The sequence below is a fragment of the Sturnira hondurensis genome, unplaced genomic scaffold, assembly GCF_014824575.4.
Source record: "Sturnira hondurensis isolate 20B ecotype Veracruz unplaced genomic scaffold, ASM1482457v3 Scaffold0025484, whole genome shotgun sequence".
Lineage (NCBI taxonomy): Eukaryota > Metazoa > Chordata > Mammalia > Chiroptera > Phyllostomidae > Sturnira > Sturnira hondurensis.
Genome location: NW_028098115.1, coordinates 118,988 through 188,660, shown reverse-complemented (window position 1 = coordinate 188,660; position 69,673 = coordinate 118,988). Strand labels below are relative to the sequence as shown.

The 69,673-nt window shown below is 44.2% G+C and overlaps 2 protein-coding genes across 6 annotated transcripts; one reads left to right on the top strand and one right to left on the bottom strand.

Moving 5' to 3' along the window:
• Positions 1 to 9,773: 9,773 nt before the first annotated feature.
• TEP1 (telomerase associated protein 1) lies at positions 9,774 to 48,822 on the top strand. Of its 2 annotated transcripts, none has more exons than XM_037039753.1 (55): positions 9,774 to 9,890; positions 11,863 to 12,542; positions 13,844 to 14,011; positions 14,292 to 14,426; positions 15,147 to 15,308; positions 15,710 to 15,871; positions 16,181 to 16,258; positions 17,828 to 17,952; positions 18,169 to 18,326; positions 21,006 to 21,115; positions 21,633 to 21,723; positions 21,937 to 22,123; positions 24,269 to 24,437; positions 24,930 to 25,088; positions 25,230 to 25,307; positions 26,099 to 26,229; positions 26,553 to 26,612; positions 29,633 to 29,791; positions 30,439 to 30,615; positions 30,841 to 30,961; positions 31,459 to 31,583; positions 31,858 to 31,971; positions 32,059 to 32,176; positions 32,329 to 32,523; positions 32,654 to 32,829; positions 32,930 to 33,086; positions 33,196 to 33,375; positions 33,841 to 33,933; positions 34,272 to 34,404; positions 34,565 to 34,715; positions 34,957 to 35,090; positions 35,303 to 35,391; positions 35,666 to 35,780; positions 36,225 to 36,465; positions 36,650 to 36,773; positions 37,669 to 37,793; positions 37,917 to 38,016; positions 38,227 to 38,382; positions 38,516 to 38,728; positions 38,976 to 39,129; positions 39,223 to 39,435; positions 40,010 to 40,170; positions 40,660 to 40,773; positions 41,728 to 41,835; positions 42,194 to 42,326; positions 42,419 to 42,495; positions 42,598 to 42,730; positions 42,871 to 43,007; positions 43,167 to 43,291; positions 44,621 to 44,764; positions 47,047 to 47,143; positions 47,763 to 47,868; positions 47,975 to 48,168; positions 48,277 to 48,381; positions 48,588 to 48,822. In XM_037039753.1, the coding sequence occupies exons 2-55, from the start codon at positions 11,886 to 11,888 to the stop codon at positions 48,708 to 48,710; spliced, it is 7,950 nt and encodes a 2,649-aa protein (XP_036895648.1). In that variant the 5' UTR covers positions 9,774 to 9,890; positions 11,863 to 11,885; the 3' UTR covers positions 48,711 to 48,822. The 2 variants fall into 2 exon arrangements, with proteins under 2 accessions (XP_036895648.1, XP_036895649.1); XM_037039754.1 differs by having other exon boundaries at positions 9,774 to 9,902.
• Positions 48,823 to 55,175: 6,353 nt separating this feature from the next.
• On the bottom strand, positions 55,176 to 69,047 carry PARP2 (poly(ADP-ribose) polymerase 2). 4 transcript variants are annotated; one of them, XM_037039790.1, is made up of 16 exons: positions 68,917 to 69,046; positions 67,072 to 67,226; positions 66,723 to 66,794; positions 65,792 to 65,842; positions 60,937 to 61,033; positions 60,455 to 60,530; positions 59,804 to 59,906; positions 58,557 to 58,719; positions 58,163 to 58,301; positions 57,227 to 57,290; positions 57,012 to 57,146; positions 56,612 to 56,739; positions 56,358 to 56,457; positions 55,908 to 56,006; positions 55,564 to 55,688; positions 55,176 to 55,447 (listed from the first exon to the last, which is right to left on the bottom strand). In XM_037039790.1, the coding sequence occupies exons 1-16, from the start codon at positions 68,960 to 68,962 to the stop codon at positions 55,288 to 55,290; spliced, it is 1,713 nt and encodes a 570-aa protein (XP_036895685.1). In that variant the 5' UTR covers positions 68,963 to 69,046; the 3' UTR covers positions 55,176 to 55,287. The 4 variants fall into 4 exon arrangements, with proteins under 4 accessions (XP_036895685.1, XP_036895686.1, XP_036895687.1 ...); XM_037039791.1 differs by having other exon boundaries at positions 66,723 to 66,793; positions 67,080 to 67,226; XM_037039792.1 differs by lacking the exon at positions 65,792 to 65,842 and having other exon boundaries at positions 68,917 to 69,047.
• Positions 69,048 to 69,673: the final 626 nt, after the last annotated feature.

Genomic DNA, 69,673 nt, shown 5'->3' with positions numbered 1-69,673 from the left:
GTTTTTGTTAAAATGATTTTAATTTTTGGAATGCACAATTTTTAAATATGCAAATAAAATATTTTAAAACCTGAAAAAAAATTTAAAAAGGACCCTGGTCAATGGTCCACTCTTGATTGAGAGGGACCTGACATAGTCCTACTAGGGCCCTAACCAATTGCACTGAGATTCATGGTAGAATTTTGAGCCCAGAAAAGAAGTACAGTGAGAGTCAGAGATTGAGGCAGAAACCATTCACACAGACTGGGAAATCGTGGCAACCCAGGAATTAGGCTACAGTTTGATGAGTGTGTAGAGGCCCAGAATTCTTATCTTTGTTAAATGAGATAATGAGCCAAGGTGTTTTAGATTCTCTCATTCTGGCTCCTCCACAGTCTTCCTTCAAATTCCTTTGTGGGTGAGGGCAGACTTGGTTATTGCTCCCATGTTTCCAAGACTGACCCAGGAACTGGATAGATTGGGTTTATAGGTTAACATTTAGTACCATAAGTGTGTTGGACTGTAATGACCCTTTGACTCCTGTGCCTAATTCTGGGCTGTCCTTGTTCTTCTTTTGCCTTGCTTGTCTTCAGAAAGCTCACCTCTCCTCTGTCTCAAGGTTTAGTGACTCGCCTGGGTTCTAAGGCTGACTATTTCAGCAGCCCTCACCTCCACTTGGACATACCACTATCATCAGTTCAAACTCACTAGGCTTTGTTGGCACTACCATTTCCCCCTTTTCCTAGACATAAATCTTTGTAATCATCTTGAGTTTCTTCTCCCCTTATCTTTTTCTTCCCTTGACTCATGATGTAATTCTGAACTACTAAAACAGAAACCTAACTTGTCTCTTCTCCCAAAATTTTCTCTGTCAAATTCACTGTATGTATTAAGTCCTGGACACCTGGAAAATTGACAGCAAAAAAGGTATAAAAATGAAAAAAAAACCCCCGAGGGTAAAATAGTTACATGAATGTCCTACTGGCTGCAAAACTAACCATCATTATGTACCCAGGCAGACCATCTGAGCTGTAGAAGCAAGTGAGTGTCCTGCTGGAGGAGTAAAAAACTGCACAGAAAGATTTAATAGAATCATGGAATGAAGAGATTTTGGAGACCATGTAACTCTAACCCTTCCTTACAGAGCATAGGAAGCCAAGGCATGTGGCAGTCTGAACAATAAAGAGGGAGGCTTTTCATGAGTGCATTCTCCAGGTGATGTAATGGTACATAAGGACCAAGAGGCTGACGGGGACACACCTCACAGGTTGATTCTATGGGAAGGACAGTCCCAATTACTCTTTCAGGGCTACAGACTAAATTCCAAATCCTGGCAAGCCCTTGAAATCAAGGGATCATAGGTGGAAAAGTGTGAATTTATCAAAATTCCTGGTAATACAACCATATACACACACACAACTATATATATTAATGAATACATGTAATATATATCACTAGTGGTGACATTATAGTTTTTTTCTCTGAGAGCCAAATGCTCATGGTATTATTATTATCACTGGTGACTCAAGATATAATAATCCATATTTATGATTAGAATAATGAAAAAAGTACATCTAGCTTGAAAGTTTATGTTGAATTAGAATCAATAATTTGGGTTCAAGCCCCAAAATGATTGCTGTTTTGGTAATGGTGAGTAAGTCCCTTAATCACTTTGTATAATAGTATATTGATCCATAAAATAGGGATAATACCTGTACTATAAACATCATAACATGATGGTAGGGTGTCCTGGTAGTCTCCAAATCAAGTTCCCAGGCCACGTCCTTTAGGTCAGCAAGCTAGATGATGCCACGCAAGGTGGTCAGTGTGTGGTGGGGGCAGGCTCCTGAGACCAGGAGGGCCATGCAGAGGCTTACAAGGATTATCCCCAGCTACTCCAGCCTCACATGCTCCTCAGATAAGGGCATGGGTTTATCTGGACTCCTGCTGTGGCCAGAGCATTTAAGAAGCCAGTGGTCTTCTAACAATATAGCAGCCTGACTTATTGCCATAGGAGCCCTGATACATACTTTTCAAGCAAACTGTCACTAATGAAAGCCAACTCTCTCAAAAGAACTGCTTTAAAAAAAATACGTTATAGCTCATATTGTTTAAGTGCTTGCTATGTGCCAGGCAGTATGCTGAGTGCTTTATACACATTATCTCATTTAAATGCCAATACAACCTATAAAAGTGGGTGCTATTATTATCCCCATTTTACAGATAAGGAAATTGAAGCTTAGAAGAATGAATTTACTCACCCAAGGTCATGCAGTTTGTAAATGTTGAGCATGCGTTTGAATTCAGGTAGAAGGATTTCAGAGCCTACTGAAAAAAAATGTTTAAAAATTATGCCATCTCCAGTGTAGATCCATCTGCATGGAGGTGGCAGCCTTAATTCATGACACTCATACTAGTAAGAGCAATTAAAGGGTATAAATGGCATTGGAAGCTTAGAAACATGGTTTTGAGGAGTCAAACATCCAACTGCTATCACATACTAGCTGTGAATTTCAAAGAAGCTCAGCCAGAGTAAGGGGTCCCTCCTTCCAATAGTTTTCTTTATTAGAATGTGTGAGCCAGGGACTGTTTTGAATATGATACATGTGGTAAAACTTTTCTTTCCCCCACTTTGTTTAGAAAGATGGGCAAGAAGGGAGACAGAGAGGGAGAAAAACATCCACTGGTTACCTCTTACATGCTCCCAGCCAAGGACCTGGCCTGCAACCCACTCATGTGCCCCAACTGGGAATTGAACTGGCAACCCTTTGCTTTGCAGGATGATGCCCAACCCACTGAGACACACACACTGGTCACAGTGGTCAGGGCATGAGGGGGAAGGTGAAACTTTTCTTTCTTTTTTAAAAAAAGATTTTATTTATTTATTTTTAGGAGGGGAAGGGAGGGAGATAGAGAGGGAGAGAAACATCAATGTGAGGTTTCCTCTCAAGTGCCTCCTACTGGGGACTTGGTCTGCAGCCCAGGCACGTGCCCTGACCAGGATCCAACCAACAATTTGGGAATCAAACCGTTTGGTTTGCAGGCCGGCACTCAATCCACTGAACCACACCAGCCAGGGCAAAGGTGAAACTTTTCAAATGAAGGGTCCTGACTGGCCTCTTTACTATATCAACATCAGCAGTCTCTTGCTCTGTTCAGGGTTTATGAGATTATCTACCTTATTTTCTTCTGCAGCCTAGCATTTCACAGCCCATCAATAGCAGAGCAAGGTTTTAACACATATCTGCTGAACTCCAGAGTGCATGCTTAATTACTAAACTATAGTGTGCCATCTCCGCCCCCATTTCAGATTACTCTAACATGGTGCCCAAGTACTCCAGTTCTCCTGGGGCTCTCTTAATCCACATATTTTGTCTCATTATTCCTACCAGCCATTAAAATGTTCCCCCAAGTCCACTATTTTGATGTACACAGTTTACTTTGAAATGCTCTGTCTACGCAAGAAGCAGCACTCAAATCCTATGTGACATTAGGTGGCCTGATCAGGTTTCTATTATGATTTCTTTTTGACACAAGGCGGCATTCCTCAGGCAGGCCCTATCTTCCAGGACTTGTGAACTGCTGACATAATCTTTGATATGTTCATGAAAAAGGCCTCTGGGGCCAGAGCTCATTTTAACAGGGGCCTTATGTGCCACGTCCAGTGCACATAAGGTCGGCTGACACAGTCACGGCTTGGGGACAAAGGCTTCACAGAAGCGTTTTCTAACCATGTCGGTTGACACAGTCACGACTTGGAGATGACGGCTTCACAGAAGCGTTTTCCAGCAGGACGGACGTGGCATTAGTGGATATATGGTGTTGCTTTTATTCTTACTGTTTCTTAGTATTCTAACCTTTACACTTCTGATAATTTGGAATCTCCTAGAATTAATGACCACTCTCAGAGAAAAAACAACAGTTGGCTCAAGTCCTAAGCAATATCACCCTGGCTGAATTAAGGCATCATACTTTACTTATTTGTTCCTGTGAAAGCCACCCAAGAAAGAACAGTTCAGGGAAAAATATGTATTCCCACAGAACTGCCTCATAGAATAGCAAAAACCTCTTTAAGAAAATAGCCCCTGATTGTCAAAGAGTTGTTAGAGTAATAGCCCCTCCTTTACCTTGAATAGGAATATATATCAATTAGAATTAGACAGGCATAAAAACAGAAGAAGCTGGTTAGCTATTACGAGCTAAGCACATAGAAACAACTACCAAGGAGTTAGAGTCCACAGTACACAAAAAACATTTTAGACAGCAAGATAGATAGCTAAGTTAGACATCAAAAAGGCCTTATAATTGCCTATTGCCTCTACTCAGTCTAGCGTGTCTTTTTACCCCATAATGAATTTCTGAGAAACTTTAATAAATATTAAGACATTCAAGCTCTATACATACAACTACTTCTATTTGTTTGATTAATAATTCTCCTAGTTAAATTAATTTTTGTCTTATATAACTGAATTTATGGGAACTTTTGTACTTTTTCTGGTTACCTTTGTATTGATTGTTTCTACTTAACTAATCAAACAAAACACCTACAAAATATTAATCAATGCCAAAAATGAAAATATAAAAAATCAGCTTGTACTTGCAATAAACGGAACAGAGCTTCACTGTCCTTTGAGGCATGTTGTCATCTGTTACCCATTGCTGACGCCTACTTTCACCTGTGGGACCCTTAGATAAGCTGCGGCCAGACCGAGGCACTTATGTAGGCAATAACATTAAAAAATGTCAAAGGGAGCAGGTGCTACTGTGGCCAAGCACTGGACTGGGAATCAAGAGACCAGCTGTCCAACCTGGGAAAGTCATTTGAACCATTTGGACTACCTGTCAAGTGAAAAATGAATGATCACTTAGTAAAGTGATAACAGCTATTTGTCTCCAACTGTTAAACGTGCTAGTGTCTAGCACGCCATGGGCAGGATTCTTCAGGGGCTGTTTAGAGCCTAGGCTCACTAGTCCACAACATGAAACTCCGCTTCTCAGGCCCTCACAAGAGGCAGTGCTAAGAGATGATCTGATGGAAATGTGTGCTCTAGTCCATCCACTACAGACCGGATAGTTTCACTTTCTCTTGATGTATTTGCCAAAACCTAAAGCAACAATACCAGCTCCTCATCACCCACATGACTGCACAGGTCCCAGCAGTTCTCCCAGCAGCACCCAGAGTGTGCTTAAGAAAGGGAGCTCAGAGGCGAGGGCTCTGATAAGGAGGTTGGCTACAGTACCTGGCCATAGGAACTTCGGCAGTTAATTTGGATAAATTTCTATGGTGGCTACAAATCTACAATGTTGCCACCCAAAATGGCCTCTGACCACTTTGTCTGTACAAACACGTGTTTGCTAATATGCAAGGAGCAAGTGCTGAAGTTACTTGTTGACTGAGTTCTAGACCTCAACCGTTAAGGTTGTACTTAATATTTGTACTTAAATATTAAGTACAAATATTTTTAGCAAATGTCCCAAGAGGGCATGGAGGCTGATATTAAAATTTTATGCAAAACACAGAAGAATATATGAGAACAATATATTAAGTATGTTCATTGTCTTGTGTCAGAACCTCTCTCTAATACCCCTGTGGGCTGAGAAATAGGGCCATTTCTCTGAGTACGAAAACCAGATAACCGGGAAATCATGGTGGGAGGGAGTACTGAAGCTTGTATGTCACCACAGTGTTTCTTTGTACTTGTTGACCCTCACCTGGGGCTGTGCAGCTGTTGGGCAAGTGTGACGTCATTGCACACATCCTAGGGTTTCGTTCGGATGTTAATTAATTTGACAATACTAATTAACAAATACTTGTCGAATGAATGATGAGGGAGTATACCAATTCCATGGATACGAGTCTCCTTGTCCAGATATATTTGACACATAAGTGGGCATCTATCTCAGCCAACCTACTTCCCAAAACCAGCAATTCCAATAAGTGGAACTATTGCACAGCACCAGTGTGTTAGGGATTAGGTGATTTAAAAGGTTTAAGGATGCTGACAGGGTCCAGAGGGCAGAGGGGAGAGAAGCACAGAGTAAAAGGGGATGGACTCACATGAATAAGTATGAAGGACACATGGACAATAACTAAGACGGGGGGCGGAGATGGGAGGGGGGTGGGGAGCACTGGGGGGGCAGGGCTGGGAATACAAGAAAGAAAACTGTACTTGAACAAAAGTTAAATAAAAAAAAGAAAGAAAAAAAAAGGTTTAAGGAGAGTAGGAAGACAACAAGGTAATCTAGTGACATAAACTAGTGTTCGACGTCGCAGGCCCGGTGTGCCAGTTCTCTAATGTGACATAACAAACTGCCCCAAGTTTCACGACTAAAATAGCAATCACTTTACTACATCTCTCATGATCTTATGCATCATTGGTTTCACTTAAATTAGACAGGCTTCAGCTAGATGATTCTTTTGTTCCATGTTCATTGATGGAAATTACTTGGTTGTACTAAACCGGTATAGATGGGCTGGTCTGAAGGGCCCAAGACAGCTTTGTTCACCTGTCAGGTGCCCTGGTGTGTGTGTGTGTGTGTGGGGGGGGGCGCTGGAAAGCTGAGACTAACTAAAGCACCTGTACGTGGCCTCTTCGGCATGGCAGCTTAAGGGTAGTTGGCCTTGCTTGGCACCTCAGGGCTCCCAGAGGGAGTATTCTGGAATCCTGGATGGAAAGTACAAGAAGTTTCCTTTGACCTAGCCTTGGAAGTCCCAGAATGTCACTTCTACCAGTGAATTGGTTAAGCAAGTCTCTAGGTCAGTCCAGATGCAAGAAATGAAAAATCAGATTCCACTTTTCAGTGGGAAGAGAAGCCAAGACTATGTGGCTTCCTTTAACCTACCATATCCGGTAAGGACAACTAGTCAGGGAAGGATGGCTCACAGCAGAACATGACCTTTGAAGGAAGGTGAAGGAAGATGTTAGGAAATGTCAGCAGGCAGTGACAAAAATGCAGGGTTGTTTTGAGTCAGAAGAATCAGAAGGGAGATGGCCTTGAAGTTTCTGTAATGTGCTAATTGGCTTCTAGGACTTTCCAATGGCACAGAAGGCCTCCTTGGACCAGTACTTTCCAAGTACTACTGACTAAGTGCTTGTCCAGGTATCACAGCTTGTGCAGTGTTTTGAAGTTGGCCGTGGTTAGACTGAACAGAAACACAACCTATGAATCTAAAGGTAATTATTCACAAAGGGGAAAAAAACCTGGTGGAACTATTAGCCTTTATATTCCCCAGGCTCTCACTCTCTTCTCCACTTCTTATCAGAAGCCTGCCCTTCCCAGTTCAAAGTTTATCACTCCAGGAAGTCACTCAAGATCCTTCCCTCATATAACCCTGTATTTTGTACCTTAGTGGAATATAGCACTTGCATGCATTTTGTGACTTCTGCATATGTCTGTCTCCTTCATGAGACCGTGAAGACTCCAGAAGGAGGAATGTTTTATATTTGAACCCACTATCCTTGCCACCTGATAGGTGCTTAATAGATGTTTGTTGAATCAAAGTGGGGGAGAACAAGAAATGTGCAATTAAACTGACTAAAACAGGTCAGTAATTTTAATGGGCAGTAGGAGCCTCAATAAAAGGGCTTCTGTGGGCTGAGGGGATAGCATCCTTGGCCCCAGAAAGAACCAGCCTGGACACTACACTCACCAATCAGACACTGCAGCTCAATGCCATGGATCAACAATCTGGAGTGTGGGCTGTGTATGAAGGAGAAAGTGAATTTAACAACTTGCAAGTAAGAAAAATAAGCTCCAGGAGAGTTACTCCAGTGAGAAACAGAATGTCTCCTCAATCCTGGTATAGTTATTTGGTTGGAAAAACTCCCTGATTGAATCAATGATAGTTATCTGAAGAAAGGTTGCTTCACCTCAAGAGAGTGGCTTGACAAATTAAGGACTTTGGAAGTAAAGTCCTAAGTAGACCCCCACCTCTGTTCTTGTCTCCTTTTCATCCATATGCCCCTACTCCAGTTGCCTTGCACAGTCTCTTATTTCAGGTGTTCTAGGTCTTGTGTTTCCACCCAAACTCTTCTCTTCTTCTACAGACAGACCTCCGAGGGCTACTGCACCCTAGGGAGTGGTTCAGAAATTTGTGGAAGCTTTTCTTGGGGGGTGGGGGAGGTGAGGTTGGAGGGGCCCCAGAATAATAAGGGTGGATATTTAATGGACAGGGTCTGAGATTGCTATGCTCTCAGCAACCGTCCCACACAGTGAGGGACCTTCCTGCACCTCTGACAGCTCTGAATGACTTGACACACATGTAGCCCAAAATCCACTGTAATTAGGCTCTAAGAATCTTAGAGCCTTAAGAATCTTAAATAAAAACACAAGGCATTTTAGGCATAGTTTAATATATACTGAACTTTCCAGAGCTGTAACCACCATATCATGGGATAATCACACTTTGTTTTGTTAGTCTGCCAAAAATTATTTATCATTTTTGGAAAATCATGCCACATAAGCAACTCTATTCAGGTGCTTTTAAGGCAGTTCTCCATAAAGATGCATACCTCTGAGCGCCACACTGAGTCCCCTATAATATCAAAACATTATACACACAGTAGTTTGTATAAACTACCTTCCTTTACCTTCCCTTCTATCTCTTTAGGCTATTTGTTACTTCAAAAAATAGTGTAGAGAGGTAAATTACATGATTTATGAATTTTAGTTCAGGAGGATAATGGGTACATAAATATTTGTTATAAAAAGGGAGTATGGAGACTGACTGAGTGGGTAGTAAAGGAGACGGAAGGAAGGAAGGTGGAATCTGGCTGGATGAATTGGCTAGTCCCAACGCTGAGCGGTTATCAGGGAATGAAGGGTGCCTCCCTAAGCAAAGGGACATTTTTCCTGGGTAAAGGGATATCTCCCAGATGACAGATAATCTGTTTTGCACGAGGTCAGCATATTTCTTCTGCTACTATCTGTTTGGCGCAGCTCTTTATAAAAGAACACAAGCAATACCGTCCTACCGATAGGTCGCTCGCTGGTCTCTGTGCTGAGCCTGGTCACACCTTCTGGGAAACAGCTCGCATTAGCCATTCAGAACAGCTCCAGATAGATCATTTGCAATCCACGCATCTACCCCAGATGGACGCGGGCTGCTCTGAGTCCACCCTGCCATAATAACACCATATTAGGTCTTTATTTCTATTTTCACAAAGTAAATTTTGGATGAGTTAAGAGTCCAAGTACTTTTGACCCTAGGAAAAAAGGTGTCCCTGCAGGCAAGGAACATGTCAAAATCTTTCCCAAGAGGCCCTGGCTGGCGAAGCTCAGTGGATTGAGCGAGGGCCTGAGAACCAGACGATCGCGGTTCGATTCCCGGTCAGGGCACATGCCTGGGTTGCAGGCTGGTTCCTTGCAGGCTAACTACCAGCAGGGGATGCACGAAAGGCAGCCATACATTGGTGTTTCTCTCCCTCTCTCCTTCCCCTCTAAAGATAAATAAATAAATAAAATCTAAAAAAAAAATCTTTTTCAAGAAAGTGTGTGAAAATACGACAGAAGAAAGGAGAGGAAATTTAGCAAAAGAGGGGACCTTGGTAGAGAGCGAAGCCTGACAGACAGGAGAAAGAAGTACCAGGAAGGGGAAAATGTGGGGTTACGGTACCAAACTCAGGCCGGAGAAGCGGCTTCGATGCTCTCTGTGTATTTGCACCGCCTGCCGGGCACCTGCGCTCCGGTGGGCGGTGCCAGGCTCAGACCTCGTAACCCTCCGCGTAGGCCCGGCTCCAGCCCAGTCTCCTCCCATGCGCTGTGCCCTCCCCGCGCCCCACCCGGCTCCTCCTCCCGGTCCGTTCTTCCGACTTGCCGGGCGGAGAGCTGGTCTGCTGCTTCCCGTTGCCGAGAACCTAATCCCCGCGTGGAGCAGGGAGCTTCTGCAGCCCCGGCTGGCTCCGGGGAGGGTGAGAGCGCAGGTAGAAGCCGCCCTCGCCCGGGGTCTGGGGCGCTGGGCTCTGTACCGAGAGCCGGTGGGAAGGGTCGAGTGCTCTCCAGGCTCAGGTGGGGCGGACGCCCGTGGGGTGAGTCTGCCTGGCTACTCACGGCAGCTCCAGAAGGATGTGTGTTCGTGTGTGAGTGCGTGTGTGTAAGTGTAAGGACCGTGAGGCCACATGAGAAAGGTGTGTGTGTGTGTCCGTCCGGGAGGGGAGTGCGTTCATGTACAAAGGACAGTGAGAAAGCCAGATGAGAAAGCCAGCAGAGAAGGGTGAGGGCCAGAAAGGGGCAGGACGCAGGACACAAGAGGGAGGAAGAGACCAAGTAGGAATCAGTTTCCCTTACTTCCTTGTTGTGAGCTCCTTGGAAGGAGAGAGTAGCTGTCACAAGCAAAGTGGTAGGAGCACTGTTTGTAATAACAGAAACCTGGGCTGCGCTTAAACAGGCTAGAATAGCGTACAGCCAACTTTTATAAAAGTGAGGTGGGCATTAATGTATTAACACAACAAGGTCTCCAAAATATAATGAGTGCAGAATAGTGTCTTAAGTATGGTCCTCTTTGTGTAAAGCAAAGAAAAAAAGGGAGGAGGTGTATACGTTTATTTGTACATGCCTAGGAAGCGTCCGAAACTACTTATATAAAACTTATCCCTGGAGAATGGAACTAGAGGTGGAGGGTGAGGACTTTTCATTTGTACTTCACGGCTGAATTTCCATTCACAAATTTCAGGGTCCAAAAAATATTTAACTGTATTTTTCTGTTAACTTAATTTTTATTTTGAGACTTAAAAAAAACTTGAGTTAGTTCTGAGATTTCCCCACTCCTTTCCCTGGAGGCTTATATAATACAAAGATATGAAGGAAGTATATAGGGCTCAGAGGTCATCATTCTTGGTGTAATTTGCCCACAGTGATGTCCAGTGAGCTATCCATTGTCCTTTCTGGTCAAGTCTAAATGGATTGTCAATCCATTCAGATCTCCTTGGACATATCCTACATTCCTGTCCACAAGCTCAAGGAGTAAATTTGTGAGTTGCCAGCATAGAAATGTTATTTGGAGCCACAGAGTAGGTGAGACCGTGTTGGGAGAGTGTACAGAATGATTAGAACTCTAGGGAGCATTAGCATTCAAGGAACAGCAGAGAAGGAACTCCCAAGAAGATGTGGTCAGAGCTGTAAGAGAAAAATCAGGGCATGGATGAACCTAGAGGGTGTTATGCTAAGTGAATTAAGCCAATCAGAGAAAGACGAATACCATATGATTTCACTTACGTGTGGTATCTAATGAACTAAATAAACTCAAAAAGGAAAACCAGGACAGTAGTACCATGGAAACCAAAGGAAAAGAGTTTCAGTGAGTAAGTGGTCAAGAGTATCATATTGTACTTGTGAGTTGAAGTAAAGTAAGTTCCCAGATGTGTCTGTTCTTGTGTAACAAGAGTTCCATTAGTTACCTAAGAGGATAGGAGTAGTGGGCACAAAATCCCATTTAGTTGGTTAGAGAGTGAGCAGGAGGCAAGGAAGGTGAGGTGGTGAATGTGGGCAGCCTGATCAAAATGTTTCTCTGGAGCTAAGAATACAGAGTCCAGGTTACAAATGTGGTCTTTGAACTAAGTTGAGATCACACCTACTGCCCTGGGGGGCTCCCTTACCCCTTCATCAAAAGACATGTCCTTTTTAAAAAAACAAAAATAAAAACAAAAAACAAGTTCCCTGCCCTTAAGCTTCTTCCTTACCTTTCACTACTCTTCTCCTTTAGAATACTCTGTGTATTCTTTCTGTAGAATATTCCCTGAATACATCCTTATAATGAACCCAGTCCTAGAAAAAAAATATTGGTTGTTCTCTGCCTGCAGGTCACTGGCATTCCCAGGAAAGCTATAGGAAAGATATACTCCCAGTGTAGCCAGGTGTTCATCACCTGTCTTTCTCTCCTTCTAGGATATACTGGGTGGGCTCCAGCCATGGAGAAACTACATGGGCATGTGTCTGCCCACCTGGACATTCTCTCCTTGGAGAACCGGTGCCTGGCCACACTTCCTAACCTGAAGACCATGGAGAAACCCCATGGGTGTGTGTCTGCCCACACAGACATCCTCTCCTTGGAGAACCGGTGCCTGGCCACACTTCCTAACCTGAAGACCATGGAGAAACCCCATGGGCATGTGTCTGCCCACACAGACATCCTTTCCTTGGAGAACCAGTGCATGGCCACTCTTCCTGACCTGAAGACTGCAGAAAAACCCCATGGGCATGTGTCTGCCCACGCAGACATCCTCTCATTGGAGAACCGGTGCCTGGCCACTCTTCCTGACCTGAAGACCGCAGAAAAACCCCATGGGCATGTGTCTTCCCACGCAGACATCCTGTCTTTGGAGAACCGGTGCCTGGCCACACTACCCACTCTAAAGAGCACTATGTCTGCCAGCCGCTTGCTCCAGCATCTCCAGATATCTCCGATGGCTCAAGCTGATTGGTGCACCCTGAGCACCGACAACCACCTGCTCCCTGAGCTTCCAACCTGGAGGGCTCAGTGTCTCTCTGAGGGACAAGGCCTCCTGACCTGCCCCAAGGCCCTGGAATCCATCTCTGCCACAGAGAGAGCTCAGGAAACAGCTTTGGTAATAGCTCCAGGCACTCATCTTGACTGCAGCCTTGTCTGTTGGATTCTGTAGTCCCTAGCTTTCAGTGCCCCACTGTCTCTCTGTGCAGCTCTGTGTCTGTATACCTTTTCTCCTCAAAACCTCTTTCCGAGGTGCCCTTTAGCCCAGGGATGTCTTCATTGGCATCATTACTCTCATTACATACCTAGTTCAGACATTCTGAACAGTAGAAGAAAAACAGGCCCTGTCCTAAGAAAGCCTCTGCTCAGGAGGGGAGCCATCAAGATGTTGCAGTAGCACAATCAATCAAGTGCTTTTGAGGTCTTATATCAGGTGTGAGACATATATGCTATACCCTGGCCCAGTCACCTCTCTCTGCCTGTACAAACACATGTTTACTTGTATGCGTATATACACTATACAATCACACATTCCTCTGTATAGCCTCGAGACCTGGACTGAGGGAAAGACTAACCTGAGCCCTATATTGTCAATCATAACCCAACCTTGGGCAAAACTATTAACCTTTTGAAGCTTTAACTTCTTTATCTTTTTAAAAAAGATTTTTATTTATTTATTTTTAGAGAGAAGGAGAGGGAGAGAGAAAGAGAGAAACATTGATGTATGAGATACATTGACTGGTTGCCTCTTGCACACAGCCGGCCACTCACGCAGGTGCCCTGATTGGGAATCTAGCCTGTGACCCTTTGGTTCACAGGCCAGCACTCAATCCACTGAGCCACCCCAGCCAAGGTTAATTTTCTCATCTTTAAAATGAGATAATTAAAAATCTACCTCACAAAGTCATCAGGATTACAATTACTGCCATCTTACTTTTATTTGGGGTTTTGCAATGTGTGAAGTCATACATGCATTAGCCCACTTAATCTTCTAACAGCCCCATTAGGCAGGTAGTAGGGAATGAGAAGAGGAAGCTGAGGTTCAGAGGTTAAGCAGCCCAAGATTGCTGGGGGATTGACCTGGGATGTGGCCCTTTTTCTTTTGACTCCAAAATACTTTAATAGCATCATGGGAAGTGTGTTGTAGGGGGTGCCCCAGGCATTTAGTCTGTGACATCAGTAAGGAGATGAAAACAGGGGGATCACAAAACACCTGAGCAAAGGCTCAGAAGGTTAGGTTGGGAAAGGTGATGTGTGTGACAGTAAGAAATCCCTACGTCACACAGGACAGATCGGTGCTGGGTGCAAAAGGAGAGAAGTTCAGGTGCTAGAAGTTAGATGCGGATGCTTCCTGTCCCAGGGAGTTGCCTTCAGATCTATGTTTGAGGGGCTGTGATTAATAACTGCTACTATCCCCAGGGTTGTTGGTCCTCTTCAGAAGAGAAGACATGGGCAGAGACTCAAATACCTATTTATAGTCTGAGCTTTGGAGAGGAGGAGGAGGTAGAGGAGCTGGCCTTGAAGCTTACCTCTGGGGACTCCAAGTCTTGGTCTGAGCCCACTGTCCAGGTTCTTCAGCAAAAGAAGGTAAAAGTTCCAGAGTGGGGAAGAGGTTGATGGTGGTGGAGGGAAGGGCGTGGATGGGTGGGAGGAGTGGTGCTCAAAGGCTGAGCAGTGGTGTTCAAAGTGCAGGGGGCATTACCCAGCACTTTCCAATCCCCTTTTCTAACCTCCTGGTTGAACAAACATCTTGCTGAATCTGGGGTCCATTCTCTCTGTCCTTGATTTTGTAAGTTGGCCTGTGGGATGCTTAAGTTTGTCCTTATACCTCTTCCTTCCTTCCTTCCCTCTCCTTCTCAATCCTCAGATGACTCTAATGAACTTGTTGTGCTCCACTGTGGTATCAAATGCAAACGTGAAAAATGCAGTTGCCTGGATGAAGACCTCCCTACTGAAAGCCTGTACAGAACTTGCGCCATTGGAGCCTGAGTTTATCCTCAAGGTACTGTGACTTGAGAGAGTGGATGGGAGTGGGAAGCTGGGAGCTCAAGAATGTGCTTATAGTGTGTGAGGGGGATGGTGACCAGCTTTGTGTTGTGGGTGGAAGGAGCTTCACTTTGGGAAGGGAATAGGATCCCTGGGTGAGTCTATGGTCTGGTCCCTGGGGTTCTCTGAGGAGTGGGGAAGGTGGAATTGGGAAGGAGATACTAGAGTTCATTTGTTTAGCAAGTACACAGTCTAAGTACACAGTATCTTGAGGGTCATATCAACAGAATGAAACATGATCTGGCTTTTAAGGAGCTTGTGGTATTGCTGGGTCAGCAAAACACTTCCAAATATGTAAATGCAAGTGGTGTAGTAGACAAGTGCCTGTTTCAGAAGTAGAGAAGAGGGGAAATGTTTTCTCTGAGGCTTTGGAAGATGTCAGATTTCATAAGCACTTGAATCCAGGGTAAGTCTGTGGTAGACATTGGTGGTGGGAGGTCTTCCGAAGAGGGAAAGGGCCTGGTTGACTTGGGAGGTGATTAGTAGACCCAGAAGACATGCTGCAAATAAAGGTGGATACTGATTAGATTACCAACTAGATACTGACTAGATTATAGACCAAATGGAGGGCTCGGGAAAGGTGTTTTGCAGGTAGATTAGATATATAAATTCCTTTAGGGCTTGAAGGTCTGGGAGAAGTGGCTGAGATACCAACCCTCCCCTCCCTGTTCCCTAGGCGTCTCTGTATGCCAGGCAGCAGCTGAACATGCGGGATGTGGCCAACAAAGTGTTAGCCATTGCTGCCTTCTTGCCAGACTGCCGCCCTCACCTGCGACGATATTTCTGTGCCATTGTTCAGCTGCCTTCTGATTGGATCCAGGTAGCTCAGGTCTACCAGGTATGACACTTTCCTGAATTTTGGCCTTCATGTGGGTTGCTCATTGCATCCCTGGAGAAAATTCTCAAGACAGTTAGGGCTCCCCTCTGCAGTCTTCCACCTTGGTGCCAAGACAGGATAAAAATCTCCCTGTAACAAGCTGGGTTGCCCAACAGGGAGAATTCAACCGAGAAGCGCTGGACCTCAGTTTGAGAAAAATGGGTTTTATTCTGGACCTTTTATTTACAATGAAGAAAACAAGACTCATAGAGGTCTACTGACAGGCCCAGTAACACAGAAACTAATTTTAGAGCAGGGGCTGAGAACTCGATCCCTATTCTGATTTAACTTTCTGGAGTCTTGTTTTGTTTGGGGGGGCTTGTTTCGGTCTCATTCCTGATGGTTTCCTCTCTCTCTGACAGAGCCTGGCTGGAGGAGAGGGGGACAAGCTGGTACCTCTGCCTGCCTGTCTACGTGCTGCTATGACTGACAAATTTGCCCAGTTTGATGAGTACCAGCTGGCCAAGTACAACCCTCGGAAGCACCGGGCCAAGAGATGCCCCCACCGACCCCCCCGCCCTCCGGTCAGTCCCTGTCTCAACCCTGGTCTTTTATTGCCCAGGTCCATTTTCTCGGAAAGGGAGGAATGAAGGAACATGCTGACCCTGGGGGACCCCGCACTAAGCATCTGAAATGTTCCTACCACCAGGAACAGAGTCAGAAAAATGCAGAGGATCCAGGTAGAGCTCAGGGGGCAGAGAGGACAGGGCCTGCCTCTTTCCTAGCTGGCTTCCTTCTCGGTAGAGATGGGCCTTTGGGGCTCTTGGAATGGATCTCTCCAGGGAAATGGGATTGTCTATTTCCCTTTTTGAATGCTTCTCCTGTCCCAACAGAAGGAGGAGTGTCCATTTTCTGAGACAAACCAGTATCTTCCAAGGTACCTTATGCCTCTTAAAATTGAACAGGAGAAGGTGAGTGCCTTGTTCTGGGATTCCATATATACACGTACAATCTTTTCACAACTAACATTTAGAAATGGAATTCCGTTTGGTTTAGAAATACTAACAGTGGAGCCCTGACTGGTGGGGTCAGTGGGTTGAATATCATCCTGCAAACCACATGTTTGATTCCAAGGCAGGGCATGTGCCTGGGTTGCAGAACTGGTTCCTAGTTGGGGGCTTGCGAGAGGCAACTGATCGATGTTTCTCTCCCTCTCTTTCTTCCTCCCCTACTCTCTCTCTGAAAACAAACAAACAAACAAACAAACAAAGTCTTCATTTAAAGAAAAAGAAATACCAATAGTGGATATGATAGGCACATGCCAATTTTCTAGGGGGGAATTCTCAGCTGTGATTGTAGGATCCAGTTTTGAAAGCACCAGGAAAGGCTCCTCCCTCACCCCACCATGGCATATCCACCTAGATAAATGAGTTAAAGACATAAAATATTTACCTTCCATAGGAAATGTTAAAAATAAGCAAAAAAATTTTTTTGCATTAATAACAAACAAGTCATTGCACTTAGTGTTTAAGAGCATAGAATCTGGATTCTGACTGGGGTTGAATCCCACCACCACCAGCACTTGCAGGCTACCTGACTTTGGCCAATGATTTGCCCTCTCTTGCCTCAGTTTCCTCAGATGTAAATGGAGATAATGGTAGTACCAATCTCATTGGGTTTTTGTGAGGATTGAATCAGTCATTATATTTTTGGTATTTCTAACAATACCAGCAGTACCTGGCACTGAGTAACTGTGAGCGATCACCATCATCGTCATTAAAATAGAGATTAGGAAAATATAAGCAGACACATTCTCAGTTGGTCAGCTGATCTTTTCTCTTCATCCTAATAATACATCCCAAACTTAGCTCTTCCACCATAGAAGATTCTGAAAAGCAACTTCTTTCAGTTTTCCTTTTAAGATTTTATTTATTCTTAGAGTTGGGGGGAGTGGGGAGAAGGAGAGGGAGGGAAACATCATTGCAAGAGAGAAACATCGGCTGGGTTGCCTTCTGTATGTACCCTGATGGGGGACCAGCCTGCCTCCTGGGCAGGTGCCCCCACCAAGAAGCAAACCAGCAGCCTTTCACTTTCCCAGACGTTGCCCAACTGAGCCACACTGGTCAGGGCAACAACTTCTTTCAGTTTTTAACTCCTGCATTGTTCTCATGTCTCCATTTACCTGTTCCAAGTCTCTGTGATTTAAATAAGAGCCACTTTTCTCCTTCTTCCCTCTGAAAAGAAGGTGTTCTCTCCCATCTTGCTTTTTCACAAGGCAATCTTTCCATTTTACCATTGATAGTTCAGTCCTGTGTAAATAAAACACAGTGAGTGACCCCAAAACACTGCTAGCTTATGCTTGCCACTGGAGTTGTGTTGCTAAAGAGTTTTATCCCCTATTCCTACTATTTGCCCAAATCTACTTTGGGGGAAAGAAATGATCTCAGAGGTATAGGATGGTCTTAGGTTCTGCTTTCTAAAGAAAGTGACCAAGATCATAGATTAAATGGCCCCTGTGGGATTTGGGGACATTTCCACAGTTTGAGAAGACCTACAATGCAGTGCCAGAGAAAAAGAAGCCACCAAGGTTCACCCTGAAGAAGTTGGTACAGCGACTGCATATCCGGGAGCCTGCCCAGCTCGTGCACTCCCTGCTGGGCTACAGGTGAGAAGATACACCCTGACTGTCCATTCCATTTGGGCAACTCCATGACTTTCCAACACCCATGGCCCCAACCCCTGTAGTTCTCTCCCCAACAACATTAGTTTGGGCAGACACGGCCTGTAAACATTACTGACTAGCTTTGACTGGCTCACCTTTCCTTTTCTGAGTTATTTTCAGCTGGCTTTGAAATGATAAGATTTTCCTCCTCTGTTCCAGATACCCATCCAACCTGCAGGCCTTTTCTCGAAGTCGCCTCCCTGGACCATGGGATTCTAGTAGAGCTGGGAAGCGGATGAAGCTGTCTCAGCCAGAGACGTGGGAACGGGAGCTGAGCTTGCGGGGGAACAAAGCTTCTGTCTGGGAGGAACTTATTGGTACAGTAACCTTGACCATCACACCCTCTTCTGTTCTTCCCCATTTATGTCTCTCTCCATTTTGGACTAGATGATTTTCGTATATGATGCAGTTATTTTGTTGCTTGGTGATTGGGTTTACAAGGTCTGCCTTTGACTACACCCAAGTGGACAGTGGTGCTTGCTTTCTGTGACATTGGCTTTGTAGGCAGATAGTTATTCCAGATGTGGTTAGGTGATATATGCAAGTCTTTATCAACACATGACAAAAATGGTACCTTCTCTGATTGTACTTGTAGCAATACTTGTGTAACTCATCCAAATAAGGTAGGAACTTTCTGGCACATGGCATAGTGGAATCTCCACAGAAATTTATATTTAGGACTTTAGGTAATATGCCCATATTGATTTTAAAAACTTCACATCAGGGAGGAACAAATTACTCTCAATCTTCTCTTTCTCTGTTTTCTTTTTTGTTATTTATTTTTAACTATAGAAGGTTCTTTCTATTCTATTTTGTTTTCTTTTGCTTCTTTCATCTTAGAAAATTTAAAGTCAATTTTTTTCTGTTGGGAAATATGTAACTAGACCTTTTGTCTACTTGAATATCGTAGACTTCACACTTTAGAGCTTCAGAAGACCACGTTGGCTTTTCCCTTATTTCTCTGTGAACTGCCATTATAGATTATACTCTGGGACACCTGAATTGCTCAGCTGCTTAGTATTCCTCTCACATTGTGATTGTCACTCGTGTCTGCATCAGAGTCACATGGGAATTAAAACACACACATGCATACATGTGCCTGACATTCTTTTATCCAATATTGACTTAACTTTGGGTGGAGTAGAATAAAGAGGCCTGGTTGGCAACCAGTATGTGCAGATAATTCTAGTATGTATCATCTGCACTTTCTCTCTCTGCCCCTGAAAATGAAAACTGTCATTTTTTTTGATTGAGACAAATGCCTGTAGTCTAATCCACTGGTGTTCAGTTTTTTTAAAATCATATATTGCAAAAAAAATCTTGGAATATGGCAGAATATATAGCAGAATATAGCAGAACATATAGGGTTCAACATATAGGGTTGGGCAAAAATAGGTTTATAGTTGTGAGTACACAAAACAGAGTTTATTTTTGTATTATTATTTATTATTGTATTATTTTCCATATGAAGAACTGTAAACCTACTTTTGCCCCAACCTGTATTTTAAAAAATTTTGTATATGTACTAATAAATTAATGTACTTTGAAAAGTATATAAAATACAATTATTTGAAATATATATGTAAAAATAAATATAAATAAATAAAATATTAAAATATATCAATATCAGTATAAAATATAAGATAAAATATAATTATATATACAGACCCCTCTTTGGAGTCCACTGGTTCATTAACTTATTAACAATTTCTTTGGAATGAAATCAGTGAGTTTCTCGGTCTATAGGATAAATACTCAATTTATTTTCTAGTATCATACATATGATCTTGGACTTGAGTTCTTATCAAAATGATCTAGAAAACCCATCACACTAGCAACAATTGATAAAAATTTATGACTTTACAAAGGATACAATAGTTCATCAGTTGGCACAAATCGCTTATACTGTGTACACAACCTTATTTTTCTGTTCTCCCGATGAAAGCTGTTGGTGAGTGCAGGCTAGTGCGTGGGATGTGGGTTTGGGGGCTGAGTGGCCCGGTCTCTAAAGTGGGGCTACCCAGGAAAAATATCATACTACTTACTTATGTTTACCTTTATGTAAAAGATAGAAGGAATTTTTTTACCTATACTAGCCACTCAGTCCGTATGGTGTATGGTGTATGATGGTTGAGATGTACTGAGGAAGAGGAGGCGCCCACATCACGAGGGCATTGTTGGTGCCCCCACCCTCCTTTTTTGGTTTCTACATGATGTGACATTGCAACTTATCTTTGAATCATAAATGGATTTAGAATTATTATTCATTATTAATCAAACCAGCCCTTTAAAATGGACACATGCCTTAAAAAGTTAGTATTCAGAAATTATGACCTGAAGATAATACTAATATCACAGGGACGCGTGAACAATAAGCATGTGACAGAAGTGAAGTTGTGCTTCATTGTAGGTCTCTTTCACCTTACATGAGTGAAAAATAATGACTATTTAATGAGTCCTGACAAGGGGTTTGCCAGAAAACTTAAAAAATTTCAAGATGACTATTTGAAATAGGGATTTACACTCACCATCATAATGATGAGCCTTACCTTAAGTGTATATGGTACCTTGAAATATTAACTAATGATTGTACTACATGTATGTAATTTATAAATGAAACAAATCTTATACTAGGAAATTTCTTTTTTAGCTATCTAAAATGTTTGGAAATCCTTACTCTAGATTAGAGAATATAGTTTGTTAGTGGACCCCAGTCTCAGGGCTGGAGCCAATAGACAAAGGGATAATATAAGTTGTTTATTGAGACAGCCATCCCATAAACAGTGTTGTATAAATTTTGCTCTGAACTTCAGACCAACTGTGTTTTTTTTTCTTTGCAGAGATTTAAAGTGTTTTGAGTCAGATAGATAATATGTTAATGCCTCACTCCCTTTATCTTGAATTTTCTACGTAACCTCTGAACTTCTCCCTCTGGCCTCTGACCTCTCTCGCTCATCCTTTGCTTGCTTTTCTCACCCTCTGCCCCACTCCCACAGACAATGGCAAGCTTCCCTTCATGGCCATGCTTCGGAATCTGTGCAACCTGCTTCGGGTTGGGATCAGCGCCCACCACCACAAGCTTGTACTGCAGAGACTCCAGCAAGCGGTATTTGTGAGGGGCAGGGAGCTGGGTGGCCCAGCCACTAAAGGTGGGTGTGGAGATGCTGCTGCTGCTGCTTTGAAAGCCAGCCTTTTCCTAGTGGCTGGGGAGGGTTATGGCTGCCCAGCTATTTCCAAGTGGGCTGAAAACAGGTGTGCAGATACAGATAGGTTGGAAAAGATAGGTGTGGGGGTTCACCAACCCTTTGAGAAATTAGCTCTCTCCTTTTTATTTTCTAAGATTAGTGACTTAGTAGGAGGAGGCACTTCTGTAATTTAACTGACTTCAGAGGAGGTCTGTTATAAAACAAAGACAACTCCTGTTACTTCCTCTCCTTTACCTCTTCTTAGATTCCCACATACTGCCTTTCTTTTGAATCTTCTCTCCCTTTCTCTGTATCTCTTCTCCAATATTCATGTTGTCTTTCTTTACCTTCCCACAAATCTAGAGTGATTATGTCAAGTTCCTGGTCACTGAAGTCCCTAATGCCCCTCATACTCATGACCCCTCTCTTGCTTTCCAGAAGTCAATAATCCACAGTCGACAATTTCCATTCAGATTCCTTAATGCCTATGATTCCATCAATTACCTTGAGGCTCAACTGAAAGCTAAAGGTATTATCTCTCTTCTTCTAACTCCAGTTTGTATCTTCTGTCTGAGAAGACATGAGGCAGCAGCACTGGTATTTTTTAGCATCTTGCCTTCCAGTTTCAGGGTGTGGGGTGAACAGAGGTCAGATGGGGTTGGGGTGCAGGACTGGCACTGATGGGAAAGCAAGATGAAGAAACAGAAATTTCCTACTCAAATACTTATCTGTTGCCATGCAGCATTGCCATTTCCTTCCAACACACAACTGATGAAGCAGATAATCATTAGAAAGTCAAAAGTTGTGAAGAGGCGGGACTATAAAAGGGAACTTTGCAACCTAAATCGTCGCAAACTTCGGGCAGCAATGATGATGCCTGTGTTGTATGAGCAACTCAAGCTCGAGAAACTGAAAACACACAGAACCAGGTATGTGTGTGTGTGTGTTATCTGGAAGCAAAGGGTGAGTAATAAAAGGTACCCCGGCAAGGTTTGAGAATCATCTGAGAATCCTAGCTTTGATTCTGGAAAGACATGCTTGGCAGTCATCCCAATGGCTTAGACTTCCCTGGTTTCAGTCGTCTCTTGCATAGCAAAACTTGTGTTTAACATTGTATGAAACAAAATTTATGTTTGGGCCTCTGCTCTATTCTTTGTGATTGTTTCATTGGTTTCCATGGATTCTGTGAGTCTGTGAAGCATCTTCCTTTCTCTTTATGCCTGCTAGCATCTTCTTTGCTTCTGTTCTGGTACAGTTTTCTTCCTTTTCCTTCTCTGTGATACCTGTTTTTCTTTTTGTTTCTCATTTTCTCTGTGTGTGCTGATCCATTCTCTTTCCTTTTTCTTTTGACACAGATGTAGTTATCATCAAGCAGACTGAAACACAGATGTGAAACTTCCCCTAAATCCCAGCACCCTGTCCTTTTAGGTGCTTCAACAGTATCTTTATTTATTTTTATTCAGGGCAAAGGCAGGGATCATCTAACCTTCTGGCAGAGCTCAGTGGCCAGGAGTGTCCTGAATCAGTGACCAGTGAACACAGTTCATTAAGAGTCAAGCTTCAGCTATAGTCTAAACAGTGTGCCTTTGTTGGGCATAGCCACATGTGCCTTTTGAGCATTTGAAATGTAGCTTGTTGGAACTGAGATGTGCTGGATTTTGAGGACAGTATGAAAAAAGGATGTAAAAGATCTCATTAATAATTTTTGTATTAACTGCATGTTGACATGAAAATACTTTTATGTATTAGGTTAAATGTAATATTAAATTCATTTCTTCTGTTTCTTTGTACTTTTTTAAATGTGGCTACTAGAAAAATTTAAATTAAATGTGTGTGTAACTTTAATTTAATTTTAATTTTATTATTTGCAATTTAATTTTATTGGATAGTACTGGTAATAACCACTGAATTCTAAATATTAAAAAATTAATATGAAAAAATTTAAACATGCACACAAGTAATGAGAATAGTTTAATGGACTCCTACAAAACTATTAGCCATATTCAGTGATTATCTACATTTTACCACACTTCCTTTCTTGACCCTTTTCATCTTTTTCTTTTTCCTTTTTTGAATATGTTTTCAAAAAACAAATGTCCAGTAGTATGATGCATTTTACTTCACTCCTCCATACTTCTCATGTGTCTCTGTTTTTTTAAATCCTCACCTGAGGATAGCAAGAGGCATTGATCTGAGAGAAAAACACTGATGAGTGATCGGTTGCCTCCTGTACACACCCTGGTTGGGGATTGAACCCACAACTTAGGTACGTGCCCTGATGGGGAATCAAACCCATGATATTCTGGTGTACGGGACCAATGCTCCAACCAGCTAAGCCACCCGGCCAGGGCTCATGTGTCTCTTAAAGCAAACATTTATATAATCAGACTGTCATTAATATACTTAAGAAACTGAAAAAAATCCTTGGTATATCATTTATAATCTAGTCCATATTAAAAATTTTTATCTCAAAAGTATTATTTCACAGTTTTATTCAAGTCAGGATTCAAACATGCACATTACACTTGGTTATTTAGTTTCTTAAATCTCTTTTAATATTTTAATTGTTTTTATCCTATTGACTTACTGTATATGGTTTCTTCAATTCTGTAGTTGTCAGACTTCCATTCAGCTCGATTTCTGATGTTCCTGAGTGATGGTTGTTCTATATTTTAGTTGTAATTTTGATGTGGTTGTGCAAAGAGGTGAGTCACGTCTGTCTATGTTGCCATCTTGACCGGAAGCTATATTTATTTTTTAAGATATAATTAAAAAATTTGTAGCAGTTAAATGTTGCCTCATGAAACAAGTATAACAACTGATTTCAGAGAGTGGGTCTACAGATGACTTCTCTCCTGCCATGGTAATGGATTGGGGGAGTCGCATAGAATGACAGCAAAGGGAAGCTCTGTCCCAGTGTTCTCCTGCCAATGGAGGAGGGCTGTGGAAGGTGGGGGAGGGGTGGGCAGTGAAGACTCAATACTTGACTGGCAAGTTCTCATCTTCCCATTTCCCTTAACGTGGCAAACAGAGAAACCCCTAAGTCCTTCTATCTGTGTCTCTCCTGCCTGCAGGCAGTGGAAATATGACGGTGAGATGTTGGCTCGGTATCGACAGGCCCTGGAGACAGCCATGAACCTGTCTGTGAAGCACAGCCTGCCCCCACTGCCAGGCCGAACCCTCCTGGTCTATTTGACAGACGCCTGTGCAGACCAGCTCCGTCCCAAGAACAACCCACAAGAGGTAAAAAAAAAAATAAAAGAAGTGAGGGTTTGATAGGATGCTGGGGCTTCTCAGAGATATCCTGTTTGCAGATTTGGTTCTCAATTAAGCAAGCAGGCATAAGCAAGTAAGTGAAACAAAGGATTTGCAATTGCTTCCCAGTGTCAGACCTTGGTCCCCAGGGGTAATTTCTAGAATGTGGTCTCAAGCCTGTTCGTGGATTATGATACTAACATTTCATATTTGGCTGATATATAATCTCTAAATTTCTGTCACCCAAATATTCACTTTTGCCTCCCTACATCCAAGTGCTGAATCTGGGCAGGGATTCTGGCCTCTCTCCACCTCTCTCCTGGCAGCTCTTCCTGAGGGCTGCTAAAAGTGCTCCCCTCCTAATTTGGGATTTTGTCCCCGTCCCCAAGCAGTGGATGTGTTTGGCTGTCAAGGCTGCTTAGACAAGAGTGGATTTGAAAGCAAGGGAGTCTTATTTCACTCTGCTGCTTGTCTAATCAGCCTGACCTGAACTATGTGTTGCTGTTGATGGGAATGATGATTGCACGGGCGGAGCACGCGGATCTCTTGCTGTGCGGCAGCAGCACGGTGAAGTCTGCTGTGATTAAGGCAGAGGACGGTATCCTGAAGACTGCGGTGGACCTCCAGGCTCAAGTCCAGGTCAGTCACCCACCTGTGCCCTGCAAAAGTATATGAATGGACACAGGCCTGGGAGCAGCCTGCCTGGTCAGGAAAGGCTTGGGCATGCACAGTTCTGAAGGTCTCTCAGGCAGCCATGTAACACGAGGATTTTTCCTTCAGGAATTAAATGGAGATTATGAATGGTCACTGCATACTTTTGGGAAGTACCTGCTGTCTCTGGCTGCCCAGAGGGTTCCTGTGAGTACTTCCCAGTCCCTGAGAAACCCTCCCTTTCCCCACATTTGCCTCCACAACTGATGTGTCTCATTCCTCAAAGCTGATGTTTTAAGCCAAGTACAGTGCCCAGATCAGCTCCCTGCTGGGTGCAACCCCCTAACCAGTGTTATGCTGGTAAAGGTTTAACAACCCACGATCTGGGAAAAATAAGTCTTGGTTAGTAGGATTTTTTGGTTAGCTAATTTCCATGGTGTAAATACTCCTTCCATGGTTGATTTCAAGGTATCAGTGAACTTGGAGTCAGGAAGAGAAACTAAGTATTACACCATTGTATAGTCTTTCCGCAATACAGACAGATAAAGTACATGTAAGTAAGATCAAGACTAGATAATGATAAGATGTAAAATAAAATAATTAGTATTTATTTATTAAATAAATAAAAGAGTTTCTATTTATTTCCTTTGTTTTTAACACAATTTACTTAATTGTAAGTTCATACAATTTAATATTTAATAGTGGCTAGGTTTAACAACTGGTTCTCAAAATTCCTAAATATTTGGCAGTCAGCTCTCAGGAGCCTGAATGAGCCAGCTACCTGCCCACCACCGCTCCTTCCCCCACTGCTGCTTTGATGCCCTCCCAGTCAGGGTGCAATGGCTCCCTGGCCCAAAGTGTTCTAAGAGAGGCAGTTATCTTCCTGCTCAGAATTCTCCAGATTCCCCCATTCCCCCATCTCTTGATGTCCTGATCTCTTTAGCCTGTCTTCTGTTCCGCTGTTCCTTAGGCTCAGCCCCTCCCCTTTTATCTTACAGGTGGACAGGGTGGTGGTCTTTGGAGAGGCGTTGGATGACAGACTGATAAACGAGGCCAAACAGCTTATCTGGCAGCATGTGAATTCCAAGTGCCTCTTTGTTGGTGTTCTCCCAAGAAGGACAGGGTACAGGTAAGGGCACTCACACACCTTATTGCCCAGTGCCAGAGGATAGTGATCCGTATTTCTACCTTACTGAAGTGTGGGGCTCTCCCACTTGTCAGGCACCTCCCCAGCTCTGCCTCTTACGTCTGCGGCACTTTAGGTGCAAGAAACTTTTCTGAAGTTTTTAGCCTAGATCAGTACCCCTTTGTAAGGATCTACCCTAGCCCTAGACTGGCACACAACCCTGATAAAAACACAGAGGTGGGGTGTCTATCCTAGGGTTTTAGGGGGCAGTGACTGTGTTCCTGGCACTGTTTCTGATTGGTGGTGGCTTCTTCTTCCTTTGTCAGACCACCCGACTTGAATCCCAATGAAGTGACACTCTCGGGCTGTACTGACGGGATACTGAAGTGAGTACAGGTTGGGTACTGAAAGGGCTGGGGGTTTGTTAGAACATTTTTGGGTGATATTTGTGGTTTCTACTCCATTTAGGTTTTTTTTTTCAAGGAAGATAGTGAATTTCTCTTCTACAGAAGTCTAGGCAGCACAGCGACACTGTTACTGAGACCCAGGCACCTTTTGCCTTATTGCTCCGCCATTTTCAGATATTCTGCTTCCACTTCCTGGTACAAAATGAGTGCTCCAGCCATCATTTTTGTATTGTATCTAGTGGGAAAGAGGAAAGGGGGACATGGGAGATTGCAGTGTTTGCTTTTAAGTGAACAACTCAAGAGTTGGTCACATTATTTCTATAGGTTCTATTGTTTTTTTAAATATATTTCATTAATTATGCTATTATAGTTGTTCCATTTTTTTCTCCCCTCTGCCCTGTATACCCCTTCATCAGCATTTCCCCCCACTTAGTTCATATCCATGGGTCATACATATAAATTCTTTGGCTTCTCCATTTCCTATACTATTCTTAACCTCCCCCTGTCTATTTTGTACCTACCACTTATGCTTCATATTCCCTGTATCTTTCCTCCCATTCTCCCTCCTTCCCCTTCCTGCTGATAACCTTCCATGTGATCTCCATTTCTTTGATTCTTTTCCTGTTCTAGTTGTTTCCTTCATCTGTTTTTGTTTTTTTTAAGGTTCAGTTGTTGATAGTTGTGAGTTTGTTGTCATTTTATTGTTCATAGTTTTTTATCTTCTTCTTTTTTTTAGATAAGTCCCTTTAACATTTCATATAATAAGGGCTTGGTGACAATGAACTCCTTTAACTTGACCTTATCTGAGAAGCACTTTATCTGTCTATCCATTCTAAATGATAGCTTTGCTGGGTAGACTAATCTTGAATGTAGTCCTTGCCTTTCATGACTTTGGATACTTCTTTCCAGCCCCTTCTTGCCTGCAAGGTTTCTTTTATAAAAGCAGCTGATAGTCTTATGGTAACTCCTTTGTACGTAACTGTCTCTTTTTCTCTTGCTGTTTTTAAGATTGTCTCCTCCTCTTTAATCTTGGGTAATGTAATTATGATGTGCCTTGGTGTGTGCTTCCTTGGGTCCAACTTCTCTGGGACTCTCTGAGCTTCCTGAACTTCCTGAACTTCCTGGGAGTCTATTTCCTTTGCCACATTGGGGAGGTTCTCCTTTATTATTTTTTCAAATAAGTTTTCCATTTCTTGCCCTTTCTCTTCTCATTCTGGCACCCCTATAGTTCGAATGTTGGAATGTTTGAAGTTGTCCTGGAGGTTCCTAAGCCTCTCTCATTTGTTTGAATTCTTGTTTTTCATTATGTTCTGGTTGAATGTTTGTTTCCTCCTTCTGCTCCAAATCATTGATTGAGTCCCAGTTTCCTTCCCTTCAGTGTTGGTTCCCTGTATATTTTTCTTTATTTCGCTTTGCATAACCTTCATTTTTTCCTTTATTTTGCAACCATACTCAGCTATTTCTGTGAGCATCCTGATTACCAGTGTTTTGAACTGTGCATTTGATAGGTTGGCTATCTCTTCATCACTTAGTTCTATTTTTGGAGCTTTGATCCATTCTTTCATTTGGTACATATTTTTTTGTCTCAGTGGGCCTACTATGTTGTAAGGGGCGGAGCCTTAGGTATTTGTGGGGGGTGGGGCAACCCACATTGATGCTGTATGTGGGGGAGGGGTCCGAGCGCAAACAATGATGCTTGCTCAGCTCTTGGCTGGTTTTTGGTCATTTCCCCCCAACCTGTAAGCAAATTGGGCTCTTCTGGTGCTGATTCCCAGGTGGGTGGGTTTGTGTCCGTTCTAGGATGCTATGGGTCTCTTTAAAGAACTGTCCTGTGATGCAGGAAGTTTATTCTGCCACCACAATATCTACAGGTTTTTATGGCCAGAAGTTTTGAAGCTTTATTTCCCTCCACGATGGAACCCTGGGTTGCACAGTCTGTCTTGCTACTCAGTTGTTCCTCTCAGTTTCCCTGCATACAAATGTGGGACTGCTGGGTCCTCCAGCTGCTGCTGCCTTGCTGTGTGTCCTCTTGGCCCTGGCTGCCCATCTCTGCCCCTCCTACCATTGTGGATGAATGTTACTTCTCTAACTCTTTGGTTGTTGGACTTCCATGCTGTTTGATTTTATAGCAGTTCTGGTTATTTTCTGTTTTTAAATTTGTTGTTGTCCTTCTTTTGGTTGTGTGAGGAGGCAAAGCGTATCTACCTATGCCTCCATCTTGGATGGAAGTATTTTGTTCCATTCTTGATCCAGAAGAAGTCACATGCTACAGTTAGTTATTTATGCCAAATTTACAGAAATCTTTTTACTTTTTTTGGTCCATGCTTAGTTGTGCTTAGCTTCATTTACATGTTTTCCTCCCTGCCTTTACCTTTGGATGCCACCTATTGCCCCAATTCCTATTAGTAAGCCTCATGTAGTTCCTCCTTCTTCAGGGAGCATTCAAGGTTGGTACAGGACTGATCCAGCTCTGACTAGGATGGCTTCATCTTTATACTTTCACCCAGCCCAGTTTCCCCTGGCGCAACAGAAACACTGTGATAACCATGCACAACAGAAGGGACTAGAACTGGGTTTTTCTCTTTCCATTCATCACTGGGGCTCTGCACCCTCATTTGTTTTAAGTCTACAATCACTGCCTATGATCCTCTTTTTAAGCAGTGCTGGGGGACCTAACCTATCCATATCTTTGTCTCCTGCCCCCTTAGACGACTTACATTTTTTTTTACTAAAAGATTTTATTTATTTTCAGAGAGAGGGCAAGGGAAGGAGAAAGAGAGGAACAGAAACATCAGTGTGTGGTTGCCTCTCATGTACCCCCACTGGGGGACCTGGCCCGCAACCCAGGCATGTGCCCCAACCAGGAATCAAACTGGTGACCTTTTGGTTTGCAGGCCCACATTCAATCCCCTGAGCTACACTGGCCAGGGCAACTTTACTGACTGTGACTGTGGTGTTCTACTTTCTTTCTTTTTTTTCTTGGTCACTATTTATTTCAGGTTCATTGCAGAGCGTGGGGCCTCCCGCCTTCTAGAACATGTAGGCCAAATGGGCAAAATATTCAAGATTCCACCTCCCCCAGGAAAGACAGGGGCCCTGTCACTCCGGCCACTGGAAGAGAATACTCCAAGCCCCCTGTCTTCTATTTTCCAACGTGGGTCAGTCTATGTTTCTGTGCCTTTGTGTATTGGATGGGGTTGCCCTCAACACCTGAAGAAACTCAGGGGACTGGAATTCTGACTGTCGAGATTCTGCTTGCTCTATTCACTGAAGTATGCCTCTGCTTTCTCAGGCAGGGGACTCTCTAACACAGGGAATTGTCAGATTGTGAGCATGCCCCTTTCTCTGTTGAGGAAAGGGAGTCAGAATGTGAGGTGGGCAGCATACAGCTAGGGCTCAAGGAGGGGGCTTAGGAGCATGGGCTCTGGCTTTCTTATCCTGGATTTGCCAAACAGTAGCTTGAATCTTGGGCTGCTAGTTGCTTAATTTTTTAAGCTGCAGTTTCTTGATCAGTAAACCAGAGGTGGTTGTGTATGTCTCGCAGTGTTGTCATGAGCCTTCCCTGGGCAGATAGTAAGTGCATCATAATTATTATCTGACAGAGGATGGGTGCATGGGAAATGGCAGGTGGGATTTAATGTCCAGGGCTCTGCAGCTGGGGTTACAAACAGCTTATTCTCTGGAGGCCTGCACCATACCCTCCTGGTTGGCTGTTGTACCTGGTTTGTGCTTGTCCTGAAGGGTGATCATGGCCTTGCCTATGGAATTGGGTTGTGGGGCTGATCCCACTCTGCTTACCCCGCAGGTGGCTCAGCGTCCGGCTTTTCATTTCCTCCACTTTCCGAGACATGCACGGGGAGCGGGACCTGTTGCTGAGGTCTGTGCTACCAGCATTGCAGGCCCAAGCCGCCCCCCACTGCATTAGCCTTCATGCCATTGACCTGCGCTGGGGCATCACTGAGGAGGAGACCCGTAGGAACAGGTATGGGGACCACAGAGAAGAAGGGCTGGGTGAAAGACTGGAGTGGTGGCACCAGGGTGGACAGTGTTGGGGCTGTAAGATTGCCTGAGAGCTGAGAGCAGTGCATTGCTCCTAGTATGCTAACAAGAGCAACCTGCCTTTATGCTGCTCAGTTGTGAGCCAGGGCCCTGGCTCTCCATTTGTGCCTGTGTTCCCTGATGTGATGCTCCATAATCGTGCCTGCAGACAACTGGAAGTGTGCCTCGGGGAGGTGGAGAATTCACAGCTGTTTGTGGGGATTCTGGGCTCCCGCTATGGCTACGTTCCCCCCACCTACAACCTCCCTGACCATCCTCACCTCCGCTGGGTAAGGCAGACAAGGCTGGAGCAAGGTCTGGGTGGGGAAGCAAAGGTTGGGGCAGGAGTGGGGAGAAGCCATGGTTTGTCAAGACTCCTGGGATTATGAACAAGCAGGTCTTTGAGACTTGAAGTGAAACACAGACAGAAGGTTCTGTGAGTGGCCAAGTCCTAGATGAGGGAATTCCTTTGAGAAGTACCCCTGGGTGACTAAGGGATGTGGGAAATAGCTTATCCTAATCTGACCTCAATTCCCCCATATACTAAAGAGAAACAGTGACATCTACATTGCTGGGTTATTTTGAGAATTAGAAATCTATTAAAAAATGCTCAGTACATGATGGTCATTCAGTGAATGTTAGCTGTTAGCTATAGTTTATTGGCTGGTGTCTGGAGGGAGGGAGGAACATTACTGAGATGAAGGAGCTCTGGGGTCTTGGCAGGTCTCGGGGGAGGGGTTAGAGTGAGGTGGAACAGAACCCGCCTGTTCTCTGCCCTCTCCCTCAGGCCCAGGAGTACCCTTCAGGTCGCTCTGTGACAGAGATGGAGGTGATGCAGTTCCTGAATCGGGGCCTCCGACTACAGTCCTCCGCCCAAGGGCTCATCTACTTCCGGAATTCCGACTTCCTCAGGTACCTTCTTTGGGCTCCAGGCCTCAATCTCCACAGAAGGCCAGACAGGCTCAGTGGCCATGTCTTTTTTTCCTGTAGCCAGAGTAGAGGAAGGGGAGCTAAAAGAGAGAAACAGGGCTGAGAGGGCTTGCCTTTGTAGCACCAGATCAGCCTTGAAGCCAGGAGGTCTCCACTGGAGGAGTTTCTGGGAGCCACAGCCAGGCCTGGTGGCTGGGGATGGAGAGAGGCTGGAGTCAGAGTCCAGCAGCATTCTTGGGGTTTCTTGGGTGGTCAGCTCCGTGCCAGATGCCTGGAAACATGACTTTATTCCTGAGTCTGAAGAGGCTGCACATCGGATCTCAGAACTAAAGAGCTACCTGAACAAACACAAAGGGGTTAGCTGTCGCAGGTGAGCTGGGGGAGAGGAGAGCCCCTGCACAGAGACGTGGTGAGGGAATCTTTGCACTGACTCTGCTTGTGCTTGCTTTGCCTGTAGATACTCCTGCGAGTGGGGGGGTGTGGCAGCCGGCCGGCCCTATGTTGGGGGGCTGGAGGAGTTTGGGCAGTTGGTTCTGCAGGATGTGTGGAATATGATCCAGAAGCTTTACCTACAGGTCAGTGGGAGCACTGGTGGCCTGGGAGTGGAGAGAGGGTAGGATGTTCTGGATACTCCTGGGTGGGAAGTAACTTTGTAGGAGCTCTGAGAGTTGTAGTCCTGGGGTCCTGAGGAGCATGGACATATAGTCACAGCTCCATGTGCCCTCAGCCTGGAGCCCAGCTGGAGCAGCCAGTGTGCATCCCAGACAATGACTTGGTCCAGGCCACCTTTCAGCAGCTGCAGAACCCACCGAGTCTTGCCCGGCCTCGCCTTCTTCAGGACACAGTGCAGCAGCTGCTGCTGCACCAAGGGAGTCTGAGCCTTGTGACTGGGCAGTCTGGACAGGGCAAGACTGCTTTCCTGGTACAGAGTCTCAGAGGCCCGGGCAGGAGGGATGGAGGGCTGTGTGGGTTAAGGAGGGCTGAGGATGTGTAGGGCCAGGGAGTTTGTGCATGGGAAATGTGACCCTGTTTTCTGTTTCCTTCCCATACAGGCGTCCCTTGTGTCAGCCTTGCAGGTTCCCAGTGGGGCCAAGGTAGCCCCTTTAGTCTTCTTCCACTTCTCAGGAGCCCGCCCTGACCAGGGCCTGGCCCTCACCCTACTTAGACGCCTCTGTGTCTATCTACATAACCAAGTGCAAGAGCCAGGTGCCCTCCCCCATACCTACAGGTATGTATCTTCCCCATTAGCCCTCCCTTGTTGATACTGCATGATGCCATCCCTGCACCTCCCTCTCTGGATGACCCTGGTCCTCCCCCTCCACATACAGGGGATTGGTGTGGGAGGTGCAGCAGAGGCTGCTGCCCAAGGCTGCCCAGTCCCTGAAGTCTGGCCAAACCCTGGTGCTGATCATCGATGGGGCTGACAGGTTGGTGGACCAGCATGGGCAGCTGATCTCAGACTGGATCCCAAAGAGCCTTCCCCGGGTGAGTGTGAGAAGGAGGTGGGGTGGGATGCAGCAGGGAGGAAAGGGGCCTCTCTAACCCTGTTCTCCTTTTCCTTCTACTTCCATAATCTTTTGTCCAAATATTGCAGGGGGTGCACCTGGTGCTGAGTGTGTCTAGTGACTCGAGCCTGGGGGAGACCCTTGAGCAGAGCCAAGGTGCCCATGTGGTGGCCCTGGGGCCTCTGGAACCATCTGCCCGGGCCCAGTTGGTGAGAGAGGAGCTTGCTCTGTATGGGAAGCGCCTGGAAGAGTCACCTTTTAACAACCAGGTTGGATTGAGACCAGGGCTGGTGGGTGTGTGGGGTGTGGATCTGGGAGCTGTGAGGACCAGGGTGCTGAGGCAGCCAGCTGCCCCACACAGACTGGCTGCTTCTTGTTTTCTCAGGAACTCTGTGCCAGGGGGAAGTTGTTAATAAGATAACCGATTTCCCAGCCTTTTACCCTGCTGAATGGCCTCTCTAAGGCCCATCTGGGTAAGGGGAGGAGTGAAGCTGTGGTTATTGGATGGGGTGGACTGAGCCACAGCGGATTCCAGAAAAGAGGCCAGCTGGGAAGAGCAGCATAGAGAAGTGGGGGCTGTGCCCTTAGGTGATGCGGTGGCTCTTGCCACTGCTGGAAGCTCTCAGAGGAGGAACTGCCTTATAATGTGCTGTTCTGGACTGGAAAGCAGGGGTAGTGGGCTCGCTGTGGGCAGACTCTCTGGTACCCATGTTGAGTCTTCTGCATCCCATCAGATGCAGCTGCTGTTGGTGAAGCGGGGGTCAGCCCTGCCGCTCTACCTGCGCTTGGTCACTGATCACCTGCGGCTCTTCACACTCTACGAGCAGGTTGGTTGGGGGTGTAAACCCCACTCCTCATCTTCTGAGTCCTAATCCCACCTTCCATCTCCATTTAGCTTCTTTCATTCCCATCTTTCACCTTCTCCCACAGTTATCTTTTGTTATCTGTGATCACCCATTCCCCATCCTCACCTCGCTCCCAACCCTGCTTTTCTCCCACCTTCTCTTCTTTTTCCTTTCCTTTCCTTTTCTTTTTTTCTTCTCTTCTCTTTTCTTTCTTTTCATCCTTTCCCATGGTTTCTTCTGCTGCCCCCTCCCCTCTCTGCAACCAAAGCTGCTTCTCCCTCTCCCTACACTGACTGCAGTCTGTCTCTCTCCCCTCTCAGGTGTCTGAGAGACTCCGGACTCTGCCTGCCACCGTCCCCCTGCTGCTGAAGCACATCCTGGGCACCCTGGAGCAAGAGCATGGCCCCAGTGTCCTTCCCCAAGCCTTGGCCACCCTTGAGGCCACACGTAGTGGTCAGTGCTTGGGGGAGAATTGGGAGGCTAAGGGCTCAGTGGTTGGATGACCCTGGTTCAGTGGGGATCTCTGTGAGCAGTGGAAGGAGGGACTAGGTGTCCTGGGGGTGGGGATACACTGTGTGGTTTGGTAAAAGCCTCAGAGAGCTTGCATTTCCAGGTCTTACTGTGGGCCAGCTACATGGAGTGCTGAGTGCATGGCAGTTTCTTCCCAGAGGGACCAAGACCTGGGAAGAAGCAGTGGCCGCTGGTCAGAGTGGGTGCCCCTACCCCATGGGTCCATTTGCCTACCTCGTTCAGAGTCTGCGCAGGTACAGATGACCCCAGCTGACCTCCTGTGTCATCCCATCTTTGAGCTAGGGCCTCATGTGATCTTTTCTTTACCTCACCCTTCCCCCTGAGTAGCCACTGACACCTATCTCCCAGACCCTGATGACTCCCACTCAACTTACCACTGTGTGAGATGGAAATGGGAGCCCACAGCTGTGCCAAGATGCTCACTGATGGGCCTCATCCCTCTGTTCTCATTCCTTCTCTCCCTCATGAGGACAGCTTGCTAGGGGAGGGCCCTCTGGAGCGGCCTGGTGCCCGGCTCTGCCTCCCTGATGGACCCCTAAGGGCAGCAGTTAAATGTCGATATGGGAAGAGGCTGGAGCTGGAGCGCACAGCACACATCCTCATAGCAGGTAACTACAGCCCAGATTAGCCTGGGACACTGAGTGTGGGCCCTGGACCTGAAGGCCAGGACCACCCACCACTGCTCCCTATCTATCTGCTGGCTTCCTCACCTACCACCTCAGTGGGTGGATGGCTTGCTATAGCCTGAACGATGTGATCTTTGGAAATGCTTCAGGGCTAAAATCAACTCAATGTTTGTTCCTCTGACCCATACCTCCAGCTCAGCTCTGGAAGACCTGTGACCCTGATGCCTCAGGCACCTTCAGAAGTTGCCCTCCTGAGGCTCTGGAAGACCTGCCTTACCACCTGGTTAGTCCCCACATTCCATAGGCACCTTCTCCCAAGCAACTCCTTTGGCTGTTCTGAGACCCCTCTCTCCCTAGATGACCTTTATCACCATTGCCATTACCTCCCTCCAGCTCCCTTTACTTTTCTGCTTTTGGTTTTCTTGCCCTACTCTGTTTCAGGTCCTTTGTCCCAGCTCCTAGATCTAGGTCCCAGCTGTACAGGTGGGTCTAAGACTAGATTGACTCTCCTCACCAGCCTCTTCACATTTCTAATGAATCCACTCTGGCCCTCTCAGCTCCAGAGCGGGAACCGCGGCCTTCTTGCAAAGTTCCTCACCAGTGTCCATGTGGTAGCTGCACACCTGGAACTGGGTCTGATCTCTCAGCTTCTGGAAGCCCATGCCCTTTATGGTGAGATGAGCTACTCTGTGGTTTCTTCTTTGAGATACGGAGTCCCTGGGTGTTTCTGTGGAGGGAAGCCAGCTCAGGGAGGTGTAATGGAAAGAACAATCCAATTTCCATTCCAAGTGGGAAATGCCAAGAAGATCAGCAAGTGAGTCTCAGGAGATCTTTTGCCTAAATCTCTTAGATGAAAAAAATTTTCAAACTTTATTTCATAGTCTTAAAATTACCTGGGAAACTTGTTCAGATGGAAGAGCTCTGGGTCCACAGATTGTGGTTACCTAAGGTATAGAGTGGGGACCAGAGATTTGAACTTTTAATAGATGTTCCTGGTGCCCCAGAGGGCCACACTTGGGAGACTTACCATTTCACATACACATGTAATTGTATTTGGTGTTGAGGGTCATGGGGGTCCAGGCTGGCTTCCCATTGACCTTCTGCATCTGTTCCTAGCTTCCTTAGTCCCTGAAGAGGAACAAAAGCTTCCTGAGGCTGACATTGCTGTATTTCATACCTTCCTGAAGCAACAGGCTTCCATCCTGGGTCTGTATCCCCTGCTCCTGCCCCAGCTGGCAGCCAACCAACCTCCAGACTCGCCTCTTTGCCACCAGGCCCCCCAGCTGTCCCAGCGGTGGCACCTCCAGCGCATGCTACAGTGGCTAAATAAACCCCACACTATGGGGGGCCAGCAAAGGTAAGATCCTTAATCCCAGACTCTGGTAAGCCCAATAAAGAGCAAGCTGCAGCCCTTTCTGAAACTGTAGAATAAAGGAGAGATCAGATTGTGGAGAGGGGGATTTAGGCATAGAAATGCAGAAATGAATTCTTGTTTGCTTCCTTTCCCTCATTTCCTCCCTTTCTTCCTGCTCTTTCTCTAGCTCCAGCCTATCCCTGGTAGTTTCCTCATCCCCCACAGCTGTGGCCTTCTCCCCCAGTGGGCAAAGAGCCGCTGTGGGCACTGCCAATGGAACAATTTACCTGCTGGACCTGAGAACCTGGCAGGTATGACACTCAAGATGGGGCACTTTAGCTTCAGAAAAGCCTCACGGCCTGCCCTGAGGCCCTAGACAAGCCAAGCCCGCCTGCTGTCACTGTCTTTGGTTCAGCCACTTTCCTTCCTTCACATCAGATCAAAAGGACTTGGCCAAAAATAAATCACACAGCAAATATTTGCCACATACCTTCCATTCCAAGCACTGTTTTTAAGCACTGTGGGGAACTCAGGGCTTAGGGCGTTGTCTTTGCCTGCCAAGTGGTTAGTTTTGTTGAAAGAAGAGACATAGCAGGTGAAATGGAACTGAAACAGTGCTGTGTCTCACAGATCCGAGCTGAGTTGCACAGTGACCATTGTAGACAGGACAGAGAGGGGCCTTCCAGTGTGAGTGAGGAGGAGCCTGAGCAAAGACATGGGGGGAGAAGGTTTCCCGTAAATTGCTGGGAATGATTGCAGCAGAGGGTACTTAAAAGCTGGAAAGGTGGGTCTCTCATTTTTCTGCCCATACCATTCCTCCCATATATATGCATACATGTAACCTCATTCCCTACTCAGACCCCTCAGAGTCTTCTGTAATTGGGGGATATGTATGGCATTCGGAGTGGAGGACAAAGTATGGCCCCCCTGGGATCCCAAGCCCCCTCTCAGACCTGGGCTTGGTCTAGGTCTGGAGAGGGACCCAAAGCTTTGGGCTTTTAACAGATGTTCCTAATGTGGGGCCAGAGAGCCACACCTGGAGACTTGCAGAGGTATAGAAAGATGCAGAGAGCATGTAGAGAATGCAGAGAGCCAGGGATTCCAGCCCTTCTTGCCATGGCCTCCCATTGGATTGGGGCTAGGAGTGGCTGGACACAGCAAGGTCAAGGGAATGTTTTGAGTGTGTTGTCTGGCTCACTGTCACAGGAGGAGAAGTCTTTGGTGAGTGGCTGTGATGGGGTCTCTTCTTGTTCGTTCCTTTCGGACACTGCCCTCTTCATTACTGCTTTTGATGGGCTCCTCGAGCTGTGGGACCTACAGCATGGTTGTCGGTAAGGGGCCTTCCACGTCTTGGAGTGAGGGCCTTTCCTGTGTGTGGGAAACCCAGGGGGAGGGGAATGAGGGGAAGCCTGTGGCCAGAGGGCCCGGGGCCTAACTCTGTGTCTCTGGGATAGGGTGCTCCAGACCAAGGCTCACCAGTACCAAATCACTGGTTGCTGCGTGAGCCCAGACCACCGGCTGCTGGCCACTGTGTGCCTAGGGGGATGCCTGAAGGTAATGACTGTGGACATCACAGTTGCTGTCAAGTGCAGAGTTGGCCTGGGAGGTTGTTCTGTCAGTGGGGCAGAGGCTGCTGACTGCTAGGCCTGGGAAGACTTTACCTGCTGGGGATGGGGGACTGGATAAGGTGGTCCCTGGAGCCGTGGGACTGAGGAGCCCAGGCACCTGTCTTCAGCACCTGATTCCTCTTCTTTTTTCCTCCAGCTGTGGGACACAGTCCACGGGCAGCTGGCATTCCAGCACACCTCTCCTAAGCCCATGAATTGTGTTGCTTTTCACCCAGAGGGGCAGGTAATAGCCATAGGTAGCTGGGCTGGCAGCGTCAGCTTCTTGCATGTGGACGGACTCAAAGTCACCAAGGTGAGAGGTCCTGGGGGAGGCGCATGGAAGGGTAGCAGTGGAAAGTGGGGACTGATAGACACTCATGTTCTGTTCTACTGTGGGGTGTGCTGAGAGCAGGCCCTGACATTTCCATTTCTACTTCCCCGGGTAGGAACTGGGAGCTCCTGGAGCTGCTGTCCGCACCTTGGCTTTCAATGTGCCTGGGCGTGTTGTGGCTGTGGGCCGGCTGGACAGGATGGTGGAGCTGTGGGCTTGGCAGGAGGGGGCACGGCTCGCTGCCTTCCCTGCCCACCATGGCTTTGTGGCTTCTGCCCTTTTTCTGCGTGCCGGGTGCCAGTTACTGACTGCCGGAGAGGATGGCAAGGTCAGGTCACAGGGGAACTGGTGGTGGGCTATGGTGAGGGAGTAGCAAAGTCAGCAAATATTTGGGTGGGGGTGGGCCGTTGTTGAGGGAACCGTGGAGGTAGCTTGGCTGGTGTGAGCTTCAGGAAGACGGGTGTGGGTGTGTATGCAGACATCTCTCAGAAGAGTGTCTGGAGGGAGGTCTTTAACAGGATGGCTGTAACTCGGGTGAAAATGGGGTATCTTTAGGCCCTTTTATTGTCCCTCAGGTTCAGGTGTGGTCCGGGTCTCTGGGTCGGCCCAGGGGGTGCCTAGGTTCCCTTTCTCTATCTCCTGCCCTCTCCGTGGCTCTCAGTGCAGATGGTGATCACGTGGCTGTCGGTTACCGAGCCGATGGCATCAAGGTCTACAAAATATCTTCAGGTACAAAGGGAGAAAGGATGGGCTGTTTGAGCCTTTGGAAAGAGGCCCCACCTTTCCAAGCGTCTGTCGCTCTTGTTTTCTCTCATTCTCTAGGTTCTCAGGGGGCTCGGTGTCAAGCACTAGATGTGGCAGTGTCCGCACTGGCCTGGCTAAGCCCTAAGGTGTTGGTGAGTGGTGCCGAAGATGGGTCCCTGCAGGGCTGGGCACTCAAGAAGAGCTCCCTTCAGTCCCTCTGGCTCCTGTCCAGATACCAGAAGCCTGTGCTGGGACTGGCTACCTCCCAGGAACTCTTGGCTTCTGCCTCAGGTACTGCTGGGCCATGGGCAGGGCTGTGAATCACTGAAAATACACACTCAAAAATTTTTTTTTACCACTTTCAAAGTCCTTTTAAATGAATTTATCTTGTGCAATCAGTCTAGACTGTTTCTTCTTATTCCCTAGCCCTGATTCTGGGACCTCTTTGTAATTTTTATAGTCCTTTGAGTGAGTTTCTTCCCAATGGGAGACTTTCTTGTGTTAAGGGATGGGTTTCCCTCGAGAGGTGAGAGAAATGTGGAAGTGAAAATGCAGAGTGGCCTCAGTCCTCCCCAGGCAGGCAGCTTGGGTGGAGGGAGGTCTGGGCATGCAGTAGGGAGCTGGAGAGGAACAGCTGCAGAGCCAGTGCTGGGAGTGCCTGCCATCCTGTCCTGTGACTCAAATGATGGCTGACCCTTGTCCAGAGCCTCTGTATAGCCTGTGACTCACTGCTACCCTCCCTTGAAGCTGTGCCTGTAGACATATCCTCAATCCTCAGCCTCCTTGATTGCTTTTGTCTTTGGCCTCAAGGCCTGTCTTGCTTCCTCTCTTGGGGAATTTTGCTTCCTCCTTATTTTCAATGCAGAGGATTTCACAGTGCGGCTGTGGCCAAGGCAGTTGCTGACACTGCCACAAAACACAGAAGACTTTCCCTGTGGCACTGAACTCCAGGGACATAGCGGCCCTGTAAACTGCTGTAGCTTCAGTACTGATGGAGGCAGCCTGGCCACTGGGGGCAGGGATCGGGTAAGCTGCAGAGGATGCAACCCCCAGGCCCTGCTCTCCCTGGGTCCCCAGCCCCTCTGGTTCTTGGATTCCTCAATAGCCCAATTCCTTTTGCTTTTCTGGGCCTTTTGGTTTGCCCACCCCCCTTCCCTGATACTCCCTCTTTCCTCGAAACTTCCTTTCTGAAATGACCTTAGTGTTCCTGCCTCCCTCCAATGGTCCTGACTCCTCCATCTTTTGGGAACTATCCAGAGTCTCCTCTGCTGGGATGTGAGGACACCCACGACCCCTGTTCTGACTTGCTCCTTCCCTGCCTGTCACCGTGACTGGGTCACGGGCTGTGCCTGGACCAAAGACAACCTANTCCTTTTGCTTTTCTGGGCCTTTTGGTTTGCCCACCCCCCTTCCCTGATACTCCCTCTTTCCTCGAAACTTCCTTTCTGAAATGACCTTGGTGTTCCTGCCTCCCTCCGATGGTCCTGACTCCTCCATCTTTTGGGAACTATCCAGAGTCTCCTCTGCTGGGATGTGAGGACACCCACAACCCCTGTTCTGACTTGCTCCTTCCCTGCCTGTCACCGTGACTGGGTCACGGGCTGTGCCTGGACCAAAGACAACCTACTGGTGAGTGAAGAGGAGGAATGGTGCACAGCTCAGGCGGGTTCCTGGGGGAGGACAGCTCCTTCCATCTCATCGTTTTCTGATACCCGTTTATAATGGCAATAGCTAACATTAGTGGTAGTAGCTAACAGTTAGTGTGTGCCAGGCATCGTCTCTTTACATAGGTTGTGTCATTTGATCTTTAAAATGCCCTGTAAAGTAGATACTACTCTTAACTGTGCTTCACCTACAAGAACATTCAATTCGGATAGATTAAAGACCATTTCCAAGGCCATGGAAGTGAAAAAGCTGAGCTAGTAAACTTTTTGATAAGAAAGGTCATACTCTTGACAAGAACACAAAACGGTCTCCCAAGGCCTTAGGATGCCCTGTCCCTGCAGTAAAGGGTGCTACTGTTGTTTCTTTGTTTGAAGGCAAAAAATGAATCTAACATTACGCATTTGAGGTTCATGAAGCCTAGTTGTCCAATGGAGAGTCCCCATGTTGTTCTCAAAAAGAGATGAGGAAGGAATGGGAGTAAGTTGAATAGACTTGCCAGAGTTTGTCCTCTCCCTGCCTTCTAGGCATCCAGATCTTTCTTTGGCATTGCAGACATTTTAGCCTTTGTCTGGGTTTGTTGACTGATATTATATTAATAACAAGGGCAATAGCTACTATTTACTCATTGCCCATTGTATTCCAGGCAGCTGTGCTAGATCATTTATCTATAGCGGCCCCAGCCCCACAGCAACCATGTCAGATAGGTGCACCATCATTATCCCAGTTGTTTAGATGAGAAACCTAAAGCTGAGAGAGATGAACTTGCCTCAGGTCACAAAGAAATGGATGGTGGAGCTAGGATTTGAACCCCTGACAGCCCATGCTCTTAGTCACAAGGTGTATTGCCTTCCATTATAAGCAGACAAAAATGCTGGAGGGATGCTGATAATCTCACTCCTCTGACCTCTGATTCCACAGGTCTCCTGCTCCAGTGATGGCTCGGTGGGGTTGTGGGACCCAGTGTTGGGACAGCAGCTTGGTCAGTTCCTGGGTCATCAGAGTGCTGTGAGCGCCATAGTAGCTGTGGTGAGAAGGCAATAGAGTTCACTGGTGGTCTCAGGAAAGGGTTATCTGGGAGACTGGATGCATTGGGTATAGAATCCCAAAGGTGAAGAAGCATAAAGATTAAGGCGCTCGGGCCTGGATTAGAGCAAGGTTAGGGTGTTGAGGCTGATGGTTGGTGTGGGGGGCAGGGCAAGCATGAATACACAACATCTTAGAGTTGGGACCTAGTGGGAGGATTGCAGCCCTGAGCCCCCTGGCTTTATGTCTTCAGTTCTCCTCAATTTTTAACATCATCTAAGTCTCTAATGCTCAGCCCACACCTCTGTGGTGGGAGTCATACTTCCCACGTCTTGCTTAGTGTGACTCTGCTCTGGGGCAGGAGGAACACGTGGTGTCTGTGGGCCGGGATGGAACCTTGAAAGTGTGGAACCATCAGGGTGTGGAGCTGACCAGCATCCCTGCTCACTCAGGACCCATCAGCCATTGTGCAGCTGCCCTGGAGCCCCGTGCAGGTGATAGGAGTCAGCTGCGTCCCTTCCCTGCTGCCTCTTCCCTTCACTCCTGCTTCTCCCCTTCTTCTGGCTTATTTTCTGTGTCTTATCAGCTGGCCAGGCTGGGTCAGAGCTTCTGGTGCTGACTGTTGGACTGGATGGAGCCACACGGTTGTGGCATCCACTCTTGGTGAGTTTCCTGAAAGGACTGGGGTAGCAGAGGTGGAAAAGGTATAGTGGGATATCCTGTGTTTCAACCCCCTGTTGACCCTTCTCCATTCTTTCTTCCTAGGTGTTTCAAACACACACCCTCCTGGGACACAGTGGCCCAATCAGTGCAGCTGCTGTTTCAGAGGCCTCGGGCCTCATGCTGACCATCTCAGAGGATGACTCCATACGGCTCTGGCAGGTACCTGAGGAAGCAGGTGAGTGAGGCATGGAGGGAGGTAAAGTATGAAAGAGGGTTGTATAACTGGGACCAAGAAGGTCAGGGGTAGCCTGATATCCCCTCTTGCATCCCAACCATGGTCCAGCTCCTAATGAATGTCACTTGTCTTTTCTCCAGATGAGACAAATACACCCAGGAGTCCTGCAGCCATCACTGCTGTGGCCTGGGCTCCAGACGGTTCTGTGGCAGTGTCTGGGAATCAAGCTGGGGAACTGACCTTATGGCGGGAAGCGAAGGCAGTGGCCACAGTCCAGGTGAGCTGGGGCAACCTCAGATCTTGTCTGCAAATTCTGCCCCAGTTAAGTATTGAATGGTACATACCTGGGTTGGAGGTTGCATAGATGCCTGGAAGAGGAAAGTGGCTTAATCCTGGTTTCTCAGAAGTAGTGAAATGAACTTGTTGTGCGTACCAGGCTCCAGGCTGCATCAGTGCTCTAATCTGGTCCTCGGTGAACACCTTGGTGGCTGTCAGCGCTAATGAAAAGGTCAGCGAGTGGCAAGTGGAACTGCAGAAGCGTTCAATGCCCAAGAATTGCAGGTAAAATGAAGCAACTGGGTTAATGTGATAAGAACGGTAGTTTCTCTACACCCAGGTTTTTACTAAAATCACTGTGCCTATATTTACGAACTAGGTCAATGGCGTGTTAGTTATTAGGCAGAAGAAGTCCCTGGGAAACTGTTTTCTGCTCCTTGTCTCAATTTAAATAATAATTATCAAGTGCCCAGTTTATGCTAAACTCTGGGCCAGGCAAGGTGAACTTAATTTGTTAATTAAGAAAGCTTACAGTAGAGGAGGGTGCATATAAGTAAACGGTCAACAATATTCAGAGTGATTAGTGCTACAATAAATATGTATATGTATATACACACATGTACATATGTGTATATATGTACATATAAAAATAAAATTCCTGGGGCTACAGAATTTGAGGAGTTTAATTTTTAAAAAGATTTTATTTATTTATTTTTAGACAGAGGGGAAGGGAGGGAGAAAGAGAGGGAGAGAAGCATCAATGTGTGGTTGCCTCCCACGCAGCCTCCCTACCAGGGACCTGGCCCATAACCCAGACATGTGCCCTGACTGAGAATCATAAGCAACCCTTTGGTTCTCAGGCTGGCATTCAGTTCATTGAGCCACACCAGCAAGGGAGAAATTTAGTTTTCCAAAGAGTTGCTATTTGAGGTTGGGCTTAAAGAATGAGCAGGAGTTTTCTGGAGCAGTAACAGAAGGGAATGGAGTTGTAGGAAGAGGAAGCAGCATTAACAAAAGGCACAAAGGCATGAGAATGTGTGGTGTATTTTGAGTACATATAGCCATGTCTTTGGGTTCTTAGTGGGAGAAGAGGGCGGAGAATTAGATTGAAAAGATGAACAGGTGCCAGGTTGTAGAGGGGACAGTGCTAAGAATTTTGAGTAGAATATTGATCTGAATTTTAGAAAGAAAACTTGGGTGACAGTAGGAGGATGGGTAGTAGTAGAAAGATACTAAAGGTAGGGAGACCACTTTTGTAGCTGTTGCTATAGTCAGGGAGGGCATAATGTGAGCCCTAATCTGGACAGTGGGGATGAGAAGGAGAGAGACAGATTTAAGCATGTGTTGCAAATAGGATCCACAGTGCTTTTTAATCAGTTGGAGATCAGGAAGGAAGGAAAAGACAAGAATGTTAGACATTCCTAGTTTGAGCGAATAAGGGGATGAGGATGATGAATACTGATATAAGAAAATTAGAAGAAGAAACAGAATTCATAGGTAAAATCATACATTTTGTTTCTTCACTCCTGAGGAATTTATGGGGGACTGAGGGGCCTGAGAGAGGTGGACTAAAGTAGGATCTTTCTCTGCCCATGTGCCTTTTTTGAAGTACAGTCTTCACCTGAACCGAGTTCTGCAGGAGAACTTGGGGTTCCTGACAGGTGTGGGCCGGGCCCCTGATGGTCATTCACTCATCTTGGCCAATGCGGATTTGCAGTTACTGCAGTTGAAGCCAGGGGATGCTCCCTCTGAAATCTGGTAAGATCCAAAATGCGGTTTCCTCTGAGGCTGGACAAAGAGGAAAGAGGGGTTAGTGGTTACCCTGAGGTTGTGTCTGATGGAAAACTAACACTGGGGTCTTACAGAGAAGTGTTCTTGGGTTCAGCTTCTTTCCTTCTTCTTTTTTTTAGTATACTTTATTGATTATGCTATTATAGTTGTCCCATTTTTTTCCCCTTTATTCCCCTCCACCCTGAACTCCACCTCCCACTAGCAATATCACACTTAGTTCATGTTCATGGGTCATACATATAAGTTCTTTGGCTTCTCCACTTCTTACACTATTCTTAACCCCCCTTGTCTATTTTGTACCTATCATTTATGCTTCTTATGCCCTGTGTATGTTTTCCCCATTCTCCCCCATTCCTTCCCACTAATAACCCTCCATGTGGTCTCCATTTCTGTGATTTTGTTCCTGTTCTAGTTGTTTGCTTAGTTTTTGTTTTTTAGTTTCAGTTGCTGATAGTTGTGAGTTTGTTGTCATTTCACTGTTCATAGTTTTTGATCTTCTATTTCTAAGATAAGTCCCTTTAACATTTCATGTAATAAGAGGTTGGTAATGATGAATTCCTTTAACTCGACCTTATCTGGGAAGCACTTTATCTGCCCTTTCATTCTAAATGATAGCTATATTGAATAGAGTAATCTTGGACATAGGTACTTGCCTTTCATGACTTTGAATACTTCTTTCCAGCCCCTTCTTGCCTGCAAGGTTTCTTTTGAGAAATCAGCAGATAGTCTTATAGGAACTGCTTTGTAGGTAACTCCTTTCCTCTTGGTTTTCAAGATTCTCTCCTCTTTAATCTTGGGTAATTTAATTATGATCTACATTGGTGGTGTCCTCCTTGGGTCCAACTTCTTTGAGATTCTCTGAGCTTCCTGGACTTGTATGTTTATTTCCTTCACCAGTGTGAGGAAGTTCTCCATTATGTTTTCAAATAAGTTTTCAATTTCTTGCCCTTCCTCTTCTCCTTCTGGCACCCCTATTATTCAGATGTTGGAATGTTTAAAGTTGTCCCAGAAATTCCTAAGCTTCTCCTCATTTTTTTTGAATTCTTGTTTCTTCATTCTGTTCTGGTTTAATGTTTATTTAATCATTCTGCTCCAAATCATTGATTAGAGTCTCCTGGTTTCCTTCCCTTCACTGTTGGTTCCCTGTATATTTTTCTTTATTTCACTTTGTATAGCCTTCATTTCTTCTTTTATTTTGCATCCGTACTCAACCATTTCTGTGAGCATCCTGATTACCAGTGCTTTGAACTTTGCATCTGATAGGTTGGCTATCTCTTCATCATTTGGTTGTATTTTTTTCTGGAGCTTTATCTGTTCTTTTATTTGGGCTATCTTTCTTTGTCTCTGAGCACCTGTTACATTAGAAGGTGTGGAGCCTTAGGTATTCATCAGGTGGGGCAACCCCCATTGCTGCATTGTGGTGCTGTCTGTGGGAGAGGGGTCAGAGAGGGGACAGTGCCACTTGCCAGCTTGCTTGGCTTCTGTCCCACATTCTGTCATTTCCTCCACTACCCACAAGCAAATTGTGCCTTTCTGGTGCTGATTCCTGGTTGGGTGAGCTTGTGTACATTCTAGGACCCTGTGGGTCCCTCCAGTGGTCTCTCCTGTGAGAGTGGGCATTTCTCCTGTTGCCACAATCCCCACAGGTTATTACAGCTAGAGGTTTTGAGGCTTTATTTCCCCATGCTGGAACCCTGGGTTGTATGATCGGTCTCACTCCCTAGTTGTTCCCCTCAGTTTATCTGCACACGAATGTGGGACCACCTGGTCCTCCAGCTGATGCTTTGCCACATGTCCTCTCAGCTTTGGCTGCCTGTCTCTGCCCCTCCTACCAGTGTGGATGGATGTTTCTTTCTTTTTTTTTTTTAAAGATAAGATTTTATTTATTTACTTTTAGAGGGGAAGGGAAGGAGGGAGAGAAACATCAATGTATGGTTGCCTCTCGTGGGTCCCCTGCTGGGAACTGGCCTGCAACCCAGGCATGTGCCCTGACTGGGAATTGAACCACCATCCTCTGGTTCGCAGGCCTGCTCGCAATCGACTGAGCTACACCAGCCAGGGTTGGATGTTTCTTTTTTAACTCCTTGGTTGTTGGACTTCCACATGGTTTGATTTTTTGGCAGTTCCGGTTGTTTTTTGTTTTTAAATTTGTTGTTCTTCTTTTGGTTGTGTGAGGAAGTGAAATGTATCCCCCATGCCTCCATTTTGGCTGGAAGTCCTCTAAAGTCTCTTTCCTTCTTATAAACCAGGAAGACATGTACAAACTCTCCTATGTTGTTGTCCACCCATCAAGACTATGGTGTGTTTGCCCTGCAGCCAATGGACCCTGGATGTCTTTCTGTCTTAGTAAGTCCTTCTTGGGTGTGTGTTAAAATAAGCATTTATCCAGACCAATATTTTAAAACCTTGGGGAAATTATGGAAGATAAAAGAAAGGGCAAAGCAGTTGGTTTGAAATCCCTTCTCTTCCTTCACCTGGAGCAGTTATAATTAAGAGTATTATATATTGGGTTTCCCTCTAAGATTTCATTGATACAAAAAAGGATTCTAGTGTTAAAGAAATTGTGAGAAACTGTAAATCTAGGTGTTTTCGCAATTACATTTTTGTCTCTCTTGTCTTAACCTCTGTATTCATGTCTGGAGCAATACAGACACATCTCAGAGACATTCTGTTGGGTGAAAGAAGTGAGTCACAAAAGTGCACATGACATGATTTCACTTAAGTGAAATTTAAGAACAAGCAAAAGTAATTTTCCAGGGTGATGGAAATGTTCTATATCTTGATCTGGGCAATGATTGCATCGATGAATACATGTGTAAAAATGTATGGAGATGCACATTTTACTTGTCTGGGTTAGAGTTAAAAAAGAAAAATCCTGGCCATTCTAGAAGAGAAAGGAGTTGCTATTGTTTGGGAGGGTTAAGTGATATGAGCAGGCTAAACAAAATGATCTGTCCTTTCACAGAAGCAAAAAGAATCTGGAGAGTTTGAAGAGCACCTGAACTTTGTTCTGAACTTAGAGAATCCTAGTGGGACCTTAATATCAGTAACTCAGGCCAAACCTGAATCTGGTGAGTAGTGGTGGGAGGACCCAAGGAATCCAGAGATGGCTTAGGGGAGGATGGTGGATGCTTCAAAGCCTGAGACGTGGCTCTGACTCTGCCCTTGAAATGGCAGAATCCTCATTTGTGTGTGCCAGCTCTGATGGGATGCTCTGGAACCTAGCCAAATGCACCCTTGAAGGAGAATGGACCACAGGTAATATCTGGCAGAAAACAGTACAAATGCCTGAAACCCAAACTTCAGAAGCAGACTCATGGATGCATAGCTGGCCAACAACCCTACAGCTAAAGACACGGCAGTGTAGAAAGGTGAGTTTGAGGGAAGGGTCACAAAGGTAGGGGAAGAGGCTCTAGGTCTCACCCTGATGCTTTCTTCACTAAAGAGGACCCACCATACTCTTATCTTTCCTCTCTGAGATTCACTTGGGCTCTGTCACAGCCCTCCATGTGCTGCCGGAGTTGCTGGTGACAGCTTCAAAAGACAGAGATGTGAAGCTGTGGGAGAGACCCAGTATGCAACTGGTAAGTGTATGTGTGTGCATGTGTGCACGGAGAGCTGAAGGGATGTCATAAGAGAGCCAGCTTGGGATAAGAAATTTTAAAAAATCAAAATTCTCTTTTCTTCTGTCCTTGAAATAATGTGTGACTAACCTGTTCCAAATAAAAGGCATTAATGTGAGAGAAAAACAAGTTAGTAAGGAGACCCCTGTTTTTTGTTCCCATTGTAGCTGGGCCTGTTCCGGTGTGAAGGGGCTGTGAGCTGCTTGGAACCTTGGTTGGGGCCCAACTCTACCCTGCAGCTTGCAGTGGGAGACACACTGGGCAATGTGTACTTTCTGTCCTGGGAATGAAGATGCACACTCCTCAGGCCAAAGATGCTGTTTGTGCTAGAGGTGCAAGCCTGAAGGTTTCAGTGGCGACTTCTTGATAAAATTATAAAAATAAAGTGTCAAGAAATCTCAAGTGTAGTCCTGCCTGTGTTCTCATGTGGATTTGGACCAAGAGAGAAGAAAATGGATGTTATAAGGTCTTTTTTTCTGATTTAACATTAATTTTTACTAGAACTGCAAGAAAGTGAACCAGATCTTCAGTAGATATTCTTTGACACTAGGTTTTAAAATTCTTGTGTCATTTGCTGGGCCCAGGAGTCAAAGATACCACTCCTGCCATGAGGAGGAATGAAAGTGATGTTGGCCAGCACCGAATTTGAGTGGAGAACTGGAGACCTCTTACTTGGTCAAGAAGGGATAAAGGAAGGGAGAGTGAGTCAGTAGTGCTGCTAGTCGGGGCCTATAGAAAGAACTGGGATAGAAGTAGGAAAACACTAGGTTTCTCTTCGAGACACTGTCCCATGTACTCAGAACTAGTGCCCAGATGAGCACTGAAAGCAGACTTACTTTCACCTCTGACAGAGCAGCAGCCGCCGCTTAGCATGCGAGCATGAGTCAGTATAGTCATTTGCATTCTTGGAAGAGATCACAAGAGTGTATCAATTAAAAAAATTTTTTTTTTGCCCTGGCTGGTGTAGCTCAGTGGATTGAGCGCAGGCCTGGGAACCAGACAATCATGGTTTGATTCCCAGTCAGGGCACATGCCTCGGTTGCAGGCCAGTACCCAGTGGGGGACACACGAGAGGCAACCATATATTGATATTACTCTGCCTCTCTCCTTCCCTTCCCCTCTAAAAATAAATGAATAAAATTTAAAAAAATGTTTAAATGTATCTCTTTCAAATGAAAGTTCACAATGGTTAAAACAAGTTGAAAGGTAGAAGGCTTTTACTCATAGACTTTTCATGGACTTTGAGCCTCTTAAGTAAAAGTTCTAGAACCTTCTCTTTTCCCTGTAATTCTATTGTATGGGAGAAGAAGTTATCTGAGGCCCTTTCTTTCTAAGGGTTAAAAAAGGGTTAAGGGTCTTCTGTGTCCAAGAATCCAGGTACTTGAATGTGATAAGCCAGAGCTATTAGAGGATGTTGTCCTGGGTTGGTGGTTCTCTTAGAGAAATACCACTGCACTCTGCTCTAGAAGTGAGTTTGGAGTACTTAGAGATCTGAGGGGGAGAATTTTGTTCTTACTTCACCCTGAATCCAGATTTTACATGAAGAAATTACCTGAGGGACTTTAGCTTATTTGTACCACTGCCTCCTATCTCCCTCATCCAAAGAATAGACATAAGAAACATCGTCAGCTGATAAGTCTTAGTCACAGGTCATCCTCCTGTCTTTTCTCATGTGCCCCATTCAGGGGGTCTGAATATACCTTCTAGAACACCTCCTCAACAAGTACCTTGTGACTAAAAGTCTAAGGTAAGGTAATTTGAAATTTGTGATTCATAATCCTACCCAGACATGCTACAGAGAACCATGTGTGACATCATCCTAAAAGTCGCTGGTTTGGGTCTTTTGCCCTTTGCTCCCCTGAAAGCATGGGCCAAGGACAGGAAGAAGCCCTAGATGTCTGCCTCCCATGCTCTTAAAAATTCTATAAAAACACCCCAGCTGACGCTGGAGAAATGGAGATAGAAAAAACTAAGCAAACACTAACTTGCTCAGTAGTCTCAGCCTTGTTGGCTGGTTCCGTTTGAAGGTTCTTTTCTGCCTCTCTTTTCTTGGAGATGTAGAGTGAGGCTGTAGTATGGTCGCTGTGAGTGAAGATAAGGAAGGACTCTAGTAAAAAGTAAATAATGTATGCAAGGGAGATGAAGGGAAGGGTCACACAGATAGGGAAGAGGCTCTAGGTTTTATATTAAATATCTTGTGAGTTCTTATCATCAAACAGAATTTCAGTGTCTCCCAGTGCCTGGATGAGTTCCACAATTATAGTCACCAGATGGTAGGGTCATAGGCCATTGGAACAATCTTCTCTTACCCATCCACAAGCCATCTTTCTCAAGTACCAAATTTTTATACATATGTTTTTATATACCTATGCACAATCTATTTTTGAAATCTAGAGCAGAGTCACTCAAAATTTGGTTTTTGGTCTAGTGCCAGTCCACAATTTATTAACCACTCACAATGAGAAAGTGTAGAAGTTGTGAATAGGTATTTAGAAACTTAAAGGAATTTGAAAAGTAATCTTGTATCTGTCAAATTTAATAAAAATTGAGGCTTGTATTTTATGTTTTTTATTTTGTCTTCCTAGAAACTCATTTTAATTATATTTTACAAAAGTATTGGTTCCTGACAGGTCAGAAGTTAAAATAAAGAAAACAACTGGTCCCTCAACAACACAGATGCTCTGGGAAGCAGTGCTCTAGAGAGACAGGGTAACAAAGCAGCTTTTCCCACACGACTGGAGCAAAACTACCCGAATCCATGCTTCCCTTTCCCATCAGTAAAACAGGGATAATGATGGTGCCTATTTCGTGGGGATATCCTGAAGATTAAGTGAGTTAAGATGTGTAAAACACTTAGAACAGTAGCTGAGACTTATAATGGTATGTGTTCAGTAAGTGCTACTTTGTTCTTTTATTTATCCAGTGGTGTAAGTAAGTGTCACCTTGTTATTCTTCCTTAAAAATATATTGCTTATTGGTATACATTTTTTCGGTCAGACGAAATCTGCACTGAATTATTCAGTTTTTATATATATCTATCTGGTATTATTTCAGATACCCAATCAGTCATTCTCTCCAGTACAGTAACCTCACTAGGATATTGAAGTTATGCAATGGTGACAACCCTAGAATCTTGAAGTAGCGAAGACTTGTTTCTTACTCATGCCGTTTTCCCAGTGAGGGGGCTGTGCTCCACTTTGCTTACACTTAAGAGACCTGTGCTTCAGTGACTGCACAGGCAAGAAAGAGGAAATGTGGCACCCTCCCCCCAAATTAAAACTGGCTCTAAATCTTCTACCTGGAAATAAAATAGCAAAGCATGTCACATGGCTCTACCTAATGTCAAAGGGAAGTATCATCAACTCCAACCTTATATCTGGAAGGAGAACCAGGAAGCAGATATAGTTATATCCCCAAAAGAACCTGTCTGTGTTGATGCTTTTCCAATAGAGTGGCTCTTAATTATTTTTTCTTTTTTAAGATTTTATTTATTTATTTTTAGAAAGAGAGGAAGGGAAGTAAAAAAAGAGAGGGAGAGAAATATCTATCAGTTGCCTCTCACATGTACCCCAACTGGGGACTGGGCTGCAATCCAGACATGAGCCCTGATGGGGAATCGAACCAGCAGTCTTTAGCTTTGCGAGATGACGCTCAACTGAGAGCCATGCCAATCAAGGCTCTTTTTTTTAATCATTTAAGATTGAAAGAAGAGTTGCAAACACAGTACAGAGTATTCCTGTATACCCTTCACCCAGTGTCCTCAAATGTTAACACCTTATAGAACCATGCTACATTTATCAAAACTGAGAAATTAACATTGGTCCAGTATTATTAACTACAGACATGATTTGAATTTCCCATTTTTCCACTAATGTCTTCATTTTGTTCCAGGATCCAATCTAGAATACCACACTGCATTTAGTTATGTCTTCCCAGTTTACTCTGACTGTGAGTTTTTCAGTTTTTCCGTGACCTTAATACTTTTGAAGAGTGCTGGTCAGAATGTCCCTCAGTTTGCCTTTGTCTACTGTTTTCTCATGAATAGACTGAAAATATGGATTTAAGGCAAGAATACAAGAGAAGATATGCTCTTCTTCCATCATATCAGAGGCACATGATCTCAATATGACTTATTGCTATTGCTATTAACTTTGATCACTTTTAAGGTTAAGTTAATGTTTGCCAGTTTTTTTTCATTGTATGTTTTCTATACTCTGTTAGAAGTCACTAAGTCCAGCCCACACTCAAGGTTGGGGGTTGGGGATTAAAACTCGAGGAGGGAGAGGTATCAAAAAGTTTTTGGTCATATGTTAAAATCACCAAAGTAATCCATACATTTTGAGGTAGGTTTTTGAGACTATGCAAATATCCTGTTTCACAAACTAGTTTTAGTGTTCATCCATCCATCCCGACTGCAGCAATTTATTATTGTAGTTTTCTAATGATGATTTTCTATTTCTCTCAGCCCTTCTACATTAATTGAAATTCTTCTGAAGGCAATATTTATTCCTTCCCCATTTTTTAATTTGTTGAGTCATTTGCTTACATTAATATGGACTTATAGATATCTATGTTACTCTTCAGAAGCCTCCTGAATTTTAATGCTCAAAAGTCATAGCGTGTGTGTCTCAATGTGTATTTCAAAAAAGTGCAACATTTTTGGCCAATATTTATATAGAAAAAAATATATTTATATCAGAAAATTCAATATGTATTTTAGATATCATTCATTTTTACCCTTTTAAAGGACACAACTCAGTGGTTTTTTAGTATGTCCCTATGTTGGGCAACTCTTACCATTAATTCCAGAACACTGTCACCACCCTGACAAGAAACATTGGACCCGTTATTAGTCACTCCCCTCTTACCTCTTCTTGCAGCCAGTGGCAATCACTAATGTACTTTTTGCCTCTTAGGATTTGCCTATTTTAGACATTTCGTATAAAGGGAATCATACAATATGTGGCCTTTTGTGTGGCTTCTTTCACTTAGTGTAATGTTTTCATGGTTCATCCGTGTTGTAGCATGGGTCAGTACTTTATTCCATTTTATGGCTGAGTAATATTCTATAGTATAGATATAGCATATTTTGTTTATCCATTTGATGAACTATCTGGTTATTTCCACTTTTTGGCTATTTTACATAATGTTGTTATCCATATTCATCTACAAATTTTCGTGTAGACATTTTTCAGTTGTCTTGAGGAACTACTAAACTGTTCTCCAAAGCAGCCACACCATTTTACATTTTCATATAATATATGAGGGTTGTAGTTCATCTACATCTTTTTTATTTTTCTAAATCTTCACCTGAGGACATGCTCATTGAGCCTAGAGAAGGAAAGGAGAGGGAGAGAAACATTGATATGAGAAACCTCAATCGGTTGCTTCTCATACGCACTCCAACCAGGAACTAGACCCACAACCTAGGCATGTGTCCTGACTGGGAATTGAACCTGTGACCTTTCAGTTTACTGGATCACGCTCAAACTGAGCCACACCAGCCAGAGTTAATTCATCCACATCTTCACCAACACTTGTTATTGTTGGCCTTTATTTTTATAGCCCTGCTAATGGGTATCAAGTGGTATCTCATTGTGATTTTGGTTTGCATTTCCCTAATATCTAATGATGTTCAGCATCTTTTCATGTCTGTATTGGCATTTGCATTTCTTCCTTGGGAAAATATCTGTTCAAATCCTCTATTTGGTTTTAATTTGGATTATTTGTCCTTATTGTTGAATTATAAGAATTCTATCTATATCCTGGATACTAGATCCTCATCAGATTATGATTTGCAAGTATTTTCTCCTGTTCTTAGATTGTCTTTTCACTTTCTTGAGAGTATCTTTGGTGTACAACAGTTTTAAATTATGGGGAAACTAATTTATCTATTTTCTTTGGTTGCTTTAGATATTGGTATTGTATCTCAGAGACTATTTTCTAATCCAAAATCATGAAGATTTCCATGTGCTTTCTAAGAATTTTTTAGTTTTAGCTCTTGTATTTAGGTCTTTGCCACATTTTGAGTTGATTTTTGCATAGTGTGTGAGGTGGTATTCCAAAATGATTACTTTACATGTGGATATCCAAGCACCATTTATTGAAAAGACTATTCTTTTCCCTATTTAATAGTCCTAGCATCCTTATTGAAAATCAGTTGACCATAGATGCATGGGTTTATTTTTGGATTCTCCAAACAGCAGGATACAAAGTCAATATTCAGAAATCGAAGGCATTTTTATTTACCAACAATGAAATATCAGAATCAGAAATCAGGAAAAAAATCCCATTTGCTATAGCAACAAGAAAAATAAACTGGGGACTAAGCCATCAATCAACCCAGGTGTGTGCCCTGACTGGGAATCGAACACATGACCTTTCAATTTATGGATGATTCTCAACCAAATGAGCCACACTGGCCAGGGCCGGGTGTGTGCATTTTATGTTTTGAAAGAAATTGGTAGTATGGTATCTAAAAAGTTACAGGCCATTATTTCTACTTAAATAACCTTTGCCATGGCGAGTTAGCTCAGTTGGTTAGCATGTCCCAATACACCAAGATTGTGGGTTTGATCCCTGATCAGGGCACATACAAGAAGCAACTGGTGAATGCATAAATAAGTGGACCAACAAATTGATGTTTCTCACTCTTCTTTCCTCTCTCTCTCTAAAATCAATAAAAAGTAAAAATAAAAATAAAAACACACTAATATCAGAAGAAATACGTGCTTGCAAAAGTAAGCCCAAAGAAGTCAGTGGTAGATTTATCATATATTTATTAAACAAAATACAAGAAAGCTCAAAGCACAATACTGCCTATTTTTTTGCTTAAAGATATCTTCTCTGGTGTATTTAATATCAGCGTTACCACAGCTGCAGGAAATTAAATCGAACCTTTAGAAGGTATCGCATGCGGACCTGATTGGAGTTATAGACGATAAATTCATTGTAGTTGAGGGTATAACCCTCTGGATTCAGGATTCCTGTGTCATGTGCTGGTCCTAAGGGCACTGTACTCCCATTCCTGCCAAATGGAGGAGAATATGTCAACATCTGCCTCTGCTCAGAAGCTGGAATAGAGAAAGTACAGTTCTACGAGCAAAGAGGACTTTTCTGGCCCTGCAAGCTCTGAGTACTTACAGGGTGACGAAGCTCGCAGGACTGGGGGCCATCTTGCCCAGCCCTTTGGTGCTGTGTTTACCCTGAAGCAATCCTTCTGCCTCTGGATTGGCCTCTAGTAGCTCATTACACTGACCTAGAGCTACCTGTAAAGAAAAAGATCTTTGAATGCCCACATCCTGCTGAGAACTGGATGGCTCTAAAGCCAACAGAAAGTCCCACCAGTACTTTCTTCCCCTACAGCACAGGGATCTAATGCACTGGAAATTGTACTTGACTCCCCTCTTAAGTTCTCTGGTGGTCAAACTTTTCTTTGGAAAAATGGGAATAAAAAACCAGAGATCATAGATATGTTCCCACCTTACCTCTGATAAGAGCAGTAGTCCAGTATCCTTTAGGCGAGAGGCAAAGCAGTAATTGGCACTCTTGGAAGACATGTCAGCAAAGTAGATTCCTTTTCCAAACTGAAATATATAAACAAACACCAAGGTCAGCTGCTCAACCTACTGCATTAGAAGGGAGGCTCATACCACTGACCCTGTGTTTCTATAATCTTAAACACAACAGAGACTCTTTTCCATTTCCCCTCATAGTTCTGTTTCAGGGAAGCTGGAAGCATTGGTGAATCTCTGCTTTCCTGGGGGGAAAGAATGGATATATTCAGTAATTTAAATAAAGAGGGACACAGTAAAAAAGTGAACTAGTTTAATGCTTGGGAAGGGCACTGCTAATTATAATCTAGGGGGGGAAAGGACTGAGAAAATTATTGTATCCTTTTCACTTGGACCTCCTTCCAGGGTACAATTCCTACTCACCATATAACCTGTGATGGGAGCCTCAGGTGGGGCAATTTGAAGCCCGTGGCTCAGGATTCCTACCCAGTTACTCAGCCTGGAACCATGCCATAGCAGCGTCCTAAGGAAAAGCCATTGTTATTACAGTCTCTCCTGTTCTCCTGCAAACGTAGGCTGTAAGCATAAAAGAGCTGTCTCTGCCATCCTTGTCTTATGTTCCATAACTGCACTTCAGGCAAGGGAGTGTCTTTGCGAACCCAAAGCTAAACTGAGACCTGTTATGAAGGTCCTCTCTGAAGGCTTCTTTCTCACCCTCCTTTTCTAGTTCAAAAACATCCAGCAAAGTCATGGTATAGTCACTGTGGGTGGGAGCATGGGTAGACTGCAGGTACTGGGAAATCACCTGTGAAAAAGAATGAAAGAAATAGCCAATGTGGACTCTATGACACCAAGCTAAGTTGAAGAACTTGAGGGCCTCTAGTGTAAGTTGATAGGCCTTTCTGCTCCCAAATGGCCTCACAAGGCAGTTAGAAAGAGCTCCACCTTCTGAAATTTCTAGTAAATAGAAATTTTGCCCTATACGAAAGTTTGCTCTTAACCAGAAGTAGCCAGAGAACAGTGGGGTGGGGAAGGGTAGGTCTTAAAGATATGAAAACAAATGATCCTTTGTCTTACTTTGAACTCATAACTTTCATGGTCTAAAGGGCGCAAAGCACAGTGTAGTTTTCTATAGTGTTGGTCCAGTGGATGTTCTGGGTTTTGCAGCTCAGTCTTCACCAGCTTAATGGCAATTTCAATGTCTCCCAGAGCCTGACAAGGTGAGATATAGAATCAAATGGGAAGAACCTGGGACAAGAGATTTAATACTTCCCAATTCATACATCTCTCACCTCTAGTAGTTGTACTTTTTCTGACAGTTCTTTCTTTGTCCGTATTAATGGAGGAGTACGGAGTCTAAGGATAGATGTAGAACCCATAATAAGTCTCTTATGTGTGGCACATGACTAAAAAGAGCAGACTAAAGATAGGTCCTTTAAAAAAGGTATGAGAAACTGAGGTTTTCCTTGAGAGGGAGAGAGAGAAAAAGAGAGAGAGAGGGAGGGAGGGAGGGAGGGAGGGGGAGGGAGGGAGAGAGAGAGAGAGCTGTAAAGAGATTTTAACTTCCAAACATAGAGATATGAACATACATACATACTATAACTTCCAAACATACATACATACTCTGAGTAACATAAAACAAACTATATTATATTGATTTTGACATTTGAGACTAGAGTTGAAATTCTTTTTTATGGGATTCTTTTTAAAAAATAAGATACATTGGCATCAATAAGGAATAGTTTCGGTATAGTCCTGTCTAGAAGCAGAAGTAGACCATTCAGGGTTACTTCTAGTTCACAGAGCTCTATAAAGCAATAGAAGAAATAAATAAGCACAGAAATACAGAATCAACAAGGATAAATTAATTTATATACCTAATATTTGAGTTCACAGAAATGGTGCTGGTGTGGTTTATAGTCACCTTTATAAAACAGGAAATAGCAGGTGATATGATTGAAGGTGTTTTACTTGTTGGTTGGATAGCTAAACCCATTCTCTCTTGAGTTGGTGACTTCTACTTGGTCAGAGAATAGGATTGTAATCAGGCCAGGAGATTGCATTCCATATCTGTAAGCTGATTAATTAGGCTCTCTATAATCATTTGGCTCTATATCTATTCAAGCTGATACAGAATCGAAAGACTAAAAAGATTACTATAGTTGCTGGAGCGATGCAAGGGATAAACTGGGGAGAAGACCAAAGTGAAGTAACAGTATAGACTGTACCCAAAGTCATGAGGGATCCTGGTGTAGAATTCGTTGCATGCTTCCACAAGGGCTCGTCCTTGTCCGCCAGCCTGAATACAGTCCTCAATCTTCTTAAGAGACTCGTAACCGGCCTTGATTTGTGCAACTGTCAGCTTCCCTGTAGACCCAGCAAGAGATCAGCCTGCACAACTGAAGTTCCATCCTGTAAACTGTATTTCTGTCCTGTGCAACACAGACTCTCACCCTTCAGCTTTCAAAATAGTTCCTCCTCCCTCCATACCACCCCTCACCCCAAACCTCTTTACTTCATGATGACTATCAGCAAGCTTTCAGTCATCATGGTGATGAACGATTCTGTTAAAGGAACTACAAAATAGGAAGACAGTAGGTAGGACAAGACCTAAACGCCTACCAAGTGGAGCTTTCTTGGTATCGTATTTCATTTCTACCATCATCTCTTCCATGGCCTGGACATTGCAGATCAACTTTATCAGCTCCTGTACACGAAGATCTAGCTGTGACTCTGGTTTCAGGGGGGATTTAAGAGATTCTTCTTTTTGTGTTTCCTCTTCATTCTATAGCCAAAAATAAATAAATAAATAGATAGATAAATAAATAAATAAATAATAAAATCTAAAAGGATCTCTTTTAAGCTCCCTGCAAGGACTGGCTCTATCATATCCCTGGCAAGTGAGCATCAGACTTTGTTTGGACACAGGCCATTCCATTATTACCCTAGTTAGAGTACGCAATATGACTTCCACCTTCTAGTCCTACTCTGCCTCCCACAGTTAAACACTTGGAATAAGCCTAAAAGCCCTCCTGATATAATATCATTAAGTATGTAAGACAACTGTTGTGTCTTATTTTCTCATCTTAAAAAGACTTAAGATTTCTGCCGTGGCTGGGGTGGCTCAGTGGACTGAATACTGGCCTGGGAACCAAAGGATCGCTGGTTTGAGTTCCAGTCAGGGCACATACCTACATTACAGGACAGGTCCCCTGTAGGGGGTGTGCAAGGGGCAACCACACATCGATGTTTTTCTCCCTCTTTATCCTTCCCTTCCCCTCCCTCTAAAAATAAATAAATAACATCTTAGAAAAAAAAAAAGGAAAGGACAGATTTCTCCAGGATAGTTTTCAACATCCTGTTTGCACTTCGGTTTGATTACATTGTTTTTACTGTAGTATATAGGGTGGGGCAAAAGTAGGTTTACAGTTGTGAGTACATGAAACAATTTATTCTTATATTAATGTTTACTAATTATTGTATTATTTCCCATATGAACAACAGTCAGCCTGGTTTGCTCCACCCGGTATAACCAGAAGTGAAGACAACTTTCAGTGTAGTTTTATATGTTTGACTGTTTATTGTTCCTCTCTTGATTGATAGCATTAAACTTCTGGAAACAGGACCTACGATTTTATAAGAACCATAGTAAATAACACATACTAGAAAAGCATCTTTATCCTCATTCTACAGCCCCTTCAAGATTACAAAGATACTGTAAAAGTGATTCCTGAGGGAACTATAATCTTTTCTTAGGTAGGAAACGGCAAGACTCTAGATGCTATGGCCTATTCTGGTCTAGGACCTGACCTAAGACATTCTGCTGGACATGAAACTTTTTTTTCCCTCAATGTACAATCAGAATTTACCTGAGTATTGGTGGTATAGTCCATTTGTACCATATCATATTTTCCAGGCACCTTCTCAAACTTCTCACGATCCTCCCAATTGTTTTTTGTTTTGTCAAAGAATCTGTAGAGAACAAGGTGGTGAGAAAAATCTTACCAATAAGGGTCTACTACTAGGAACAAGCTTACTACTGTTTCCTTAGAGCATCTCCAAATTTTATTTCCCACAACACAGCTCTTTACACATCAACTTTTCATAAATCTGGATTCTCAATTAGGACCCTGAATAAATAGTAAAGCTCTGGAGGTAAAGGGAACCAAAAAAAGGTGCAGGGAAAGGACAGCTGGGCTTCCCAAATGCCGTGGAAAACCACAAAAGTCAATGGAGATGTAAGACACAAGATCCCTATCCAATCCCCTTCTCCGAAAGAAACATTTCTAGAGACTCCAGAAACTTCTTCATCCATCCATGGTAAAAGTATTGTTTTAAATCTAACTGTATATTGTCACCCCACTTTCCCCAAATTTCCTAATTGTTGGTCAGGTGCTAAATATCACATTTATAAATACCACATTGCATAAACGTCACATGTGCCAAATCACATTTACAAAAGTCTTAAAAATGCATCCAAGAAGAAGAGTATTTTTTTATACTCATTGCTTAGCACTCACTTATTCTGAAAGATTTCTTTGGCCTTGTTGAGGTCCCCTGAACAAGCCACCAAGTTATGCTGCCCCATTTTCCCAACTGCAAAGTAAATGCCACACATAAGTTTGGCCCCCTAATCCAAGAAGCATTCTAATAGTAACAAGCCAGCTAAGGTCTATACTTAGGATCTAACAAATGGGCAGGACGGGGAGAAGGAAAAGGAGAAAGGCTTAGGGAGGCTTAGTTACCTGCTAACTGCCATAGTCCATGAGCAGCACTAGCAGACTAATCACAGAGAGTTCTGACTCTCAACAGGCTGCTCATAGTTTTTCCAGTGGGAACTTCCTAATGAAAATGCCTGCCATTCCCCAATTATAGAAAGCACAATTTGGTTCTTGAGCCCCTCCCTGGTTACGGAGCCCGTGTTCTACCAAGTTTAACTCTCGCTAACTTGCTTCTAGCTTTCTGAATGAGAACTCAGAAAATCCATAGTAAAAGTCGTTACCTCGGCCCCATCTCATCCACACACTGAAGTTCCTCTGGGCATCATCTTCTAACAGCTGAATCAGGTAGTACTTATTGTTGTTGAACTGGAGATTGGTCTATAATGAGTGAGACAAATATAAAACAACAGAGGTTTGCAAATAGAAGCTGCATAAACCAATGACTCTTCCTTGGTCAGAAGTGCCAGTAATTGCTATAAGGAAAAGGAGAGCATGGGGCAAGGCAGTCAGACTCCTGTAAGACTAAGGATTTAAAGAAGAATTAGGATTTCTATATTTAAATTTGGATACTGGCCCTGGCTGGTGTAGCTTCAGTGGATTGAGCATGATCCTATGAACCAAAGGATCACGGTTCAATGCCCAGTCAGGGCACATGCCTGGGTTGCAAGCCAGTTCCCAGCAGGGGACACACGAGAAGCAACCATACACTGATATTTCTCTCCCTCTCTCCCTTCCCTTCTAAAGATAAATAAAATCTAAAAAATAAATAAAATTATTAAAAAAAATTGGATCCTTAGGAATTAAAACTGTAGCTTGGCAGCTTCCTGAAACATTCCACCTAACCTCAAAAATCCCACATTGAATGGCTCTTTCTGTTTTTTTCCTGTCTCAGCTCCTTCTATACATACTTCACAGGCCACAAGTGTTTTTCCAGCTCTCAATCCATTCCCAATAATTAGTTTTCAAATGAAAATAATTTTGATGCCTCAGAGGTCTGTAACTATGATGCCTGTTTGTTTAGACAATTTACTGTTTAATAGTTCTACTTAGAGCTTTGTTTTATCAGCTGCAGCAATTTGACAATGAGCTGAGAGCAGGACAGTATTAGGAAGGAATAGCAGACAGGCAGAAACTAGTGCCACATGGATCCCATACCTAATGTGACATGACTTGGAGACATCTGGAGGGAATGTGATTATTATCTTAAAAGAGGTATACTGTAAGTAACTTATGCAGAGTAAAGAGAGGGAGTAGTCCATGATAAGGAATAGCAGCTTGACCTATAAGGTCAAGTTCTGGTTATTCAGGCCCTCTTTTTTTTTATTTTTTATTTTTTTTATTTATTTATCTTTTTAGAGGGGAAGGGAAGGAGAGAGGAAAGAAACATCAATGTATGGTTGCTTCTCATGCATCCCCTGCAGGGAAATGGCCTGCAACCTAAGCATGTGCCCTGACTGGGAATCGAACCGCGATCGTCTGGTTCACAGGCCCGCGCTCAATCCACTGAGCTACACCAGCCAGGGCTCAGGCCCTCTTTTTAAGTGAGCTGTTCCTTCCTACCTTCTGCCTGTTCACAATATAAAGTGATAGGATGTTAGAATAAAAAGGGGCTTTAATCCCTGGACAGGTAGCTCAGTTGGTTAGAGCATTATCCTGATACAGCAAGATGGCAGGTTTGATTCCCAGCCAGGATACATACAAAAAAAGGGTCCTTAAGATCTTTTCTATCTGTTTGTGATATATTATGTGAAAGAAGTAGTAACAAAGGAACACTAGGTAGCTGTTAAAATTATATATGATGGATCAATAAGTTCAAATATGAAGATATATATTCAGGATACATAATTTAACCAGGCAAATGTATTATCTACTCAAAACAATAAATATAAACAAAAGGTTAATTAATAAGAAAAAAATCAACAAATTTAACATAAAAATTTGAAACTTCAATAAGGGCAAAAAGTATACCATGAAGAAAAACAAAAGGTAATAGGTAAATATAGCTTGCCTCCTCACACAACCACATCAAAAGTACAATTAAAATAAAGAACAACCATCACTCCGAACTGTCAGAAATCAAGTTGAATGGAGGTCTGACAACTATGGAATTAAAAAAACTACATCCATCCAGACTGGTAGGAGGGGATGATATGCAGAACGGGATGGTCCCATATCCACATGTGGTAGATAAAAATTGGGAGGGATATCTTGGGAGCGAGGAGTCCCAGCCCCACACCATGCCCCCAGTGAAGGGTTTCAGGAACAGAAAAATAAGTCCCTATAACTTCTGGCTCCAAAAACCAATGGAGATTGAGTTGATGGAAGAAAGTTCTGGAGTCCCAAGCAGTTCCTCTTAAAAACCTGCACACAGACATACTCAGACTCATCCCTCTGAGCTCTAGCACCAGGGTAGCAACTTGAAAGGCACCAGTGGCATAGGGGAGGAATTGAAGTGTCTGGCATCAAGGTCAGAGCTGAGGACAGCTTTCCCCCAGGCAGAAAGGCAGGCAGAAAGGCAGGCAGAGATCATTGTCCCTTTTCTCAGTCCTCCCCGCAACAGAGCCACAAAGCTGGCAGGAAGATACCATATCTGAGAATCTATCAATGTGGCTAACACTGTTTGCCCCACTCTGGAGATTCCTTGAGACTCTATCACAGCCAACTTATGGGCCAATCCAAACTGTTAACTGTGACTTTTCTACATGAGTGGCTGTTCTTGGCTCATGCTTCACAACTTCCTATATCAAATAAGCAACAGCCAGCCTCAGTGGGTCCCCAGCCTTCACACCTTGTGCTAAGAGGCCCCAGGCCTGGCCCTAGTAGCAGCCAGCCTAGATTCACAGCTTGGCTTTGCCTGGGAATCTCCAAGCCCAGCATAAGTAGCAGCCATCTCACATTGCTTTATAGCTCAGGTAGGGTGGCCTCAGGCAGAACACAGGACGGGACTGACCTTTATTTACGACACCTGGGAAACACCAGGGCCCATGCACCCAGGGGATAGCTACACACCATGTCAGAGCACCACCACCCTGGCCCTGTACAGCTGATCCTTCACGGAGGATGGAGGTTGGTGGTCAGTGGTCACAGCCAGTCTTTACAGCTGAATGGCTTAGGTAAATCCCTCCCATTGACCTGTCAACAGTAATTAAGACTCAACTACAAGAGGAAGGTGTACTCAGCCCACACAAAGGGTGCACCTTGAGTACCCAGCTTGAGTGATAGGGGAGGCTGTGCCACTGGACCCTATAGGACATCTACTACGTTAGGCCACACTACCAAGACATGGAGTCATAGCAGCTCTATCTAAGACATAGAAACCATAGAAACAAGCACAGGGAGGCTTCCAAAATGAGGAGACAAGGAAACATGACCCGAATGAAAGAACAAATCAAAACTCCAGAAAAAGAACTAAGCAAAATGGAGATAAGCAATCTATCACATACATAGTTCCAAACAATGCTTATAAGGATGCTCAAAGAACGTAGTGAGGACCTCAGCATCATAAAAAAGATCCAGTCAGAAATAAAGGATACACTAATTAAAATAAAGAACAATTTACAGGGAAACAACAATAGAGTGGATGAAGCTGAGAATCAAATTAATGATTGGAACATAAGGAAGCAAAAAACAACCTATCAGAACAACAAGAAGAAAACAGAATTAAAAAAACTGAGGGTAGTGTAAGCAGCCTCTGGAACGACTTCAAGCATTCCAACATTCACATCATAGGGGTGCTAGAAGTAGAAGAGAAAGAGCAAGAAACTGGAAATCTGTTTTAAAAAATAATGAAAGAAAAATTCCCTAATCTGGTAGAGGAAATAGACATGCAAGTACAGGAAGCACAGAGTCCCAAACAAGAGGGGTGCAAGAGGCCCACTCCAAGACACATCATAATTAAAATGCTAAAGGTTAAGGAAAAAGAATCTTAAAAGCAGCAAGAGAAAAGAAGTTAATTACCTACTGGGGAGTTCCCATAAGACTGTCAGCTGATTTCTCAAAAGAAAATTTTCAGGCTAGAAGGGATTGGTAAGAAATATTCAAAGTCATGAAAAGTAGGGACCTACAGTCAAGATTTTTCTATCCAACAAAGATACCAAAAGGCAGATAAGGAATGTCACAGATAAGAAAAAACTGAAGTTTATCATCACCAAACCATTATTATACAATATTTTAAATCATTAAAATGTTAAAGAGACTTATTTAAGAAAAAGATTAAAACTATGAACAATAAAATGGTAATAAATATCTATTAACAATTGAATCTAAAAAACAAACTAAGCAAACAACAGAGATAAAATCATGGATACAGAGTATTTTGATGGTTACCTGATGGGATAGGGGTTACAGAAATGGGTGAAAAGTGAGCGTATTAGGAAATACAAATAGCCTTGGCAGGCAAGGCTCAGTGGATTGAATGCCGGCCTGCGAACCAAAGGGTTGCTGGATTGATTTCCTGTAAGGGCACACATGCCTGGGTTGAGGACCAGGTCAGGACCCCAGGCTGGGGGTCACTCGAGAAGCAAAAGCAACCACACACTGATGTTTCCCTTTCTCCTTTCCTTCCCTTCTGTCTACAATAAATAAGTAAATAAATAAATAAAATCTTTTAAAAAATGCAATACCTAAGTAGTCAGGGACATTGACCTTTTTTCCATTAGACTGTCAAATTTTAAAAAATGACAAAAGACAACACAACAATAGCCATCTGGTACGAATGAATCAAAATAATACCTATGTTTTGTCAGTTGGGCAAAAATATGATATATTCTTTGGTGTGCTGCAGAATTTTAGTAATTAGTTTATGTGTGCTATGAGATAAAGAACGTTGAAAATTGCTGTCACATACAAAAGACTATACTCCATATTATATAAAGTTCCTTGAAGCCTAGAAAAAGACCAACAACCTGTCAGAAAATGCGCAAAATGATATGAACAGTGAGTTCATAGGTTCAGTAAAAGGCTAGAAACCTGCAAAAAGATCTGCTTGTTATTGAGGACTCCACTATTAGGTAGACTGTGCTAGGGAAAATGTAGCTATTATAACAGACTCCAAAATTAAAGACCTAGTCATTGGGACACTGTCAGCAATAATTATCAATGAGAAATTGCGATAAATAGAATGGGTTCTCTCCTTACCTGATTTAGCATGACATCATACACATCATTCCCTTCACAGTAGATATGGGCCTAGAGAGAAAAGAAAAAAACTGACATTTGTATAGTCTTGATGAGATCCTAAGTAAGGCTCTAAATATTCTTATGTCTCAAGATGTCATGCTCCAGCACTACCAACACCCATCTTCCAGGGAAGGGAATGCAAAAGTAGGTTCTTTCACACACAAGCTGTCATTCCTATAACAAAAGACATGTTGCCTTTTTGTAATTACAAAACCACAAGTAATTCTAAGTCAGTTAAAGAAAACCTGCCCTTGCCTTAGCTGGTGTGGCTCAGTTGGTTGGGGCAGTTCCCATAAACTGAAGGGTCACAGGTTCAATTCACAGCTGAGGTGTGCCTGGGTTGCGGGTTTTGTCACTAGTCCAGGGTGCGTGCAAGAGACAGCCAATCGATGTATCTCTCACATGGGTGTTTCTCTCTCTCTCTCTCTCTCTCTCACTCCCTTCCTCCATCTCTAAAATCAATAACCATGTCCTCAGATGAGGATTAAATAAATAAATAAATGAATAAATAAGATCGTGACTTAAAAAAAAAAAAGAAAACCTGCTCCTTTGTATTCTTCAAATCATTTTCCTATTATTCATCACTAACTCATGCCATACCAGGGCATAGTTTCTCATTTCTTCCTTGATAATGATACAATTTTCTAACTGAGAAAGAAAATTAGGTGTGGAAAGTTGAGGACAGCCCCAAAAGTTAACCACGTTAAAAATACCCTGATTGTGAACCCCTAACCCCATCACTCCCATCTCTTAGCCTTGCAGAAAATTAATCACTAGTAATATTTTGGCAAAGATTTGTAAAACACGTACTAGCAATGTTCCAGATGAGAATCCCAATAACTACAGAACACTGGTCTCTGAGAAATCAATGGGTTCAGGAGTCTCTTACCTTCCCCACCTTGGAGGTGCACTCTGGGTCCACAGGAGCTTTGCCTTTTAACAGCAAGGTCTTCACAGACTCTGAGGAAAGGCAGACATGTACTATGTCTACTTGTAGGGGAATCAAGTTAGAAACCCGTCATAATTAACTTTGCCCTTCCCAAGCAATCCTCATTTGCCCAGCCTCAGTCTGTCTCAAATCTTGACACTGAAAGTTCCAAGAAAATGGTATGCCCAAAATATAGAAAGTTATTGTGGCTCCAAGAAGGAAGAAATTAGAGTTGACTAAATAAGATACCCTCCACCCTTACTCCTTCCAGAGACCTCGCTGGCCCACGCCCTCTTTGGCCTACCATAAGAGGCTGACCTTGCTTGTCTTCCGCTCTGTCCTTATCAGCCTTTACTCCAGCCACAGGCTCCTTTTTCGCCCCATGCCTCTGGCAATTTTGAGTTTTCTTGGCAGGAGGAGGGTCATCTGTAACTGTATTGTCAGTTTTATTTGATGCTATAGAAGCTAAGGGCAAGAATGGGAACACAAAAAGCAAAACAAAGAATGAGTACACAGTAAATATAATCCTACTTTGGAAAAACGCTATCTTTTTAAAGAAATGGTTTAGGATGGTTTTGTAAGTTTACAAAGAAATGACAACTCTTAATAACAGTGTGAGTAATTGCTTCCTAAATTGCTATTCTAGCAAAAAAATAAAATAAAATAAAATGAAAGGCTCTTTGAGGAAGACAATATTGCAGCTGCAGGGGAGCTCCGTCCTGCCTGCTCCTGACTCACGGCTATTGGCTCTTACGGAGGAACCCATCCATCAAGAAGCCCTGCCACAGCAACGGCTTTGAAAGATACCAGAAAGACACCAGTGGAACTAGAGGTGGTAATTCACGGAAAAAGAATTTCTCTCCAACCAGCTGTAAGGTAAAGTGTTTGAAGTTGTGTGATGACTTGATCAGAGGTCAAGGAAAAAAATCTCAAAGGCAAAGGACCAATTTGGATGTACCAAGATTTTGGGAACCACAACAAGACAAAGTCCCTGTGGGGAGGGCTCTAAGACTTTGGATTGGTTTCAGATGAGGATCTGCAATCAACTCTTTGACTTGCACAACCCTTCAGAGGCAGCCCTTCAGAGACTTCAGAGATTGTTAAACATTTTCATCAGTATTGAGCCAGGAGGCAAGGTTGAAGTCACCATTGCAGATACTTATTTTTAGATTTTATTTCTTTATCTTTAGAGGGGAAGGGAAGGAGAGAAATATCAATGTATGGTTGCCTCCGGTGAGTCCCCTGCTCCAGGGAACTGGCCTGCAACGCAGGCATGTGCCCTGACTGGGAATCGAACTGTGATCATATGGTTCGCAGGCCCGAGCTCAATCCACTGAGCTACACCAACCGGGGCAAATCAAACTTTTTAATAAACTGACTATCAGTTGTTTAAAAAAAAAAGTAAAATGGAGCATTAGGGCTCTTGTGAGTTCATAGCTTGAGGCATGAGTTTGCAATCCTGCTTATCTGTTTTGTTTACCTGTGTCCCTAAACCCCTCAAAGTACCTACTTTAGTATGAGATGATGGTTAAGTAGAGTGCTCTACAGTCTTGTGTAGAGCTTATAACCCAGCTCTGTCTTTTAGCTGCGGAACCTGACAGAAGTTATTTTATCTCCGTACCTCAGTTGCCCCAATTGTAAAATCCACAGGATGCCAATAATACTGAATCTGTAGGATGGGCCTGTGCATTTAAGAACATGTATTCAATAATAGAGAATACACACCTCATCAGTTCTAAGACTTACGTTTTACTATCTCTGAAACCCGGATGCATTTTACAATGGATGACATGTAAGCAATGAAGCACGTTTTAACGGGAAGGGTTTTTCCTTTTCTGGTTGCACATAAAATAATGATGCTCCTTACAATTAGTTTTCTTGGATGACATTAAAGGTATACAATATTGCTGGCATTGTGCTAGTTGTTACAGGTCCACAATTCTGTAATCCAAAACTCCCTGAAAACCGAAATCTTGCAAAGTATTTACAAAACTAGTATTACCAAGTTAGTATTATCAAAACTAGCGTGGCATCCAAGTGCCTGTCAGGGTGCGACAGAAAGGTAAGCGATGGGAGGGGCTAGAGTGCAGGGCGCCGTTCCTTTTTCCGACTTCTCGCCCCCCAACATTCTGTCCCCCAACAATGAACTCCGAACCTCGCGCCCGACTGCTGCCAGTCCCCCGCCGCCGCCGAGCCGCCATGGAGCCGAATGTCGACGTCAACAACCCTCTCCCAGGATTCGCCCGCCTAGAGTCAAAAGGCGGGATCACACAGCGCGCTTACGACAGCGACAGGGTCCGCAAAGGACAGTGGAGGCACACCCTACTATTTTTGCATATTGCTATGTATTGTGGGAAGTCACCATAATGGCAAAAGGTCTTGAGAAATGGGCCTCATATAATTCCCACCGCAAAGTTGAGCTTCCTTATAGGGCGGAGGGAAGCTCATCGGTGGGGCTACGAACTGAGTGCATTTCGTCACTCTACACGTGTCCCTTGGGAAGGTCTGAGACAAGGGCCAACAGCGGCCCTAACAGGGCTCTCCCTGATGCTGCGGGGAGGTGAGTTCCCAGAAAGCGGGCCTCCGCGCAAGGGCAGACTGGGCAGGAGATGCCACGGACCCTCCCCCAGTGGGAGGGCCTGGCGGATGCCCCCCTAGCCGGAGCTTGGAAAAGACTCACGGCCAGCTAAGTGAGTTCAATGGCTGAGGTGAGGTACCCTACAAGTGGGGGGGGCCTCATAACCCAATTCAGACTACTCTCCCCCGCCCTCTTTTGCTTTCCAATTGTTAAAGCTACACAATATGCATATAGGGGCATACCGGCATACAGGTATCCATTATACTCTTTTGTTTTCCTGTATAGTTGTCATATTGAAAAATATTAAGGAAAAATGATAAGTTAATCAAAATAA

What these genes read in the sequence shown, in the direction of transcription:
- PARP2 (XM_037039790.1), bottom strand. Translation starts at nt 68,962, where the DNA reads ATGGCGGCTCGGCGGCGGCGGGGGACTGGCAGCAGTCGGGCGCGAG. An exon ending in ATGATGTCATGCTAAATCAG is followed by an intron (nt 61,034 to 65,791) that starts GTAAGGAGAGAA and finishes CACTCATTATAG; the next exon opens with ACCAATCTCCAGTTCAACAA. An exon ending in TACCAAGAAAGCTCCACTTG is followed by an intron (nt 58,302 to 58,556) that starts GTAGGCGTTTAG and finishes CTGGGTCTACAG; the next exon opens with GGAAGCTGACAGTTGCACAA.
- TEP1 (XM_037039753.1), top strand. Translation starts at nt 11,886, where the DNA reads ATGGAGAAACTACATGGGCATGTGTCTGCCCACCTGGACATTCTCTCC. An exon ending in GCCTAGGGGGATGCCTGAAG is followed by an intron (nt 38,017 to 38,226) that starts GTAATGACTGTG and finishes TTTTTCCTCCAG; the next exon opens with CTGTGGGACACAGTCCACGG. An exon ending in CTGGATGTCTTTCTGTCTTA is followed by an intron (nt 47,144 to 47,762) that starts GTAAGTCCTTCT and finishes GTCCTTTCACAG; the next exon opens with AAGCAAAAAGAATCTGGAGA.